The sequence below is a fragment of the Pristiophorus japonicus genome, chromosome 9 (genome assembly GCF_044704955.1).
Source record: "Pristiophorus japonicus isolate sPriJap1 chromosome 9, sPriJap1.hap1, whole genome shotgun sequence".
In the NCBI taxonomy this organism is placed as follows: domain Eukaryota; kingdom Metazoa; phylum Chordata; class Chondrichthyes; family Pristiophoridae; genus Pristiophorus; species Pristiophorus japonicus.
The window spans coordinates 99,601,785-99,673,873 of NC_091985.1; positions in this window are offsets into that span (position 1 = coordinate 99,601,785).

A 72,089-nucleotide genomic window follows, 5' to 3' on the forward strand; every position below is an offset into this window, starting at 1 on the left:
ATGCGTTGTCCTATGGTGTCGGGTGTGTGCTGCAGCATGTTAATGCCAAAGGTCAGTTACAGCCAGTAGCTTATGCCTCCAGAAGTCTGTCCAAGGCAGAAAGGGGCTACGGGATGGTAGAAAAGGAAGCGCTTGCATGTGTATATGCAGTAAAAAAAATGCAGCAGTACCTGTTTGGCAGGAAATTTGAGCTGGAGACAGATCACAAACCCCTAACGTCCCTTTTGGCCGACAACAAGGCCATAAATGCAAATGCGTCGACCCGCATACAGAGGTGAGCACTCACGTTAGCCGCCTATGACTATAGAATTCGGCACAGACCGGGCACTGAAAACTGCACCACTGCACTCAGCAGGCTCCCACTAGCCACCACCGAGGGGGTAACTGAGCATGCTGCTGAGATGGTCATGGCTGTTGAAGCTTTCGAAAATGAAGGCTCACCCGTGACAGCCCGTCAGATCAAAGTCTGGACAAATAGAGACCTGCTACTGTCTTTAGTCAAGAAATGTGTCCTGAATGGGGACTGGGCAGCCACGTACGGGGCATGCCCTGAGGAATTTAAACCATTTCACAGGCGCAAGGATGAACTCTTGATGCAGGCTGATTGCCTACTATGGGGAAACCGAGTAGTCATGCCCCAAATGGGCAGAGAGGCGTTCATCCGAGAACTCCACAATGAGCACCCGGGCATTGTCATGATGAAGGCAATTGGCAGGTCACATGTTTGGTGGCCAGGGATAGATGCAGACCTGGAACTTTGTGTTCGCAGGTGCAACACATGTGCCCAGCTGGGCAATGCGCCCAGGGAAGTCCCCCTTAGCCCCTGGTCCTGGCCCGCCAAGCCATGGTCACACATCCATGTGGACTACGCAGGTCCTTTCATGGGAAAAATGTTTTTGGTTGTAATAGACGCCTACTCCAAATGGATCGAGTGTGACATTCTCAATTCAAGCACATCCTCTGCCACGGTAGAAAGTCTACGGGCAATGTTCGCCACCCATGGTATACCGGACGTCTTGGTCAGCGACAATGGCCCGTGCTTTACAAGCATTGAGTTTCAGGACTTCATGGCAGGAAATGGTAACAACCATGTCAGAACGGCACCGTTCAAGCCGGCCTCAAACGGCCAGGCGGAACGAGCAGTGCAGATAATCAAATAGGGGATGCTCAGAATCCAAGGGGGTTCCCTAAAAAGCCACTTATCCTGTTGGCCAATAGATCCCAACCACACTCGCTCACAGGGGTTCCACCCGCAGAGCTGCTAATGAAAAGGACGTTCAAAACTAGGTTATCCCTCATACACCCCACCATGAAAGAAATTGTTGAGAGCAGGCTCCGGTCACAATGTGACTACCATGACGGGAATGCGAGGGCCCGATGTATTGATGTCAATGACCCTGTCTTTGTCCTCAACTATGCTGCAGGGCCCAAATGGCTTGCAGGCACTGTGATTGCTAAAGAGGGGAATAGGATTCTGGTAGTTCAACTTACCAATGGACAAATCTGCTGCAAACACGTGGATCAAACAAAAAGGAGGTTCAGCAACCCCATAGAAGAAGCAGAGGAAGAACACAATGTAGAGTTCACTCCACCACAGGTGACCGAACACCGGAACCAAGTGGAGGAGAGCCCAGTCACTGTGGGCAGTCCGGACAGACCTGAGGCACCGCAAACAGCCGACACTCAGGCCAGCGCCCAACAACCGGAGCCCCAACTCAGGCGCTCTACAAGGGAGCGTAAACCATCAGAGAGACTTAACCTGTGATCGCAAAATAAGACTTTGTGGGGGAGATGATGTCATGTATTCAACTGTCATTGTAACCCATGTATAAACTGACCTAAGTTGTACACTGTGAGAACACTGACCACTAGGTGGTGAACTTGTGGGAGACACTCCTAACCTGGACTTTCAGGTATAAAAGGGGAAGCTCCACCCACCTTCTTCACTTCACTGCTGGCTAATAAAGGTTACTGGTCACAGAGTGACCTTCTCTCAAGTATGGGACTCGTGTGCATTTGTACTGTATAATAAGGACATATTAATGAGCACACAGTGGGAACAAAGTTTTATCACAAAAAGAACTGAGCAAATTTTGACAGCCAATGTGCCAGAAGATTATTTTTTGTAGCACAATTTATTCACTGTTTGTGTTTTGCATACAGATAGAGATTGAAAGAGAATGGGACAGGCATTGGGATAGCGAAAAGGCCAAGGATAGAGAATGCATAGGGATAGCGGTATAGATAGAGATAGAGATAGGAATAGGGAATGGAATAGATAGAGATAAAGATTAAGATAGATAGAAATTGCAACAGCGATATGGAATGAATAAGGATAAGGATAGGGTTAAGGATCGAGACACGGGCAGGGATAGACAGGGACAGGAATAGAGATAGACAGATAGATAGATGGATAGATAGATTAGATTAGATTAGATTAGACAGACAGTCTGAATTACAGTGTGGCAGTTTGCAAATATATTATTTGATTGGGTAAAACCCTAAAAAAACAAAATCTCTGGCTATTTGAGGCTGTGAAGGTTGTCGGTGGCATCAGGGGCCATGTTGTTCCCAAGTGATTGCCATTGGCCATGAAGCATGGCAGAAATGATCCACATATGTTATGCAAAGCTCATTTTTAATTAACCGCATTCCAAATACTCTTTAGTACCAGAAAAGGTGGAAAATGTGAAAAAAGATTGATGGGCTTCCTCTTGCATGCTGATTCTTTTGGGATCAGCTGATTTTTTACAGTTCTTTTCAATGTTTTATGTCTAAACATTTTAGTGCAACCAGCAGCTGAACCTCTTGAATGCATATGCTTACATGTTGAAATAGATTTAATCTAGCATGAAAAGAAAATCAATGCTTGGACTGTACTAACAGCATCAAAGGTATCCTCAAATTCAACAGCTAAATTTCATGTAAAATGGTGATGTTTGCACAGAAGAGCAGGGAGAGAGTGATGTTTGCAAAAGTATTATTCAGATACAGTACTTGCTGGCTCTGCCCGTATTTGAAAGAAATTTAAAACTGTGTTGTATTTGAGCCTGGACAAAGAAAATTAGTCCCCAGATAGCTCCAGGCAAGTTAAATCTTTCTCAGGGAAATTAATAACAGCTCTCAAAAGGTCTAAGCGATTGTGATCTGGTGAGGCAGTGGAAAAGTGCAAATGATATCAGATGCCAGTGGTAAAAATGAACAGTAATGCAGGGTGGAGAGTGGCGCCAAATGCTAATGGCAGAGGGCAGCTAATGTAAATGAGTGTAACCCTTTGAATACAATAGAATTGTCAATTGATATTGCAGGCAAATGTCACACAGCTAGCATCCGTCTATCTATTGATCTTTCTTTTTAGCTGTGCTATGTTGTGAACAGATTAAAAAGATTATTAAAGCACAACAGGCGTAGTTTGTGGGCTGTGCGGAGCTGCTTTATGAATGGTTTGCTGTAAATTCACTGTTCTCCATCTATTTTTCTTGTCATCCTTCACCCTTTACTGGTCTTCTCCACATGACCCCTGTTCGACCTGCTCTATAGTAAGCTAGGAAACAATGGAATTTCTGGCGTGAATTGGGCACTGGCAGCGTTTGCCTTCACTTGGACACAACACTTCACTTTCATGTTGCTCTATGTCTGGCAAGGTCTCAGAAAACACATCAAACGTATGTGTCAAATCATGTCTCCCCCCCCCCCCCCCCCCCTGCACCCCCCACCCTACCTTCCACCCCAGTTAGAGGTCAGGCACTTAACCCTGTGAGTAACTGGACCACCCTGCACTTAGAGTCACTTCAATTATTGTAGCATGAAGTCAAAGAAAAGAAAATGTAATAGTGCATCAGGTGGCCAGTGCATCTGAATGATTTCACAATATTGCACAATGAAATTAGAATTGCAGCAAATTGTGTTAACATAGAAATGGAACTGCAGTTCTTCTGATATATAACTACTGATCTTTCTTCTGCCAGGTATGGTAGGTACATGGAAGACCCAGAAGATGCTGCTTTACTGCAGAGTGCAGAAGATAGTGGGATAGACATTGGTCCTCAATGTATCCTATATTGGGTCGAGCCATTTTTCGGACCTGTGGCCCAATTTCTGGACCGCTTTGGGTCTCTTGGTTCTGACGCACATTGTGACCACATTCCCATCTTCCTGGCCAAATCCCGGGCACCGCAGAATGCCTACCCAAGTTTATTGTAACAATTGATATTTTTCTTAATAGCATGGCAAATTATATTGTTTTGGTGGGAAAACATTTTGATCAACAATGCAAAAAGAGACTATCAGCACATTCTAGGAAGCAGTATCGAAACCTGCTTTGCTGGCTCGTTCATTGTCAAGACCACACCCCCAGCAGCAAGGTAGCCACCAAGCCCCATTTGCCTAGCTTGCAGCCAAGACCTGATCAGGGCAACAACAACAACAACTTACATTTATATTGCATCTTTAACACAATAATATGACCCAAGGCGCTTCACAGAAGCGGTATCAAAAAACTGATACCGAGCAATATAGGAGATCCAAGTGCAGATGACCAGATGTTTGGTTAAAGAAGAAGGATACAAGGAGCATCAAATGAGGAAAGCGAAGTAGAGAGGGGGAGAGATTTAGGGAGGGAATTCCAGAGCTTAGGACCATGGCAGCTGAAGGCACTGCCACTAATGATGGTTTGATTAAAATCAGCGAAGTTCAAAAGGCCAGAATTGGCGGAGCATAAAGATCTCGGGGGATTATAGGGCCAGAGGAGATTACAGAGATAGGGAGGGGCGAGGCCATGGAGGGATTTGAAAACAAAGATGAGAATTTTAAAATCAAACTGGTGCTTAACTGTGAGCCAATGCAGGTCAGCAAGCACAGGGGAGAGGGATGAACATAACTTGGTGCGAATTAGGACAAGGGCAGCAGAGTCTTGGATGACCTCAAGGTTATGGAGGATAGAATTAGGGCAACGCCAAAGTGACAAGGAGGAACAGGATGAACCTAAACATTTCGAGTAAAGATCTTACTAGAAATGATATTCACTGAAAAATGATTATCACTGTTGCATTAAGTGCAAAAGAGAACTTGTCCTGAAGAGTAATCATTGCCTGGGGCATGGCCAGTGCACATGGTCCAATTGTGACGTGCTCTGGTGGACAAAACCTGCTGCCTACAAAGAAATGAGGGAAAGGCTACACGATAAACACTGTATGAGTGTCACAGGTGTGAGGCTACTACCTAACATTATAGGGGAGAAATATTCCTTCTTCAAACTGCAGTGTAAACCTTATAAATTGTATAAGATTACATGTCCATGCTCTCAAGAAATGGCAGAATAGTTCAGCCAATGATGTTCAGTATGAACTTAGACTAAATCAAAAACTGCATATTACTTCTAAGTTATTTCCTTCTCAGTTTTGTGAGAAGTTGATGTTAATGCATGTTATATGATATAGCTCCTTTGTGACTTGCAGTTTCCGTTTGACACTAATTACTTAAGAGTTATGCTGCGTATAATATGTAGTAGCATGACAATATGTCGCAATATTATTTAGACTCTGTGGCACGAGAGTACTTTGACAGTGCTTTAGTCAGAAAGGACTAGCAAAGACTTTTAATACCTCGGAATGTGGAAACAAGCTCAGCTATGAAGGGATTGAATTGTTTGTGATAAGCAAGTAGTTCTTCATTTTCATATCCAGATGGGCACCATATTTAGGAGAGGAGAGGAAGGGGAATTTGTATTATTTACATTTTTATTTTAAAGAAAATAGTACTTTCTGATTTAATGAGGGAGTGATTCCTGTAAGGCTGCATGCAGTTCCTAGGGTCCAATTTCTTGACAGCCTTTATTTGATTCTCGGGCATGTGTAGAAATGTGTTTGCTTCTTTATTTAGCATGGGCAATGTGCTTGTGTTCCCTGCTGGGCTACAGAGGCTCCCGCTCCAGCCTCTAGGAATCATGATTGGATGTTAGCTTTGTGAGAACCCACATTTTTTTAATTCTGAAGTTGATCTTTGCACTTACTCCACGGTGCTCCATATAGAGGAGCTGCAATTCATTTCAAGAAGAAGGGTCAGGCACTTTGCTATACATAGGGAAATCAGTCAAAACTGACCTAAAATTCAGATATTTGGAAACATTCAGAGTAGCCCGTCTGAAAGTTATACAATGCAGGCACAGTTGTTTGATTCATTCTACCAATGTGCAACTCCAAGAATTTCTCTACATTTCTTACTATGAGTTCCCTTTGGTGGGACAGGGAGGCAGATGGGAAAGTGGGTAGAATTTACAACTGGTAGGCTAATTAGGAAAAGGGGCAAGGGTTTGAACATAATCAAAGTCCATGATGTCCTTGCAAGCTTGTTCAACCTCCCCACATTCACACAATGGTCTATTTTAATTTTGAACTTGACATTAGATTTTATCATCTAGGTTTTCGGTGGTCTGAAACCTGAAAAATCTAGCTTAATCTGAATGCTAAAGCTTAGTTATTTACCAGGCAGATATCACCACAAGCGACATACTGTTTAGGTGCCAAAACCATTCAATACTTGAAGCCTTGTGGGCAATGAAGCCATTTGAGGAAACATTGTGAAATGTCTAATTGCAGTGCAGGAGCAGAAACTGAGCCTGCAAGAATAGGCCAGGAGGTTGTAGAGTGGAGGCAGTCCATCAGAGTATACAATCCCAGTAATAAGCAGCAGTGAAAGTGAAGGTCAGAGTAAATCCCAGAAGCCAGCAGAGGAATGGGCTTTGCCTCAGGAGAGAGAACATTTCTTCCTAGGACCCAACATAGCAGCAAAACTGAGAAACCAACAGAACACTGGAGTAGAATCCAGAAGCCGATTAGGCAGCAGTAGGTGGGGACAAATTACCTTAAACTTGAAGAGGTTCAATGGCAGAGGCATGGCAGCCAAGGCGTACAGTGTAGTGAGCAGAGCAGCACTGTCCTGATGGCAGAGGAATTCAGGAATCCAGGAAATCGAACATGAGCAGAATCCCAGTCATCAAAAAGAGCACAAATAAAAGCACAGAACAAATAGGGTCAGGCAAATGATGCTTTGTATAGGCTGCTTTAACTGGTTACTTGAATTTGTAAATTGAGCTAAAATATGTCCATCATTAGGAGTAGATGCTATTAAGCACTGAGAAAGAGGAGGAGGGGAGTTAGGGTGGAAAGATTGGTTGTGGATGGTCATGGATTGAATTGCAAAAGGGGAGTCTCAGTAAGGTACTGCCAGTCCGGGAGTCATCACAAGCACCAATTGAATAAACAGACAAATAAATAAAGAGCAATAATATAGAGATTCACTTGGGAGTGAAATTATCCAAGTAAATAATCCCAGCACCCCTCTCAACACCACCAATCTTTTCCACTCTTCCTTCCTTGATGATGGTGGTGATTTACGTTGGAATATAATTTTCCAATCTACATCTGCTGTGTAATCATTTGGTACTTTCTTCAAGTGTAAGCCTGAATATGGATGCTTGTTTGTGGAAGCCATTATACGTGATTCCAAAATAAAAACAGAAAATGCTGGAAATACTCAGCAGGTCAGGCAGCATCTGTGGTGAGAGAAACAGAATTAACGTTTCAGGTCACTGACCCTTCATCAGAACTTTTGTATACATGATTCCAATATGGGTAAATGGATAGGAAGCGGGATAGATTCCTGATGAGGCCCACTGTATCACCCCCGCCACCCATCCCATTGCCATCTGGTTGAAATCAGTTAACTAATCACAAGCTGGAGATTGAACCTGGGCCCTTCCCAGTCAGCAGTGCTCAGTGTTACACCATGACCAGAAGCCATTTTCACCAAGACATGCCAATTACATTCCAAATAGCTGACAAAAGCATGCCGGAAACTCATTCTAACAACCTCATTAATGTTTGCCTGCAAAACAACAGTGACTACACTTCAAAAGTAATTAATTGGTTGTGAAATGCTTTGGGACATCTTGAAGATGTGATATAAAAGCAAGTTCTTTCTTTCTTGTTCAGCTACTCAAAGCAACACACCACGGTATTGAAAAGAATGGCTATTGCAGGGCTGTGTAACAACACAATACATAGTGCATCACTATGGGTACCAAACTTCCCAAAATAGAATTTGGATAACCATCTTTTAATAGGTGACTAACTACATCAGTGTAGTGCTAGAGGCATCCTCTGATGATGAAGAGAAAATTATACAGAGTTAAAAAGAAATCATCTTCAAGGACTTCTCACCAGCAATATGCAAAGGATGGTAAGCTGTCTGAAATCAGCATTCCCTTCTACTTAAGACTGAAGCATTATCTCTCTGATGAGTATCTATTGTTAACTGCTGTTAAATATTGATTTGCTCAGTACTACTGTATTCCTGCTTTCAGTGTCTGATTTTTCAACAGGTCATGCCTCCAAAATGTTAACTCTGTTCCTGTGCTTTTTGCTGCGTGTTTTTCCATTATTCCCTTGTGGGAAACTAATGGTTAACTCTGTTCAATTCTAGCTTCCCCCTTAATAATTTCTAGGGTTTTGTTGGAGGGAAAGAGTAAGAAATCATTTAACTTTTAGCGACAAATATTTTTGTTGCCTTTTTAGAAAAGATGTTGACAAGCTCCTTTAGAGCTTCTTCCCTCCATTTTGACAGGTTGATCTCCTGGCTCCCTCCCACGCTCTGGAATGACAGTGTAGGAGAGAGCCAGGAGAACACACTGTCACAATGAAGGTAAGAAACTCTGCCGCTCTATTTCTTTTTCTGCTCATCAAGATGATGGGCAGCAATGTTGACGCTTCCATTTCAAGATGGTAACTGTTTAAACTCTTCAGATTTAACATTGGTGTAATGACCGCTGTGGATTGCTGCCAGTCCTGAATGCAGAAGTTTTCCTGTTGTGCTTGCAGTCAGCAGTCTACATTTCCTATCAGTGACGGGGCAATGACAGTCTAGCTTTACAATCATTTTCTTTTGCATAGGGAAATTGATGGAAAGCAGTTTGCCTGGGTGCTTACTATAATTAGGTAAATGAATTTTAAAAACTTACTGCAGGACATACATTTGCCACTAGATGTGGGTAGTTTGCTTAATAAATAGCATACCATTAAGTTAAAAATAAGAAAGACCTGCATTTATATAGCACCTTCCACAATATCAGGGCATCCCAAAGTCCTTTGTAGCCACTGAAATACTTTTGGAGTGCAGTCACTGTTGTAATGTAGGGAATGTAGCAGCCAATTTGCACACAGCAAGATCCCACAAACAGCAATGTGAGAATGATCAGATAATCTGTTTTTAGATTGTTATTTGAAGGATAAATATTGGCCAGGACACCAGGGACTCCCCTGCTCTTCTTTGAAATAGTGCCATGAGATCTTTTATATCCACCTGAGAGGGCAGCTCATCCGAAAAACGACACCTCCGACAGTGCAGCACTCCCTCAGTACTGCACTGGAGTGTCAGCCTAGATTTTGTGCTCAAGTCCCTGAAGTTGGACTTGAACCCACAACCTTCTGACTCAGAAGTGAGAGTGCTACCACTGAACCAGGGTTGACACCTCTATTGGCAGGTAAAGGCTACTAATATTGTTTTTTAATCAAATAGTTGTATGAGAATAGAGTATTGATGGCTCGACATTAAATCTATCTGTTTATCTAATGCAGATTGATTAGAATAGTCACTGACTTCATTTGTAACCACAAAGACCCGACTGACACAATGAGTTGCTTAACAAAATATTGTGGTCCAATGACTGACCACAGAGTATAATTACGATCTAAAAACATGCCATAAACAGGATTGATCTTAACCATGGTATTTAATTTACGATGAATGGAATATTTTTGACGTAAGCAGGATTTCATCTGAAGTGTATGTTGAATGAAGTGCCCTGAATTATCAGTCATCAATAACATCACTTAGTATCTTTTATTGTTTTCGTTTACCTGTGTCTAGAAGAGCTGATGCCATCAGCTCCTCAGAATGTGCTTGTAGCACAGTAACAGCTGCTCCAGACTCCATTGTGTGTACAACACTGTGTGGCAGGGCTACATTTCAGGTGACTAAATGAAGAAAAGAAGTGGCTCTGAGTCATTCTCTTGGTATTCTCATGTGCTACATACAGTTTTGCATGAAACAGTAATACAGCATTGCTGTCAGTGAGGACTGGAAGCATCTTAACCCATGCATTTTTAACACCAGTTTCCAATCTTCCACATTGAAAAATATAAAACGTTTTTTTTTAATAAACCCTGTAAATGGGGTATTTCAAGGTAAGAAGAACGAGTTCATTTTCATTCTTTAAAGGTTTTAGTGAATAATGAAAACCTGCTACTGGACATTTTAATGTACTTCTGTTCCATGAACCTATCGCAAGAAGGAAAAGGGGAGGTGCAACGAGACCTGGGTGTCATGGTTCATCAGTCATTGAAAGTTGGCATGCTGGTACAGCAGGCAGTGAAGAAGGCAAATGGTATGTTGGCCTTCATAGCTAGGGGATTTGAGTATAGGAGCAGGGAAGTCTTACTGCAGTTGTACAGGGCCTTAGTGAGGCCTCACCTGGAATATTGTGTTCAGTTTTGGTCTCCTAATTTGAGTAAGGACGTTCTTGCTATTGAGGAAGTGCAGCGAAGGTTCACCATACTGACTCCAGGGATGGCTGGATTGACATATGAGGAGAGACTGGATCAACTGGGCCTTTATACACTGGAGTTTAGAAGGATGAGAGGGGATCTCATAGAAACGTATAAGATTCTGATGGGACTGGACAGGTTAGATGCAGGAAGAATATTCCCGATGTTGGGAAAGTCCAGAACCAGGGGACACAGTCTTAGGATAAGGGGTAGGCCATTTAGGACTGAGATAAGGAGAAACTTCTTCACTCAGAGAGTTGTTAACCTGTGGAATTCCCTGCCGCAGAAAGTTGTTGATGCCAGTTCATTGGATATATTCAAGAGGGAGTTAGATATGGCTCTTACAGCTAAAGAGATCAAGGGGTATGGAGAGAAAGCAGGAAAGGGGTACTGAGGGAACGATCAGCCATGATCTTATTGAATGGTGGTGCAGGCTCGAAGGGCCGAATGGCCTACTCCTGCACCTATTTTCTATGTTTGTATGTTTCTATGAAACTATGTTGCGCTATTACTTTGCTTTGTTTACCAGTAAAATAGAATGGAAGCAACATTATTCACATTCTCTTTCAATTGTTTGCCTCCCCTCAGGTCATTGCATACTGAAACAGTTCTATGGCATAGGTAGCCATAGGCCAAGTCCCATGAAAACAGCAAAATGGTAACTGACTACATCTGTAACCCAGGCCTCTTGTTCACTCTATTCACAACAAAATAATAGGAAGTTTGAATGCTTCTCAAGGGTCAAAGGTAAAGGAATGTTAAGGCATTATGAATAGAGCAGAACACCTGTCTCCCTTCATGTCACAATTAATCTTTCTTTACCTTTGACCCACAGAGGTCATTGTAACTTTGTGTTATGCTGTTGCAAAAAGAGCAATATTAATTTTTGTCATCTACAGGGTTATTCCATGAGGAAGACCATAACAGTATTGTAAGCGAACGTATTAACAAAATGTAATATAATACACTATAACAGTACTCTTCATTTCTAACCATACCTCCGTCCACTAAATAGCACCTCACTTGTATCGAGGCACTGCTCTCACCTAGCTAAAAAAAGCACACACAAATATTTTTATAGTCACCATATTCCCAACTGCTTATATCTGGACCTTGGAAGCACAAATATTGTTTGCAGATTGTGCAATAAGCAATAAAACTTTAAAAGCATTGTTTCATTCAATCAGTGACTTTGCCTGGCCAAAAGGTGACCAGTCACATACTTTCACCAGGCCTTGCAGTTTACTGATTAATTGCACTCTGCAAACGATCCAGGAAAACTCTCACAACACATGTCTTGGCCAGTGGCCACATGTGTATCTAGATCCTTCCCTAAGTGGTCGGTGGGCAACAGCAAGACTACAGAAGTCAGGAGGGTTTTCAGAACAATTTAAAAATTGAAACATACTTCCCTGGCCAGATGCAAAACTAATGCATTGCTAACTTGCAGCTATTATACAGGAGGAGCCCTAGAATAAACAAGAGCAGACTCTTTTATGGGCGATTCACCTCTGAACAGCCTGTGGAACTTCCTTATCTTAACCCCATGGTAACTGAAATTCAAGAGGTTAACATAGATCAACCATTAACTCTTTCTGGACTAACTTGGTGACAGCACACCAAAAAAGACAACCCATATGTTATACACTGTTTAATACTGAGCAGCAATGATGCATTAGTTCATCCATTCTTATAATAGTCTGTTTGGAGAGACCAATATGGAAACCATATTCTAGCCAAGCTGTATCATAAAGAGGGTATTTACATCCACTTCCATTAATTGGGAAGCACATAGCAATGTTTATAATATAAATCATTGTGAATCAGGGATGTAAATATGAGTTAAATCTGAATTTTTACTCTAATTGATTACGGATAGTTATAATGCATCATTTGGATCACTCAAGAATAATGTGTCAAATCATCAGGTCACTTGCACTACTTTGTGGTGGAACTGGTGCTTCAAAGTCTTTGGAACCACAGCAGAGACAGAAACTAATGGCAGCAAATAGTCAAACAAGTACTCGAATAACCATAATCAACTCAGACATGTGCACTTCATATAATAACATTTGTTCGGGCATTTCTGAATTTTCTGACTGAACCGAAAAGAACACTAATTTTTCTAAAGCCTGCAAGAAATGAAAATCTCAGTTATTAACAGCAAATAAAACACTGGCCCCAAAAATCCTACTGTGGGGCTAATTTTGACTTTGCGTGATGTGTAAAATGGGTGATAGGGAGTCGGCAACCTGTTTTACATCTCTTCAGGTTTTTATTTCCATTGAAGTCAATGGAACTCTCCTTAATCGCAAGGAGATACCACTCATCCATTGATAGTTTCTACTCTCCTTTCCTGCAGATCCACAACAGCAATGGGGGGCACAGGAGAAGAGGAGGAAGAAGATTATGATGGTAATAAGTAGGAGGAACAGAGGCACAACTATTATCTTGTGAACTATGAGAAGGACAAGAAGAAGAACCTTTGGAATTTTCTACACCAGAGGGCTGTGGATGCTCAGTCATTGAGTATATTCATAACAGAGGTTGATAGATTTTGGAGAACTAAGGGAATTACGGGGATAATGCGGGAAGGTGTAGTTGAGGTAGAAGATCAGCCATGATCTTGTTGAATGGCACAGCAGGTTCGAAGGGCCAAATAGCCTACTCCAGCTCCTATGTTCTTATGTTCTTATGTTTTAGAATGATGATAAAAGGGAGATGAAAGAGACAAAATTAAACTCAAGCCAACCCATGAGATCTCCTGCTGCGTGTTCCTCTGCCCCAATCCCCTCAAACTCACCCCTGTGCCACCTTGTTCTTCATTGACATGCACCAGCTCAGATCCTTTCACCTGAGGGAAATTAGACAGTGTTGGTGGTGATCCACAGAAGGATCTGGAGGAGTAGGTGAAGGCTGAGGAGTCATGGAGAACCAGAAGTCATGGGGGAACAAAGTCTGAGAAACATCATACCTACATACAGGTTCTGAGACTAGTTTCCAAGCATGTATGTCAACAGCACTCATCAGCAGCAATGTGTTGCAGACTTCAGTGGAGAGTGTGGCAGCTTCATTGGAATCTGCAGCATATCCCCAGCTAAAACGCAGCCAAGGACCAGTTGGTGCCTTCACATCCACGCAAGCACAGGCTGCAGCTCCAATGCAGTAGGACAGAGATTAGGCAACACCCTGCAATACCAGCTTCCAAACCATGTGGCCAGGATGCATGCCGATGCCGCTCAGGACATTCACGATCTAATAACTAGCATTGGAGCAGCCATCCTGCCAATTAGTGAGGTCACAGATCTGGGAGCTAGTGGAATGGTGACAGCTGAAGTCCACCTGCCTGATTCAGCATCTCTCAGACCAGCAGCATATGTCAGGCCTCTGGCCTTCCCCCTCAGAGCACCACCCCAGTGGAAAGGTGCAGGCAACCTTAGGCTGCCCAGCAACCACTCTCTGCCAGGTGCAAGGTGCCATGAGGAGGGTCACATGACCCTTTTGTAGAACACAAAATACCAACCACCTCTCACAATACTGACCCTCAGGTTGCACCTAGGAGAAACATTAGAGTAGATGGAAAAAGGCATCTTTAGCCACCAAAGAAAAGAATAGGCTGGCTTATGTTCACTTTGGACTTTGATATTAAAATAAAATACGCACTTATATTGTGCTTTGTTATTCATGGCGGTTGGAGTCATACAGTAAAAGCTGGAATTATTTGGTGCTGACTTATTACATAAGAACATAAGAATATAAGAATTAGGAACAGGAGTAGGCCATCTAGCCCCTCGAGCCTGCTCCGCCATTCAACAAGATCATGGCTGATCTGGCCGTGGTCTCAGCTCCACTTACCCGCCCGCTCCCCATAACCTTTAATTCCCTTATTGGTTAAAAATCTATCAATCTGTGATTTGAATACATTCAATGAGCTAGCCTCAACTGCTTCCTTGGGCAGAGAATTCCACAGATTCACAACCCTCTGGGAGAAGAAATTCCTTCTCAACTCGGTTTTAAATTGGCTCCCCCGTATTTTGAGGCTGTGCCCCCAAGTTCTAGTCTCCCCGACCAGTGGAAACAACCTCTCTGCCTCTATCTTGTCTATCCCTTTCATTATTTTAAATGTTTCTATAAGATCACCCCTCATCCTCCTGAACTCCAACGAGTAAAGACCCAGTCTACTCAATCTATCATCATAAGTTAACCCCCTCATCTCCGGAATCAGCCTAGTGAATCGTCTCTGTACCCCCTCCAAAGCTAGTATATCCTTCCTTAAGTAAGGTGACCAAAACTGTACGCAGTACTCCAGATGCGGCCTCACCAATACCCTATAGAGTTGCAGAAGGACCTCCCTGCTTTTGTACTCCATCCCTCTCGCAATGAAGGCCAACATTCCATTCGCCTTCCTGATTACCTGTTGCACCTGCAAACTAACTTTTTGGGATTCATGCACAAGGAGCCGGCGCCCCACAACTTGAGCCGCCTCGGGGAAATCCCCTCCGTGCCTTTCAGTTCCGCGCGGAGGGGTTTCCTGTACGGGCTGCTCCTGCACACCCTCAACTTTGCCATCCTCGCCGGCCGTCCGGACACGCCATGGCGTACCATCTTGCCGTCCGGAGGAGGCGGGGGTCCCCGATGGAGGGCACTCTACGCAGGGGTCCTCCCACTATTCATCGGGGACTTGGCCTGGAGGGTGGTGCACGGAGCAGTGCCGTGCAATAAATTTTTAAGCCGGTTCACGGACTCCCAGGCCGCCTGCAATTTCTGCGGTCTGGAGGAGTCCGTGTTCCATGTTTTTATTGAATGCACAAGGTTGCAGCCCCTGTTCCACTATTTGAAGGGGCTGCTCCTGAAATTCTGGCTGCACTTCAGTCCCACACTCCTGATCTTTGGGCACCCTGTGCGGAGGGGAGCGGGTCGGTCCGAAGGCCTCCTCGTAGGACTGCTCCTGGGCACGGCCAAGGGTGCCATCAGCCGGTCCAGGCAGCGGGCGGTCGAGGGGGTCGTTCAACCTGACTGCCTGCCTCTCTTCCGCTCCTACATCCGGTCCAGGGTGTCCTTGGAGATGGAGCACGCGGTGTCCACCGGTACGCTCGCGGCCTTCCGCGAGAGGTGGGCACCGGAGGGACTGGAGTGCATCATCACGCCCGGCAACCAAATTTTAATTTGATTTTACGTGTTTTAAGCTTAATTTGTTTTAATTGCCGGTGCTTTTAGTGTTCCCCTTCCCTTTTATAGGGGGCACTGGGGAAAATTGTGATTTTAGTGCCCAAAAAAAAAACCAAAAAAGAAAAACACAAAAAAAAACAAAAAAAGGGGGGAAAAAAAAAGGTCCTTGTAAATGTCTGGAGTGTCACCCAGGTCGGGTGGCACCGTTTAATGTTTTTATGTTTTGCAGGTAAACTCAAAAGAGTTTCATGCACAAGGAGCCGGCGCCCCACAACTTGAGCCGCCTCGGGGAAATCCCCTCCGTGCCTTTCAGTTCCGCGCGGAGGGGTTTCCTGTACGGGCTGCTCCTGCACACTCTCAACTTTGCCATCCTCGCCGGCCGTCCGGACACGCCATGGCGTACCATCTTGCCGTCCGGAGGAGGCGGGGGTCCCCGATGGAGGGCACTCTACGCAGGGGTCCTCCCACTATTCATCGGGGACTTGGCCTGGAGGGTGGTGCACGGAGCAGTGCCGTGCAACAAATTTTTAAGCCGGTTCACGGACTCCCAGGCCGCCTGCAATTTCTGCGGTCTGGAGGAGTCCGTGTTCCATATTTTTATTGAGTGCACAAGGTTGCAGCCCCTGTTCCATTATTTGAAGGGGCTGCTCCTGAAATTCTGGCTGCACTTCAGTCCCACTCTCCTGATCTTTGGGCACCCTGTGCGGAGGGGAGCGGGTAGGTCCGAAGGCCTCCTCGTAGGACTGCTCCTGGGCACGGCCAAGGGTGCCATCAGCCGGTCCAGGCAGCGGGCGGTCGAGGGGGTCGTTCAGCCTGACTGCCTGCCTCTCTTCCGCTCTTACATCCGGTCCAGGGTGTCCTTGGAGATGGAGCACGCGGTGTCCACCGGTACGCTCGCGGCCTTCCGTGAGAGGTGGGCACCGGAGGGACTGGAGTGCATCATCACGCCCGGCAACCAAATTTTAATTTGATTTTACGTTTTTAAGTTTAATTTGTTTTAATTGCCGGTGCTTTTAGTGTCCCCCTCCCCTTTTATAGGGGGCACTTGGAAAAATTTGATTTTAGCGCCCCAAAAAAAAAAAAAAAAAAAAGAGAAAAAAAAACCACAAAAAAAGGAAAAAAAAGGGGCCTTGAAAATGTCTGCTGTGTCACCCAGGCGGGTGGCACGGTTTAATGTTTATGTTTTTTTTTCAGGTAAACTCAAAAGAGTTTCATGCACAAGGAGGAGTCCGTGTTCCATATTTTTATTGAGTGCACGAGGTTACAGCCCCTGTTCCATTATTTGAAGGGGCTGCTCCTGAAATTCTGGCTGCACTTCAGTCCCACACTCCTGATCTTTGGGCACCCTGTGCGGAGGGGAGCGGGTAGGTCCGAAGGCCTCCTCGCAGGACTGCTCCTGGGCACGGCCAAGGGTGCCATCAGCCGGTCCAGGCAGCGGGCGGTCGAGGGGGTCGTTCAACCTGACTGCCTGCCTCTCTTCCACTCTTACATCCGGTCCAGGGTGTCCTTGGAGATGGAGCACGCGGTGTCCACCGGTACGCTAGCGGCCTTCCGCGAGAGGTGGGCGCCGGAGGGACTGGAGTGCATCATCACGCCCGGCAACCAAATTTTAATTTGATTTTACGTTTTAAAGTTTAATTTGTTTTAATTGCCGGTGCTTTTAGTGTCCCCCTTCCCTTTTATAGGGGGCACTGGGGAAAAATTGTGATTTTAGTGCCCAAAAAAAAACCAAAAAAAAAGAAAAACACAAAAAAAAAAGGAGAAAAAAAAAAAAGGGGCCTTGAAAATGTCTGCTGTGTCACCCAGGCGGGTGGCACGGTTTAATGTTTATGTTTTTTTTCAGGTAAACTCAAAAGAGTTTCATGCACAAGGAGGAGTCTGTGTTCCATATTTTTATTGAGTGCACGAGGTTGCAGCCCCTGTTCCATTATTTGAAGGGGCTGCTCCTGAAATTCTGGCTGCACTTCAGTCCCACTCTCCTGATCTTTGGGCGCCCTGTGCGGAGGGGAGCGGGTAGGTCCGAAGGTCTCCTCGTAGGACTGCTCCTGGGCACGGCCAAGGGTGCCATCAGCCGGTCCAGGCAGCGGGCGGTCGAGGGGGTCGTTCAACCTGACTGCCTGTCTCTCTTCTGCTCTTACATCCGGTCCAGGGTGTCCTTGGAGATGGAGCACGCGGTGTCCACCGGTACGCTCGCGGCCTTCCGCGAGAGGTGGGCACCGGAGGGACTGGAGTGCATCATCACGCCCGGCAACCAAATTTTAATTTGATTTTACGTTTTAAAGTTTAATTTGTTTTAATTGCCGGTGCTTTTAGTGTCCCCCTTCCCTTTTATAGGGGGCACTGGGGAAAAATTGTGATTTTAGTGCCCAAAAAAAAAGAAAAACACAAAAAAAAAAAGGAAAAAAAAAAGGGCCTTGTAAATGTCTGGTGTGTCATCCAGGTCAGGTGGCACGGTTTAATGTTTTGTTTTACAGATAAACTCTAAAAGAGTTTCATGCACAAGGACCCCAGGTCCCTCTGCACTGCAGCATGTTGTAATTTCTCCCCATTCAAATAATATTCCCTTTTACTGTTTTCTTTCCCCAAGGTGGATGACCTCACACTTTCCGACATTGTATTCCATCTGCCAAACCTTAGCCCATTCGCTTAACCTATCGAAATCTCTTTGCAGCCTCTCTGTGTCCTCTACACAACCCGCTTTCCCACTAATCTTTGTGTCATCTGCAAATGTTGTTACACTACACTCTGTCCCCTCTTCCAGGTCATTTATGTATATTGTAAACAGTTGTGGTCCCAGCACCGATCCCTGTGGCACACCACTAACCACCGATTTACAACCCGAAAAGGACCATAGAAACATAGAAAAATAGAAAATAGGTGCAGGATTAGGCAATTCGGCCCTTCGAGCCTGCACCGCCATTCAATGAGTTCATGGCTGAACAGGCAACTTCAGTACCCCATTCCTGATTTCTCGCCATACCCCTTGATCCCCCTAGTAGTAAGGACTACATCCAACTCCTTTTTGAATATATTTAGTGAATTGGCCTCAACAACTTTCTGTGGTAGAGAATTCCACAGGTTCACCACTCTCTGGGTGAAGAAGTTTCTCCTCATCTCGGTCCTAAATGGCTTACCCCTTATCCTTAGGCTGTAACCCCTGGTTCTGGACTTCCCCAACATTGGGAACATTCTTCCTGCATCTAACCTGTCTAAACCCATCAGAATTTTAAACGTTTCTATGAGATCTCCTCTCATTCTTCTGAACTCCAGTGAATACAAGCCCAGTTGATCCAGTCGTTCTTGATATGTCAGTCCCGCCATCCCGGGAATCAGTCTGGTGAACCTTCGCTGCACTCCCTCAATAGCAACAATGTCCTTCCTCAAGTTAGGAGACCAAAACTGTACACAATACTCCAGGTGTGGCCTCACCAAGGCCCTGTACAACTGTAGCAACACCTCCCTACCCCTGTACTCAAATCCCCTCGCTATGAAGGCCAAAATGCCATTTGCTTTCTTAACCGCCTGCTGTACCTGCATGTCAACCTTCAATGACTGATGTACCATGACACCCAGGTCTCGTTGCACCTCCCCTTTCCCTAATCTGACACCATTCAGATAATAGTCTGTCTCTCTGTTTTTACTACCAAAGTGGATAACCTCACATTTATCCACATTATACTTCATCTGCCATGCATTTGCCCACTCACCTAACCTACCCAAGTCACTCTGCAGCCTCATAGCATTCTCCTCGCAGCTTATACTGCCACCCAACTTAGTGTCATCTGCAAATTTGGAGATACTACATTTAATCCCCTCATCTAAATCATTAATGTACAGTGTAAACAGCTGGGGCCCCAGCACAGAACCTTGCGGTACCCCACTAGTCACTGTCTGCCATTCTGAAAAGTACCCATTTACTCCTACTCTTTGCTTCCTGTCTGACAACCAGTTCTCAATCCATGTCAGCACACTACCCCCAATCCCATGTGCTTTAACTTTGCACATTAATCTCTTGTGTGGGACCTTGTCGAAAGCCTTCTGAAAGTCCAAATATACCACCTCAACTGGTTCTCCCTTGTCCACTCTACTGGAAACATCCTCAAAAAATTCCAGAAGATTTGTCAAGCATGATTTCCCTTTCACAAATCCATGCTGACTTGGACCTATCATGTCACCTCTTTCCAAATGCGCTGCTATGACATCCTTAATAATTGATTCCATCATTTTACACACTACTGATGTCAGGCTGACCGGTCTATAATTCCCTGTTTTCTCTCTCCCTCCTTTTTTTTTAAAAGTGGGGTTACATTGGCTACCCTCCACTCAATCGGAACTGATCCAGAGTCTATGGAATGTTGGAAAATGACTGTCAATGCATCCACTATTTCCAAGGCCACCTCCTTAAGTACTCTGGGGATTTATCGGCCTTCAATCCCATCAATTTTCCCAACACAATTTCCCGACTAATAAGGATTTCCCTCAGTTCCTCCTTCTTACTGGACCCTCTGACCCCTTTTATATCCGGAAGGTTGTTTGTGTCCTCCTTAGTGAATACCGAACCAAAGTACTTGTTCAATTGGTCTGCCATTTCTTTGTTCCCCATTATGACTTCCCCTGATTCTGACTGCAGGGGACCTACATTTGTCTTTACTAACCTTTTTCTGTTTACATATCGATAGAAACTTTTGCAGTCCGTCTTAATGTTCCCTGCAAGCTTCCTCTCGTACTCTATTTTCCCTGCCCTAATCAAACTCTTTGTCCTCATCTGCTGAGTTCTAAATTTCTCCCAGTCCCCAGGTTCACTGCTATTTCTGGCCAATTTGTATGCCACTTCCTTGGCTTTAATACTATCCCTGATTTCCCTTGACAGCCACGGTTGAGCCACCTTCCCTTTTTTATTTTTACGCCAGACAGGGATGTACACTTTTGTAGTTCATCCATGCGGTCTCTAAATGTCTGCCATTGCCCATCCACTGTCAACCCCTTAAGTATCATTCGCCAATCTATCCTAGCCAATTCACGCCTCATACCTTCAAAGTTACCCTTCTTTAAGTTCTGGACCATGGTCTCTGAATTAACTGTTTCATTCTCCATCCCAATGCAGAATTCCACCATATTATGGTCACTCTTCCCCAAGGGGCCTCGCACAACGAGATTGCTAATTAATCCTCTCTCATTACACAACACCCAGTCGAAGATGGCCTCCCCCCTAGTTGGTTCCTCGACATATTGGTCTAGAAAACCATCCCTTATGCACTCCAGAAAATCCTCCTCCACCGTATTGCTTCCAGTTTGGTTAGCCCAATCTATATGCATATTAAAGTCACCCATGATGACTGCTGCACCTTTATTGCATGCACCCCTAATTTCCTGTTTGTTGCCCTCCCCAACATCACTACTGCTGTTTGGAGGTCTGTACACAACTCCCACTAACGTTTTTTGCCCTTTGGTGCTCTGCAGCTCTACCCATATAGATTCCACATCATCCAAGCTAATGTCCTTCCTAACTATTGCATTAATCTCCTCTTTAACCAGCAATGCTACCCCACCTCCTTTTCCTTTTATTCTATCCTTCCTGAATGTTGAATACCCATGGATGTTGAGTTCCCAGCCTTGATCATCCTGGAGCCACATCTCTGTAATCCCAATCACATCATATCCGTTAACATCCATTTGCAGAGTTAATTCATCCACCTTATTACGGACACTCCTTGCATTAAGACACAAAGCCTTCAAGCTTGTTTTTTTTAACACCCTTTGTCCTTTTAGAATTAAGTATAGTGTGGCCCTTTTTGTTTCTTGCCTTTGTTTACTCGGCCTTCCACTATTGCTTTTTATCTTTCTACCATCTGTTTCTGACTCCATATTACTTCGCCCTATCTCGCTGCATAGGTTCCCATCCCCCTGCCATATTAGTTTAAACACTCCAGAACTGCATTAGCAAATGTTAACCCCTCGGACATCAGTTCCAGTCCTGCCCAAGTGCAGACCGTCCCTTTTGTACAGGTCCCACTTCCCCCAGAACTGGTTCCAATGTCCCAGGAATTTGAATCCCTCCCTCTTGCACCACTGCTCAAGCCACGTATTTATTCTAACTATCCTGCTCCCTCTACTCTGATTAGCACGTGGCACTGGTAGCAATCCAGAGATTACTACCTTTGAGGTCCTACTTTTTAATTTAACTCCTAGCTCCCTAAATTCAGCTTGTAGGACCTCTTCCCGCTTCTTACCTATATCGTTGGTACCTACATGTACCACGCCAACTGGCTGTTCACCCTCCCTCTCCAGAATGCTCATTTATCCCAACTCTCTGCTTTCTGTTAGCCAGCCAATTCTCTATCCATGCTGATACATTTCCTCTGACTCCGCATACCTTTATCTTCTGCAGTAACCTTTTGTGTGGCACCTTATCGAATGCCTTTTGGAAATCTAAATACACCACATCCATCGGTACACCTCTATCCACCATGCTCGTTATATCCTCAAAGAATTCCAGTAAATTAGTTAAACATGATTTCCCCTTCATGAATCCATGTTGCGTCTGCTTGATTGCACTATTCCTTATCTAGATGTCCCGCTATTTCTTCCTTAATGATAGCTTCAAGCATTTTCCCCACTACAGATGTTAAACTAACCAGCCTATAGTTACCTGCCTTTTGTCTGCCTCTTTTTTTTTAAACAGAGGTGCAGGCTCGAGGGGCTAGATGGCCTACTCCTGTTCCTAATTCTTATTAGTTGCTTTCCAATCCGCTGGTACCTCCCCAGAGTCCAGAGAATTTTGGTAGATTTTAACGAATGCATCTGCTATAACTTCCGCCATCTCTTTTAATACCCAGGGATGCATTTCATCAGGACCAGGGGACTTGTCTACCTTGAGTCCCATTAGCCTGTCCAGCACTACATCCCTAGTGATAGTGATTGTCTCAAGGTCCTCCCTTCCCACATTCCTGTGACCAACAATTTTTGGCATGGTTTTTGTGTCTTCCACTGTGAAGGCCGAAGCAAAATAATTGTTTAAGGTCTCAGCCATTTCCACATTTCCCATTATTAAATCCCCCTTCTCATCTTCTAAGGGACCAACATTTACTTTAGTCACTCTTTTCCGTTTTATATAACCGGTAAAAGCTTTTAATATCTGTTTTTATGTTTTGCGCAAGTTTACTTTCGTAATCTATCTTTCCTTTCTTTTTTGCTTTCTTAGTCATTCTTTGTTATCGTTTAAAATTTTCCTAATCTTCTAGTTTCCCACTAACCTTGGCCACCTTATACGCATTGGTTTTTAATTTGATACTCTCCTTTTTTTCCTTGGTTATCCACGGCTGGTTATCCCTTCTCTTACTGCCCTTCTTTTTCACTGGAATATATTTTTGTTGAGCACTATGAAAGAGCTCCTTAAAAGTCCTCCACTGTTCCTCAATTGTGCCACCGTTTAGTCTGTGTTCCCAGTCTACTTTAGCCAACTCTGCGCTCATCCCACTGTAGTCCCCTTTGTTTAAGCATAGTACGCTCGTTTGAGACACTACTTCCTCACCCTCAATCTGTATTACAAATTCAACCATAGGCTGTGATCACTCATTCCGAGAGGATTTTTACAAGGAGATTGTTTATTATTCCTGTCTCATTACACAGGACCAGATCTAAGATCGCTTGCTCCCTTGTAGGTTCTGTAACATACTGTTCTAAGAAACAATCCGGTATGCATTCTATGAATTCCTCCTCAAGGCTACCCCGTGCGAATTGATTTGACCAATCGATATGTAGGTTAAAATCCCCCATGATTACTGCCGTTCCTTTTTCACATGCCTCCATTATTCCCTTGATTATTGCCCGCCCCACCGTGAAGTTATTATTTGGGGGCCTATAAACTACGCCCATCAGTGACTTTTTCCCCTTACTATCTCTAATCTCCACCCACAATGATTCAACATTTTGTTCATTCGAGCCAATATCGTCTCTCACAACTGCCCTGATATCATCCTTTATTAACAGAGCTACCCCACCTCCTTTCCCTTCTTGTCTATCTTTCTGAATTGTCAGATACCCATGTATGTTTAATTGCCAGTCTTGGCCACCCTGCAACCACGTTTCTGTAATGGCCACCAAATCATACCCATTTGTAATGATTTGTGCCGTCAACTCATTTACTTTATTTTGAATGTTGCGTGCGTTTAGGTAGAGTGTTTTAATACTAGTTTTTAAACCATGATTTTTAGTTTTGACCCCTCCTGCAGCCCCTTTATATTCATACATATTGTCCCTTCCTATCACCTTGTGGTTTGCACTTACCCCAGTGCTACTCTGCTCTGTTGCCTCCTGCCTTTTGCATTCTTTCTTGGGATGCTGTTCATCTGAGCTCTCACCCATTCTAACTAGCTCAGAGCCCTCTCCTGTGTTCCGAATATTCCTTGCATTGAGGCACCGAGCTTTCATGCTTGCCTTTTTATTACACTTTGACCCTTTAGAATTTTGCTGTATAGTGGACCTTTTTGTTTTTTGCCTTGGGTTTCTCTGCCCTCCACTTTTACTCATCTCCTTTCTGTCTTTTGCTTTTGTCTCTTTTTTGTTTCCCTCTGTCTCCCTGCATTGGTTCCCATCCTCCTGCAATATTAGTTTAACTCCTCCCCAACAGCAATGGCAAACACTCCCCCAAGGATATTGGTTCCGGTCCTGCCTAGGTGCAGACCGTCCGGTTTGTACTGGTCCCACCTCCCCCAGAACCGGTTCCAATGCCCCAGGAATTTGAATCCCTCCCTGCTGCACCACTGCTCAAGCCACGTATTCATCTGAGTTATCCTGCGAGTCCTACTCTGACTAGCACGTGGCACTGGTAGCAATCCCGAGATTACTACTTTGGAGGTCCTACTTTTTAATTTAGCTCCTACCTCCTTAAATTCGTCTCGTAGGACCTCATCCCTTTTTTTACCTATATCGTTGGTACCAATGTGCACCACGACAACTGGCTGTTCACCCTCCCTTTTCAGAATTCAAGTCAAGTGATGATTATTGGCAAGGTTACATAGGGACAAAAAGGGCTGATGTGTTGACATGTTCTGAGTAGAAGGATTAGTCCTTAATTTGCGAGTTATCTTCTTGACAAATCTTCTAGAATTTTTTGAGGATGTAACTCGTAGAGTGGACAAGGGAGGACCAGTGGATGTGGTGTATTTGGACTTTCAAAAGGTTTTTGACAAGGTCCCACACAAGAGATTGGTGTGCAAAATTAAAGCACATGGTATTAAGGGTAATGTATTGACATGGATAAAGAACTGGTTGGCAGACAGGAAGCAGAGAGTCGGGATAAACAGGTCCTTTTCAGAATGGCAGGCAGTGACTAGTCGGGTGCCGCAGGCCCAGTGCTGGGACCCCAATATACATCAATGATTTAGATGAAGGAATTGAGTATAATATCTCCAAGTTTGTAGATGACACTAAGCTGGGTGGCGGTGTGAGCTGTGAGGAGGACGCTAAGAGGCTGCAGGATGACTTGGACAGGTTAGGTGAGTGGGCAAATGCATGGCAGATGCAGTGTAATATAGATAAATGAGAGGTAATCCACTTTGGGGGCAAAAACAGGAAGGCAGAATATTATCTGAATGGTGGCAGATTAGGAAAAGGGGAGGTGCAACGAGATCTGGGTGTCATGGTACATCAGTCATTGAAAGTTGGCGTGCAGGTACAGCAGGCGGTGAAGAAGGCAAATGGCATGTTGGCCTTCATAGCTAGGGGATTTGAGTATAGGAACAGGGAGGGCTTACTGCAGTTGTAGAGGGCCTTGGTGAGGCCTCATCTGGAATATTGTGTTCAGTTTTGGTCTCCTAATCTGAGGAAGGACATTTTTGCTATTGAGGGAGTGCAGCGAAGGTTCACCAGACTGATTCCAAGGATGGCAGGACTGACCTATGAGGAGAGACTGGATCGACTGGGCCTGTATTCATTGGAGTTTAGAAGGATGAGAGGGGATCTCATAGAAACGTATAAGATTCTGATGGGACTGGACAGGTTAGATGCAGGAAGAATATTCCCGATGTTGGGAAAGTCCAGAACCAGGGGACACAGTCTTAGGATAAGGGGTAGGCCAGTTAGGACCGTGATGAGGAGAAACTTCTTCACTCGGAGAGTTGTTAACCTGTGGAATTCCCTGCCGCAGAAAGTTGTTGATGCCAGTTCATTGGATATATTCAAGAGGGAGTTAGATATGGCCTTTACAGCTAAAGGGATCAAGGGATATGGAGAGAAAGCAAGAAAGGGATCCTGAGGTGAATGATCAGCCATGATCTTATTGAATGGTGATGCAGGCTCGAAGGGCCGAATGGCCTACTCCTGCACATATTTGCTATGTTTCTATGTTTCTATGTTTCTATAAGACTATGAAAGGTAGACTGTGTTACACAGAAGAGAAAACATCAATTATGGGATGTCCTGTGATACCCCTTGCAGTAAGCTTTTGGTGACCTGTCCTAATATCTCCTTATATGGCTCAGTCAACTTTTGTCTGATGACACTCCTGTGAAGTGCCTTGGGACATTTTACTATGTTAAAGGTGCTATATAAATGGAAGTTGTTGTTCAAGCAATTTATGTGCTGTTTATTGTACTCTGAACCAGGGAAGGGCAAATTTCAAAGTAGGAATTTAATATAACTTCCAGCAAAGCGTAAGTTGACTGTGTCACAATGTGCCACATTCAGGGAGTGGAAGCAATTGAGGAAGTTGTTAAAGAATTTGAGAGAGTGCTTTTAGAAGGAGCTTGAAACGCAATATGAGTGGCATCTATTGCACTCTGGATCTCGGAACAGGTAGAAACCCCATAAAATTGGATCATCCTATCTTACTACAGCCTTGCTGTGATGTCAAAGGGATCAATTTTCAAGCTCTACTGTAAAGTGTGTCAGTCACCTGACAAATGCATGCCCATACTACACTATAGCTGATATTACATAGATCTCTAGTGACTGTGTTTATAGCCACAGTAGGCAAAGCCATAAAACAGCTCAAGAATAACAAGGCTACGGGTGCAGATGGAATCCCTGCTGAGGCGCTAAAGTATGGCGGAGGGCCGCTGTTGGCACGGATACATGACCTCATCTCTCTCATCTAGAGGGAGGAGAGCATGCTGGGAGATCTCAGAGATGCAGTGATTGTGACCATTTTTTAAAAAGGGAACAAGTCCAACTGCGGCAACTACAGGGGAATCTCCCTGCTATCAGCCACTGGGAAAGTTGTCGCTCGAATTCTCCTCAATCGTTTTCTCCCTGTGGCCGAGGAGCTCCTCCCGGAATCACAGTGCGGATTTCGTCCCCTACGGGGCACAACAGACATGATCTTTGCAGCGCGACAGCTGCAGAAAAAATGCAGGGAGCAGCGCCAGCCCTTATATATGGCCTTCTTCAATCTTACAAAGGCCTTTGACACTGTCAACCATGAGGGTCTATGGAGCGTCCTCCTCCGTTTTGAATGCCCCCAAAAGTTTGTCAACATCCTTTGCCTGCTTCACAATGACATGCAGGCCGTGATTCTTAGCAACGGATCCATTACAGATCCAATCCACGTCCAGACCGGGGTCACACAGGGCTGCATCATCGCTCCAATCCTCTTCTCAATCTTCCTCGCCGCCATGCTCCACCTCACATTCAACAAGCTCCCCACTGGAGTGGAACTAAACTACAGAACCAGTGGGAAGCTGTTTAACCTATGCCGCTTCCAGACCAGGTCCAAGATCACCCCAACCTCTGTCGTTGAGCTGCAGTACTCGGACGATGCACGCGTCTGCGCACATTCTGAGGCTGAACTCCAGGATATAGTCAATGTATTCACTGAGGCATATGAAAGCATGGGCCTTATGCTTAACATCCATAAGACAAAGGTCCTCCACCAGCCTGTCCCCGCCGCACAGCACTGCCCTCCAACACGGCCCTCGACAACGTGGACCATTTCCCATATCTCGGGAGCCTCTTATCAGCAAAGGCAGACATTGATGCAGTGATTCAACATTGTTTCCAGTGCAGAGTGCAGCCTTCGGCCGTCTGAGGAAAAGAGTGTTTGAAGACCTGGCCCTCAAATCCACCACCAAGCTCATGGTCTACAGGGCTTAGTAATACCTGCCCTCTTGTATGGATCTGAGACATGGACCATGTATAGAAGGCACCTCAAGTTGCTGGAGATATATCACCAACGATGTCTCCACAAGATCCTGCAAATCCCCTGGAAGGACCAACATCAGTGTCCTCGTCCAGGCTAACATCCCCAGTATTAAAGCACTGACCACACTCGATCAGCTTCGCTGGGCAGGCCATATAGTTCGCATGCCAGATACGAGACTCCCTAAGCAAATGCTTTATGCGGAACTCCGTCATGGTAAACGAGCTAAAGGTGAGCAGCGGAAGCGTTATAAGGACACCCTCAAAGCCTCCCTGGTAAAGTGCGACATCACCACTGACACCGGCGAGACCCTGGCCGAAGACCGCCCGAGGTGGAGAAAGTGCATTCAGGAGGTCATTGAGTTCTTCAAGTCTCAACGCAAAGAGCGTGAAGAGGTCAAGCGCAGACAGCAGAAGGAGCACGCGTCAAACCAGCCCCACCCACCCCTTCCCTCGACGAATGTCTGTCCCACCTGTGACAGGGTCTGTGGCTCTCGTATTGGACAGTTCAGCCACCAGAGAACTCACTTTGGGAGTGGAAACAAGACTTCCTCGATTTCGAGGGACTGCCTATGATGATGATGACACAGAGAGCAGTACGGGCAGATGACCATGGCTGCAGATCGTCATGTGGTAGGTGACAGCGCTCCCCTATTGCCTCATTGGTGAAGCGCACAATTATTAAGGTCCTCATATGACCTGAGGTGGTTAATATCTGGTGAAATCCATCCTCCTTAAATGCTGCTTGATTTTCCTTTGCTCCATCTTGTGCTGCTGCTCCTCCTTCTCCATGATAATGGCATGCAAGGATATGCCCTTAGCAGCTCCTGAGAAGCCCTCACTGTAGATTGGAATGAGGTCAGAATCTCCAAGTGGTCTCAGACTCCAGAAGCCGTCAAAGGGAAGTCCAGGTAGAATTCCCAAAAGATTCCTGCAAAAATGTCCTTCCCAGCTGCAGATATGACGACTGAAAATCACCACACCCTTCGTGCTCACAAACTTCTCACTTCTGCCAGTCTCAGATAACCCTGACACTGGCTGAGCCTGTACACCCTGGGCACAAAAGCAGGAAATGCGGAGATTCAGTGTCACTGGCCCTCATTATAATATATGTAAATGAGGTTACTTGATACTTGCACTCCGACAGCTTCTGGAGTGTGAGTCCACTGGGAGATTCTGACCTTCCAATCTACAACCAGGGCTTCTCAGGAGCAATAAAGCGAGAATGACAAAATTCAGGGTATCACGTTTTGGGTTTAAAACCAGCATAAATAGTTTCTGCACCATTCCTGGCAAGAAAGTTATTTGCCCCTATTGTACTCTTAAATTATGCAGAAAATAGCACAGAATATCTAGACCACTGTACTTATACAACAAACATGCAAGTGTTAATTTTTTGAGTCCTGAATATCGAATATACCGATCCAAAATACACTGTTTGAGTTCAGACCCAGCACCTGAATTCTGAGCCGAGCTGAAGTTAATCGATTAAACAATGGAAATATGGGCACCATCAGCTTTTCGTTTCTCCTTTCCTCTTGTAATGAAAACTTATACATTTGGAGTTATCCCAGGTTTGTTATAGAACAGAAGTGAAAATGAGGTTTTCATAGTTAAGACTTGACCTAGACTAAAGTTGGGTAATCAAAGGGAAATATTTCATCGATCAAATTGCCTCATGTTCTATATGTTATAAATGGATACATCTGTAAAAACTCAGTGGTTCCTCTCAGAATCACCCTTATTACTTGCTTTATACACTAGGGGGTTAAAATTCAGTATGTTAACGCCTCTCGTTAGCACCAGCAGATGATGCTAACGGAGCGCCAGAGCGAGGTGATCGAACCACATCTCACCACACCGCAGCTCCGGCACTAACAGTTATCGTCGGGAGCCTCAACGCCAGCTGGATCATGACGTCAGCTCACTGACCACCTAATCTGCAAAATTGATTATCGCCACCTACCTTAATGCCTGGAGGAAACATCGACAGGGAGAACTGGCGTGAAGCATCAAGAAGCCAGCTCCAGGGATGTTATTTAAAGGGATCATCAGTAATGAGTCACAACTGTAGGTTAGTGGAGTTTCTGTGCTTTCTTGTTAGTTTCACATAGTGCAACAGTCTCATTCCGTAATTTCAACATAATTTAATATCAGGAGTGTCATGGCAACTAAAAAGTAGCTACATTTATTCTTAACAAAATCAAACTGCTGCACTTGGCTACATTAATGGGGGCTGAAGTAGCAATCGACCTCGCCCTCCAGGATCCATGGCAGCGGCAGCAGAAGCAGCGAGAAAGATTGAAACAGAGGGAAGAGGAGGGCCATCAGGGCTCTCAACAGGAGGGGCCTTACCTGTCATGTATTCAACCAGCATTGTAACCCATGTATAAACTGACCTAAGTTGTACACCGTGAGAACACTGACCACTAGGTGGGAGATACTCCTAACCTGGACCTTCAGGTATAAAAGGGGAAGCTCCACCCACCTTCATCACTTGAAGGCTAAGGAATAAAGGACAGGTCACAGACTGACCTTCTCTCAATGGCGACAAGAAACTGGGATTTAAACCACGCGAGCATGGCCACTAGCAGAACAGACGAGAGGTACTGTGTTAAGGAATGGTTGGGACAGAGATTCAACATTGTTAAAGCAGCACACAGTTCTCCAGGCAGACAAGGGCAGTCAGGCATGCCCCAACATGTAGTCGAACCCAGAGGGGGAGTTCGACAGAGACAATGGCAAGCTGAACAGCGATTCACGCCATTGCAAGGGACAATGCGGCCAGTAATGGGGCCATCAACACCTGTTAATGGTGCACTCAAGGACAATAACAGGGGCAGTCAGGGACGATCGACTGGCAAGGGACCTTTTCTTTCAAACCGCAACTCATGCTGGAGGCGTGGAGGCATACATTCAGCCGGAGTTTGCAGAGATGAGCAAAATACCTGCAGAAATTGCAGAAATGGACACTGGGGGAAATTGCTGGAAGCTGAAGATCAGTGAGTTCATGTGGAGCACGTATACAGTTCATACACCAGGACGCCACCGATAATGATGAAAGTGCTCCTCAATGGCATCCCAGTATCAATGGAGTTAGACACGGGTGCCAGCCAGTCCCTGATGGGTATCAAACAGTTCGAAAAGTTGTGGGCATCCAAGGCCAGGAGGCCAAAATTATCGCCGATTGACGCACAGCTACGGACTTACACAAAGCAGATCATTCCGGTGCTAGGCAGCGCCACGGTAGTCGTGACCCACAAAGATTCGGAGAACAGGTTGCCACTCTGGATTGTCACAGGGAACGGTCCCGCACTACTGGGGAGGAGTTGGCTTGCTGTCATGAACTGGAAATGGGGCGATGTCAATGCAATTACCTCTGTGGAGCGAGTATCATGCTCACAGATCCTGGACAAATTTGACTCATTATTTCAACCCGGCATTGGCACTTTCATGGAGGCCAAGGTAGTGATTCACATAAACCAGGACGCCAGGCCAGTACACCACAAGGCCAGAGCGGTGCCGTACGTGATGCGGGAAAAGATAGAAGGCGAATTGGACTGCCTGTTGAGGGAAGGCATCATCTCGCCAGTGGAATTCAGTGACTGGGCGAGCCCGATTGTGCCGGTGCTCAAGGAGGATGGGTCGGTCAAGATATGTGGCGATTACAAGGCCACCATCAATCGGGTGTCACTCCAAGACCAGTACCCGCTACCGAGAGCGGAGGACCTCTTTGCGACGCTATCCGGTGGCAAACTTTTTTCAAAATTGGACCTGACCTCAGCTTACATGACCCAGGAGCTGGCGAGTGAGTCAAAGAAGCTAACCACCATCACGACACACAAGGGGTTGTTTGAGTACAACAGATGTCCGTTCGGGATTCGCTCGGCCGCCGCGACCTTCCAACGAAATATGGAAAGCCTCCTCAAGTCGATTCCAGGGACGGTGGTTTTTCAGGACGACATCCTCATTACGGGTTACGATACTGAAGAACACCTCCACAACCTGGAGGAGGTGCTACGCAGACTGGACCGGGTAGGTCTGCGATTGAAAAAGGCGAAGTGCGTCTTCCTAGCTCCAGAGTTGGAATTCCTGGGGATGAGGGTAGCAGCAGAGGGGATCAGCCCTACTGCATCCAAGACGGAAGCAATCCAGAGAGCACCCAGACCCCGTAACACGACGGAGCTGTGTTCGTTCCTGGGGCTCCTGAACTATTTTGGTAAATTCCTTCCCAAATTGAGCACGCTGCTAGAGCCGCTACACGTGCTCCTACGCAAAGGTCGTGAATGGGTCTGGGGGGACAGCCAGGAAAGGGCTTTTAATAGAGCACGCAATTTGTTATGTTCCAACAATCTGTTAACGCTATATGACCCATGTAAGAAACTTGTGTTAACGTGCAATGCGTCATCCTGTGGTGTCGGGTGTGTGTTGCAGCATGTCAATGCCAAGGGTCAGTTACAGCCGGTAGCTTATGCCTCCAGGAGTCTGTCCCAGGCAGAAAGGGGCTATGGGATGGTAGAAAAGGAGGTGCTCACATGTGTATATGTGGTAAAGAAAATGCACCAGTACCTGTTTGGCAGGAAATTTGAGCTGGAGACAGATCACAAACCCCTAACGTCCCTTTTGGCCGACAACAAGGCCATAAATGCAAACGCATCGGCCCGCGTACAGAGGTGGGCACTCACGTTAGCTGCCTATGACTACACAATTCGGCACAGACCGGGCACCGAAAACTGCGCCGATGCACTCAGCAGGCTTCCACTAGCCACCACTGAGGGGGCTACCGAGCATGGTGCTGAGATGGTCATGGCTGTTGAAGCTTTCGGAAGCGAAGGCTCACCCGTGACAGCCCGTCAGATTAAAATCTGGACAAATAGATACCCGCTATCGTCTCTAGTCAAGAAATGTGTCCTGAATGGGGACTGGGCAGCCACGTACAGGGCATGCCCTGAGAAATTTAAACCACAGGCGCAAGGATGAACTCTCGATTCAGGCCGATTGCCTACTGTGGGGAAACCACGTAGTCATGCCCCAGATGGGCAGAGAGGTGTTCATCAGAGAACTCCACAATGGGCACCCGGGCATTGTCACGATGAAGGCAATTGCCAGGTCACACGTTTGGTGGCCAGGGATAGACGCAGATCTGGAACTTTGTGTTCGCAGGTGCAACACGTGTGCCCAGCTGGGCCATGCGCCCAGGGAAGCCCCCCTTAGCCCCTGGCCATGGCCACCAAGCCTTGGTCACGCATCCGTGTGGACTACGCAGGTCCTTTCATGGGGAAAATGTTTTTGGTTGTAGTAGACGCCTACTCCAAATGGATCGAGTGTGACATTTTAAATTCAAGCACATCCTCTGCCACGGTAGAAAGTCTACGGGCAATGTTCGCCACCCACGGTCTACCGGACATCTTGGTCAGCGACAGTGGCCCATGCTTCACAAGCACTGAATTCCAGGACTTCATGGAAGGCAATGGAATTAACCATGTTCGAACGGCACCGTTCAAGCCGGCCTCAAACGGCCAGGCAGAACGAGCAGTGCAGATAATCAAACAGGGGATGCTCAGATTCCAAGGGGGTTCCCTACAAACCCGCTTATCACGCCTCCTGTTGGCCTATAGATCCCGACCACACTCGCTCACAGGGGTTCCACCCGCAGAGCTACTAATGAAAAGGACGCTCAAAACCCGATTATCCCTTATACACCCCACCATGAAAGAAATTGTCGAGAGCAGGCGCCAGTCACAATATCACTACCATGACAGGAATGCGAGGGCACGATGTATTGATGTAAATGATCCTGTTCTTGTCCTCAACTACGCTGCAGGGCCCAAATGGCTCGCAGGCACTGTGATTGCCAAAGAGGGAAATAGGATTCTGGTAGTTAAACTTACCAATGGACAAATCTGCCGCAAACATGTGGATCAAACAAAAAGGAGGTTCAACAACCCCATAGAAGAAGTAGAGGAAGAACACAATATAGAGTTCACTCCACCACAGGTGACCGAACACCGGAACCAAAGGGAGGAGAGCCCAGTCACTGTGGGCAGTCCGGACAGGCCTGAGGCACCGCAAACAGCAGACACTCAGGCCAGCGCCCAACAACCGGAACCCCAACTCAGGCGTTCTACAAGGGAGCGTAAACCACCAGAGAGACTCAACCTGTGATCCCAATAAGACTTTGGGGGGGGGGAGGTGATGTCATGTATTCAACCAGCATTGTAACCCATGTATAAACTGACCTAAGTTGTACACCGTGAGAACACTGACCACTAGGTGGGAGACACTCCTAACCTGGACCTTCAGGTATAAAAGGGGAAGCTCCACCCACCTTCATCACTTGAGTGCTAAGGAATAAAGGACAGGTTACAGATTGACCTTCTCTCAAGCATGGGCCTCATGTGCATTTATACTGTGTAGTAAGGACGTATCATTACCCTCCGAGGGAATTCCGAGAGCACGTCTCCTCCCTCCAATTAAGCAAGGAGCAGTGTATTAGGAGGCTCCGCTGCACCAAGGAGATGGTCACACAACGCTGCCACTTCCTGCAACCACAACTCCAGCCTCAGTCCAGGGTGACCACGGCTCTCTCAGTGGCAATCAAGGTCACCAAGGCCCTCAATTTCTTCATCAGCTGATCCTTCCAGTCTGCAACCGGAGACATAGCTAACATTTCGCAATTCGCCGTGGCATTGCTGCATCCGGGAGATCACAGAGGCTCTCTACAGTAGGAGAAGGGACTACATTTCCTTCCCCGTCACCAAAGAGAAGCAGGACGAGCGTGCATGTGGCTTTGCCAGGATAGCGGGTTTCCCCAAGGTGCATCATCATCATCATCATCATAGGCAGTCCCTCGAAACAAGGATGACTTGTTTCCACGGCCAAAAAAAAAGGATGAGTCCACAGGTGTTTCGAATGAAGAACTGGAACTACATCCTGAAGGGTGGAAGATGCCTGTGCGTAGATTTTTTTAACATGTGGTGGCTGTTGCACAAAAGCCACCACACGGGCTTGACAGAGCTAGGTCTTGGTCCAATGGCAAGGATTACCCAAGACAACTGGAGACCTGCTCTGCTGCACGGACCTAGTGCGCACACATATCGCTGTGTGGGCTGGCCCGTGCTGCCCCTGGGTCCCTGGCCCTGAACTCACGCCTCTCCTGCGCCCCGATCACATCCCTCCATAGTCTCTCACCGCTCCTGCTGCATCTGCCCACGCTCCAATCACCTACTTGGACCTTGCTGACATCACTGTTCGCTGCCGTCGCCCTCCTGTACCAGCTCGCGCTGGACCTTGTAGTGGCATGCCTCCGCGCTGCTCCTTGGGCTGCACGCTGCTCCTCTTATGGCTCCGACCTGCCGCTGATGGTGCAGGGTGCCATTGACTGCACCCACGTGGCTTTGCGCGCACCTTATACCATTCCTGAGATCTTCCATAACCACAAAGGCCACCATTCATTTAATGTGCAGTTGGTGCGAGACCACACACAGCAAATCCTCAATGTCAATGCCGGCTATCCTGGCAGCAGCCGCAATACCTTTATTCCATGTCAGATCGGTATGCCAGTACTCTTCCAGCCACCACATCAAACTCGTGGCTGGCTGATGGGAGACAAGGATTATCCGCTCTCCACCTGGCTCATGACTCCCCTCTGCAACCCCAACACTTCTGCCCAGCACTCATTAATGAGAGCCATGCTTCGACTAGGAACATCATCGAACAAACCATCAAGGTGCTCAAGCAACACTTCGACTGCCATGAACGTTCAGGAGGAATCCTCTGGTACTTGGCTGAGCAGGTGTCTCATTTCGTAGTCATCTGCTGCATGCTCCACAACTTGGCCATCATGAGGGCCCAGCCCTTGCCACCAAGGATTGCGGGGCCACCTCAGGAGGAGGAAGAGGGAGAGAAAGAGGAGGAGGAGGATGATAGGGAGGAGAAACAGGAGTGAGGGAGGAGGCAGCCACTCTATCAGCCTTCCAGAAGGGCGGACCATGACTGCCTCATCAGACTGCGGTTCGAATGAATTAAACCCCAGATCCCAGTTGCTCACCACATTCCCATCATTCTATCCCTGTCACAGGCCATACCACAACGCAAGGCTGAAATGAAGCACACCACAAAAGAATCCAAACTCAATCAATACATTTATCAATAATCAGTGAACGCATATTTACAACTAAAATATTAACTATTCACCCTTGTGCTATCCCTTAGGACCTCTTGTTACTGTGCCTTAGCCTCGTCTAATGCTCCTACAAAGTGTTGGCCCAGTGGCTGCAGCAGGGCTGGTGGAAGGCTGTTGAGTCTCCATGCGGGAGATTTCAGAGGGCCTTGCAGGATGCCCTGGACCAGCTCTGGGCCTGGAAGGCCCATCTGTAGACTACACCACCTCAGCATGGGCAGCAGCAGTCTGGGCTGGCTGGATAACAGGCAGCGACAAGTGCAATGGCGGAGTGACAGTGGTGCGATCAGGAATGCTGTCACCCTGAGAGAGGACAGCAGGTTTCTGCTCCTCTGACCCACTGCCACTCCCCTACGGCATCACCTCAGCTTGCCCACCAATCTGTTGCAACACAGATTGCTGGCCTGCTGCGACACCGTGAAAGCCCCAGTCAGTGGTGGTGGACCCAGCCACGATGGCAGCAATCTGAGCTTGCATGGCATCAAGCTGAGACTGCACGAGAGCTGTCTGAGATTTGATGCCACCAAACATAGACTGCATTACAGCGCTAAGATGTTATGTTGCTTCCACCTTTGCTGCAATGGAAGCTGCCACATCGCCCATTACACGCAGCATCAGGTCTTGGTCCCCATGGTCCCGCTGGGAGTCCACCATTGTCTGCAGATGGAAATGATGGGCTCCATGGTGTGTGCAGAGTCTTGTGCAATGTTCCAGATGGACTCCTCCACGCTCCTCATCATTGCCGAGAGGCTCTCAGGCACCCTTGCCATTGCACCTATCATCCATTGTACCTATCATCTCTGTGTGCATACCCATTACCCTTCACCTAAAGGCTTCGCCACCAAGGTCCTCATCGGAGTCCTGTGCAGCAGAACTCATGCGCGAACTCACGTTCCGGGGAGATGGCCCCCGAGCTTCCCTTTCACCCTGGTCTTCCTGCAGCCCACGCGTCCCCGGTTCCTCAGCCTGTGCAGATCACGCAACTATACTAGCCTCTAAAGAACACATAGTACCAGTATCTGAGCTGGTGCCTGTGGGTGAGGCATGTAGTGACGTGGTGTGTTCATCCTCCTCATCTTCTCCCGCCTCACCCTCTACAGTGCCCTGAGGGACAGGCTGTTCAGGTGCTTGCTCATTATCGAAAAGCATAAAGGCGTAAGAGTCAGGTTAAGGTGAGGGGAGGGGGCAGGATGGGAGAAATGCATGCATACAGCATGATTAGCTGGAAAGTGCAAAATGCGTGTGGGGTGAGGAGGAAGTGGGATGTGAGAAGAAGGAGTAGGGATGAACATACCGTTGTTGTCCCCAAGGGGTCAATGTCGTCAGTGGCCACGTCGCCACCACCTGGCACCCAATAATCTGCAGCGCAGACAGTGGTTGGATGTCGGTTTGTCTCCCGCCTGTGCGTTTCTCCTCACTCCTGTTCTGAGCCACCTTGGCTTGCAAGAGAAAGGAAAGTGCGCGAGTGTGGAGCGATGTGTTTGGATGATGTGCCTGCCACAGATGAATAGCTGTCATTGTGTGCAAGGTGTGAAATGTGGGTGTGAGTGTTGGTAGGTAGGGATTGTTGGTGGGTGAGTGCTGGGGTTATGGATGTATAGCATTTGTAGAAGCATTCACTCACCCGGACCACCCGCATGAGGTTGTTAAATTTCTTCCTGCACTGTGTGTGGCTCCTGGGGACCACAATGCTGCCCGAGACGTGCTGCGCTACCTCCCGCCACGTGGTGCGGAAGACCTGCAGTGAGGGCCTCCTGCCACTTGCCGGGTAGAGCACCGTCCTCTGTCTCTCCACAGCAAACACCAACGCCTCCAATGCTTGATCACAGAATCTGTGGTCTCTCTCTCTCTCTCTCTCTCTGGGCGTGGATCTGCCACGAGTACAGCTGCTTCAGTCCTCCAGCTCCTTCTCCTTGACCTGCTGCTGTTTGCTGAGGCAGCTGCACAACCTGTAATCAATGAGAATCAATGAACTTCCCCTTTAAGAACTATAAAAAGCCTGTGGCAATGATGAGTTGAGATTAGACTGCACCTGATGTTGGTCCACCCTTTGCATCTAATGCCAATGAGCTTGGGCTTAAGGACTTGAATTAGTGCTCCAATAATTTATTTGAGCAGCGAGCATGAAATTTGCGTGCAGCCTAAAGCATTAGCGCCGGCCGCTAATTCTCCAACATTTCTAATTATTGCCCAATCCTGGGCAATAATGAATTTCTAGCCCTAGAATTGCTGGCTACAAACAACTTGGAAAGAGCCATTTTCTTCAAAACTCCTCTTGCCATAATGATGCAAAGTTTGGCTCCAGTGTCAGTGTGAATGATGAACTGGGCCCACAGTCACTTTCCCCCATTCCTGATGTCACTGGAGTAGAACATCATGGTTTCATGCAGAAAAAGTTTCATACAAAGGCCTAGAAATTTGTTGACCCCCCCAACCCCACAGTTTTAACAGGCGTAAATGGGCTCCTCAGCATCCAATATGGTGGGTGGTGTGCACACTTACATTCCGTGCCGGAAGTGTGCCACTTGCCACATTGGTAAAGGCTCCAGTATGGGTGTCCTCGACCCATGCCTATAACAGGCGTTAGGCTTTTTGCATGTGCAAATAGAGGGTCTAACACATGTTTGAAGCCCCCTTCCTGAAACTGAGCTGCCCTGATCAGAGTACGCCTGGCGCTGGCATTCAGGATAACCATGTCTACAAACGGCCTAACCAGTGGTACTTAAAGGGACCACTGGAGGCTAATACTAAAAAGCTATATAATTACCAGAATGTGGAGTTGGGAGGAGCAGAAGGTCTCCTCCTGGCTCCACGGCCTTCCTGAAGACTGTTGCCTGCCCCCGCTCGGCCCCCTCTCATCGGCCCCCTCTGCCCCAGCCAATTTGAGGTAGAAGATCCGCCATGATCTCATTGAATGGGCCAGGGGCCGAATGGCCTACTCTTAATTCTTATGTTCTTATTTCCCCCTTCCTTCTCTCCCTCCTTCCTGATCGTCTCCTCCCTCCTCCCAGGAACTATCTGAGGAACATAGAAACATAGAAATTTACAGCGCAGAAGGAGGCCATTTCGGCCCATCGTGTCCACGCCGGCCGACAAAGAGCCACACGACCCTCGGTCAGCAGCCCTGAAGGTTACATATAAACCTACGAACAATGAACAATGGCGGAAAGGTAAAGAGCACCCAGCCCAACCAGTCCGTCTCACACAACTGCGACATCCCTTATACTGAAACCTTCTACACACCACCCCAACCATGTGATCTCCTGGGAGAGGCAAAAACTAGATAAAAACCAGGCCAATTTAGGGAGAAAAAAAATCTGAGAAAATTCCTCTCCGACCCATCCAGGCGATCGAAACTAGTCCAGGAGATCACCCTGGCTGTATTTGATTCCCTGCAGTACTTACCATTATATCTGTGCCGGCCAACAAAAGGTCATCCAGACTAATCCCAATTACCAGCTCTAGGTCTGTAACCCTGCAGGTTACGGCACTTTAAGTGCCCATCCAACCATTTCTTAAAAGTGGTGAGGGTTTCTGCATCCACCACTCTTCCAGGCAGTGAGTTGCAGATCCCCACAATCCTCAGCGTAAAGAAGCCCCTCCCCCCCCCACAAATTCCCTCTAAACCTTCTACCAACCACCTTAAAACTATGCCCCCTCGTAATAGACCCCGCCACCAATGGAAATAGGCCCTTACTGTCCACTATGACCTCAATATTTTGTACACCTCAGTGAGGTCTCCTCTCAACCTCCTCTGTTCCAATGAGAACAAACCCAGCCTATCCAATCTGTCCTCATAACTAAGATTCTCCATTCCAGGCAGCACCCTAGTACCAGGAAGGCAGCCGACACAACTTCATCCTCGTAGTCCCGGCGAGCTGCCTCAGAATGCCCAATTGGGGTCTGCAGTTCACCGACAATATGCAGATGGGACCCCAAGACCCAATTTCAGATGAGTCCCTAAAACGGGCCGAAACGACTTTCCACCCTGTAAGTCGACAAAGTCAACTCTGGACTGTTGTGTTTATATCCCTGTTGGCTGTACACGCTGAAAAGGACTTTTGAAAAACTGTGACGCAAGATGGCTGGTCTGGATTAGGAAGAAGCCTGTTGCTGTGAGAAACACGTGGGGATCGGATCTCTTTCACAGAAACTGGTGAGAGAAGCTGAGTCTGTTCAAATGTTAATTTGAACACTAGCCTGCCTACCAGTGGCCAGTGACGTCAGAGCTGGGTGCTCTTAGGAAGGCCAAGGGATTTTTTTGTGTGTGGAGCCAAGTTGTCTAGAGAAGAGAGCAAGGTGCTAGGACAAGACCGACACCTGCAGGCCGTGATCCTTACCAATGGATCTATCACAGACCCAATCCAAGTCCGGACTTGGGTCAAACAAGGCTGCGTCATCACCCCAACCCTCTTCTCAATCTTTCTCGCGCCATGCTCCACCTCACAGTCAACACGCTCCCCGCTGGAGTGGAACTAAACTACAGAACCAGTGGGAACCGGTTCAATCTGCGCCGTCTTCAGGCCTGATCCAAGACCACCCCAACCTCTGTCGTCGAGCTACAGTACGCGGACGACGCTTGCGTCTGCGCACATACAGAGGCTGCACTCCAGGACATAGTCGACGTATTTACTGAGGCATACGAAAGCATGGGCCTTACGGTAAACATCCATAAGACAAAGGTCCTCCACCAGCCTGTCCTCACCGCACAGCACTGCCCCCCAGTCAACAAGATCCACGGCGCAGCCCTAGACACCGTGGACCACTTCCCAAATCTCGGGAGCCTCCTATCAACAAGAGCAGGCATCGATGACAAGATACAACACCACCTCCAGTGCACCAGTGCAGCCTTCGGCCACCTGAGGAAAAGAGTGTTTGAAGACCAGGCCCTCAAAACTGCCACCAAGCTCATGGTCTACAGGGCTGTAGTAATACATGCCCTCCTGTATGACTAAGAGACATGGACCATGTACAGTAGACACCACAAGTTGCTGGAGAAATATCACCAACGATGTCTCTGCAAGATCCTACAAATCCCCTGGGAGGACAGACGCACCAACATCAGCGTCTTCAGCCATGCTAACATCCCCAGCATTGAAGTACTGACCACACTCGATCAGCTCCGTTGGCCAGGCCACATAGTCCACATGCCAGACATGAGACTCCCAAAGCAGGTGCTCTACTCGAAGCTCCTTCACGGAAATCGAGCCAAAGGTGGGCAACGAAAACGCTACAAGGACACCCTCAAAGCCTCCCTGATAAAGTGCAACATCCCCACTGACACCTGGGAGTCCCTGGCCCAAGACCGCCCTAAGTGGAGGAAGTGCATCCGAGAGGGCGCTGAGCACCTCAAGTCTCAACGCCGAGAGTATGCAGAAATCAAGCGCAGGCAGCGGAAAGAGCGTGCGGTAAACCAGTCCCACCCACCCCTTCCCTCAACGACTATCTGTCGCACCTGTGACAAAGACTGTGCCTCTCGTATTGGACTGTTGAGACACCAAAGAACTCACTTCAGGAGTGGTAGCAAGTCTTCCTCGATTCCGAGGGACTGCTTTTGATGATGATGGGAGCCAAGTTGTCTAGGGAAGAGAGCAAGGTACTAGGACAAAACCGACAGCTGCATTGTCTCCATAACGGTCCAGCAATCAGGGCTGATGGGCCATTTAACACTCACTCGAGAAGCCTTCGGACATCGATCGGCAGGCTTTGTTCAAATCCCAGCACATCTCAGATAGCGCGAAATAAGACCTGAAACATAGAAACATAGAAAAATAGAAAATAGGTGCAGGAGTAGGCCATTCGACCCTTCGAGCCTGCACCGCCATTCAATGAGTTCATGGCTGAACATGCAACTTCAGTACCCCATTCCTGCTTTCTCGCCATACCCCTTGATCCTCCTAATAGTAAGGACTACATCTAACTTCTTTTTGAATATATTTCGTGAATTGGCCTCAACAACTTTCTGTGGTAGAGAATTCCACAGGTTCACCACTCTCTGGGTGAAGAAGTTTCTCCTCATCTCGGTCCTAAATGGCTTACCCCTTATCCTTCGACTGTGACCCCTGGTTCTGGACTTCCCCAACATTGGGAACATTCTTCCTGCATCTAACCTGTCTAAACCCGTCAGAATTTTAAACGTTTCTATGAGATCCCCTCTCATTCTTCTGAACTCCAGTGAATACAAGCCCAATTGATCCAGTCTTTCTTGATATGTCAGTCCCGCCATCCCGGGAATCAGTCTGGTGAACCTTCGCTGCACTCCCTCAATAGCAAGAATGTCCTTCCTCAAGTTAGGAGACCAAAACTGTACACAATACTCCGGGTGTGGCCTCACCAAGGCCCTGTACAACTGTAGCAACACCTCCCTGCCCCTGTACTCAAATCCCCTCGCTATGAAGGCCAACATGCCATTTGCTTTTTTAACCGCCTGCTGTACCTGCATGCCAACCTTCAATGACTGATGTACCATGACACCCAGGTCTCGTTGCACCTCCCCTTTTCCTAATCTGTCACCATTCAGATAATAGTCTGTCTCTCTGTTTTTACCACCAAAGTGGATAACCTCATATTTATCCACATTATACTTCAGTACCCCAATAGTCACGGCCTGCCATTCTGAAAAGTACCCATTTACTCCTACTCTTTGCTTCCTGTCTGCCAACCAGTTCTCAATCCATGTCAGCACACTACCCCCAATCCCATGTGCTTTAACTTTGCACAGTAATCTCTTGTGTGGGACCTTGTCGAAAGCCTTCTGAAAGTCCAAATACACAACATCAACTGTTTCTTCCTTGTCCACTCTACTGGAAACATCCTCAAAAAATTCCAGAAGATTTGTCAAACATGATTTCCCTTTCACAAATCCATGCTGACTTGGACCTATCATGTCATTTCTTTCCAAATGTGCTGCTAATAACATCCTTAATAATTGATTCCATCATTTTGCCCACTACCGATGTCAGGCTGACCGGTCTATAATTCCCTGTTTTCTCTCTCCCTCCTTTTTTAAAAAGTGGGGTTACATTGGCTACCCTCCACTCCATAGGAACTGATCCAGAGTCTATGGAATGTTGGAAAATGACTGTCAATGCATCCGCTATTTCCAAGGCCACCTCCTTAAGTACTCTGGGATGCAGACCATCAGGCCCTGGGGATTTATCGGCCTTCAATCCCATCAATTTTCCCAACACAATTTCCCGACTAATAAGGATTTCCCTCAGTTCCTCCTTCCTACTAGACCCTCTGATCCCTTTTATAACCAGAAGGTTATTTGTATCCTCCTTAATGAACACCGAACCAAAGTACTTGTTCAATTGGTCTGCCATTTCTTTGTTCCCCATTATGACTTCCCCTGATTCTGACTGCAGGGGACCTACGTTTGTCTTTACTCACCTTTTTCTTTTTACATATCTATAGAAGCTTTTGCAATCCGTCTTAATGTTCCCTGCAAGCTTCCTCTCGTACTCTATTTTCCCTGCCCTAATCAAACCCTTTGTCCTCCTCTGCTGAGTTCTAAATTTCTCCCAGTCCCCGGGTTCACTGCTATTTCGGGCCAATTTGTATGCCACTTCTTTGGCTTTAATACTATCCCTGATTTCCCTTGATAGCCACGGTTGAGCCACCTTCCCTTTGTTATTTTTACTCCAGACAGGGATGTACAATTGTTGTAGTTCATCCATGCGGTCTCTAAATGTCTGCCATTGCCCATCCACTGTCAACCCCTTAAGTATCATTCGCCAATCTATCCTAGCCAATTCACGCCTCATACCTTCAAAGTTACCCTTCTTTAAGTTCTGGACCATGGACTCTGAATTAACTGTTTCATTCTCCATCCTAATATAGAATTCCACCATATTATGGTCACTCTTCCCCAAGGGGCCTCGCACAACGAGATTGCTAATTAATCCTCTCTCATTACACAACATCCAGTCTAAGATGGCCTCCCCCCTAGTTGGTTCCTCGACATATTGGTCTAGAAAACCATCCCTAATGCACTCCAGGAAATCCTCCTCCACCGTATTGCTTCCAGTTTGGTTAGCCCAATCTATATACATATTAAAGTCACCCATGATAACTGCCGCACCTTTATTGCATGCACCCCTAATTTCCTGTTTGATGCCCTCCCCAACATCACTACTGCTGTTTGGAGGTCTGTTTACAACTTCCACTAACGTTTTTTGGCCCTTTGTTGTTCTGTAGCTCTACCCATATAGATTCCGCATCATCCAAGCTAATGTCCTTCCTAACTATTGCATTAATCTCCTCTTTAACCAGCAATGCTACCCCACCTCCTTTTCCTTTTATTCTATCCTTCCTGAATGTTGAATACCCTTGGATGTTGAGTTCCCAGCCCTGATCATCCTGGAGCCATGTCTCTGTAATCCCAATCACATCATATCTGTTAACATCTATTTGCACAGTTAATTCATCCTCCTTATTACAGATACTCCTTGCATTAAGACACAGAGCCTTCAGGCTTGTCTTTTTAACACACCTTGACCCTTTAGAATTTTGTTATAATGTGGCCCTTTTTGTTTTTTGCCTTGGGATTCTCTGCCCTCCACTTTTACTATTCTCCTTTCTATCTTTTGCCTCTGTCTCCCTTTTATTTCCCTCTGCCTCCCTGCATAGGTTCCCATCCCCCTGCCATATTAGTTTAACTCCTCCCCAACAGCACTAGCAAACACTCCCCCTCGAACATTGGTTCCGGTCCTGCCCAGGTGTAGACCGTCCAGTCTGTACTGGTCCCACCTCCCCCAGAACCAGTTCCAATGCCCCAGGAATTTGAATCGCTCCCTTCTGCCCCACTCCTCAAGTCACGTATTCATCTGAGCTATCCTGCGATTCCCACTCTGACTAGCACGTGGCACTGGTAGAAATCCTGAGATTACTACTTTTGAGGTCCTACTTTTTAATTTAGCTCCTAGCTCCCATAATTCGTGTCGTAGGACCTCATCCCGTTTTTTACCTATATCGTTGGTACCTATGTGTACAACGATAACTGGCTGTTCACCCTCCCTTTTCAGAATGTCCTGCACCCGCTCCGAGACATCCTTGACCCTTGCACCAGGGAGGCAACATACCATCCTGGAGTCTCGGTTGCGGGTGCAGAAACACCTATTTATTCCCCTTACAATTGAATCCCCTATCACTATAGCTCTCCCACTCTTTTTCCTGTGCAGCAGAGCCACCCACGGTGCCATGAACTTGTCTGCTGCTGCCCTCCCCTGATGAGTCATCCTCCTCAACAGTACCCAAAGCGGTGTATCTGTTTTGCAGGGAGATGACCGCAGGGGACCCCTGCCCTACCTTCCTTACACTGCTCTTCCTGCTGGTCACCCATTTACTATCTGGCTGAGTACCCTTTATCTGCGGTGTGATCGCTAAACGTGCTATTCATGTCATTCTCAGCATCATGGATGCTCCAGAGTGAATCCACCCGCAGCTCCAGTGCCGCAATGCGGTCCGTCAAGAGCTGCAGGCGGATGCACTTCCCGCATATGTAGTCGTCAGGGACAGCGGAAGCGTCCCTGACTTCCCACATAGCACAGGAGGAGCATAACATGTGTCCGAGCTCTCCTGCCATGACTTAACCCTTAGATATACTTAAGTTGGCAACATCAATGCTACATGTTACTTACTGATAAAGAAAGAAAAAGAAAAGTTACTCACCAATCACCAGCCAATCACTTGCCCCCTTGGCTGTGACGTCACCTTTCGATTTCTTTCTACTTCTTTTTTGCCTTCTCCCTGTAGCTGCACAAGCAGCCTCAGCGATGCACCTTCCGACTCTCTACACGCACCTGGAACTCCCGAGCCTCCTCCAACGCGTTGGGCATTTTTATAGGCCTCAGCGCTGCACCTTCCGACTCTCTACACGCACCTGGAACTCCCGAGCCTCCTCCGACGCGTTGGGCCTTTTTATAGGCCTCAGCGATGCACCTTCCGACTCTCTACACGCACCTGGAACTCCCGAGCCTCCTCCGACGCGTTGGGCCTTTTTATAGGCCTCAGCGATGCACCTTCCGACTCTCTACACGCACCTGGAACTCCCGAGTCTCCTCCGACACGTTGGGCCTTTTTATAGGCCTCAGCGACGCACCTCCCGACTCTCTCCATGCACCTGGAACTCCCGAGCCTCCTCCGACGCGTTGGGCCTATTTATAGGCCTCAGCGAAGCCAGAAAGGTTCCCCGGAGGCAACAGAACCATCCAAACCCAGCCAGAATTGTGGATTAACAGGAGTGTAACTGTCGAGCAGCTTGAAAGCTCGATCTTCGTTCTATCGCATCCAACGTGAACACACATTTGCCCACCCCTCGAGGATAAGGACCGAGAGCGAAGCCTCGCTTCTCCAACCCGACGGACTTCAACTTCAACCTGGATCTCACAAGCACAACCACTGAGGAAGGACCAGAGCGCAAGGAAGGGCGGATTGGCTGAGAACTCAATAGTTGCACGCTCACCAACCGATCCACGAAAGTGCGTGAGCGGGTGTCAGTGTGCCCTAACCAAACCAGAGGGGGGGTTTAGAGTTAGGTGGGTCCTGGGAGGGTTTAGCCCACAGGGAGGGTTGGTCTGTTGTAAGGCTAATAAGGAAAGTGCACTGTTTTACTGGGTATTACTGCACTGTGTGGTTCTACTTCACACGCATCTGGCGAGTGGAGTGGAGGTGTTAATAAACCTTGTGTGATTTTGAACTCGAAACATTGGTCCGTGTCTCACTATAAGGCAATCCATTGTAACTCTTTTTGCCCGAGCATAAGGACAGGGTTAGTGTGCTTGCTATAAGCGGGTATTAAATTATAAACAGCAGATTGGATAACTGTGAGAGACCTATTGGCAGTCTCTGCGGAAAACCAACCCGTAGCACAGCAAGCAAGGCAGGGCCGATTTGGCACCTGTCAGTGCCAAGTAAAAACCCTTATGTATTTGGACCCTACGGCGAGGCCTCGAAAATCTCAGGAAATAACCGTAGACTGACCAATTACAGCTCCAAAATCTGTTCCCAGAGAGCCTCTAGTCAGCATCTTTAAACCAGAGGGGGCGAAGAGACAACAGTAAGTTTGTAGACATCATCCTTTGTAACACTTAAGATTATAGGGCATTCCAGGCAACTATATTTCGCTTTAAATTCAAGAGTTAATTCCCTCACCTATATAAATGCAAATCATGTTCTAATATTTCAGGTAAAACAACAACAAAGAAAGGCAGGAGATTCCTCCATCAAATATATTTGGATAAAATATGAAAGAGAAAAGGGCAGAGGCAAAAGAAGGTGAATGCTGGTGCAGTCCTCACAGGGTTAATCGAAGCTATACTGCACAACGTTTCACTTTGTTCCTTCAGTGACCTATGGCTAGCAACAGACCTGCAGAAGACAAGAAGGTTTCCAGAACATTCAAAAAATGAAACATACTTCAGTGGTTAGATGCACAAGGACATCAGTCAACACCAATCAATACATGTGATGTTAGTCATGGATGATAAATTTGAAAGGGATTATAACTATAAACTGTGATCAATAGCGACTTGCTGGAGAAGGTAGGAAACCAACCTTAAAATGTTGTACTGTTAATAAAGCAGAGGGTCAATCTTTAACAAAACTTCAGCAGTGCAACTCACTTGTCACCTAATATTGCAGCAATCTCCATGTGTTAACACACACACAAAAATCCCAGCATCTTAACAAGACAATTGCTCTTAAAACAGCACATTATTAATTTACGCTGCATTGCTGATCCCACTGTTCTTGAGTGGTGCCTCCATTATCTGACAATTGAAGATGTGCTCGATGTGAGCTGGCATTCCAGCGACCCACCACCAACCCCTTGAGTCTAGCCTGACTTCTCTGCCATGGGCACATGACTGATCGGGGCATTCATGACCATGACATTCCTCTCCGCAAACAAATCCACCCTGGGTTGATGTGAAAAATGCAGTGAGCCTGTGCTGCTCACCCACAGATGAATGGAGCTATCTGTCTTGTCACCAGGGGTCATTGCAAGAGGTTATTGTGAGTATATACCCTGGCTTCTCTGCTGACGTCTGCATGTTGTTTGAAAAAAAATCCTGCCCCATGAAGCACTTATCCAGTCCCTCTAGTACCCATTTCAAAAAGCACCATCCCACACCTCTGGAGTCAGACCACAAGACTGATATATATTTTTTTACTGGTGACCTTTTAGCGTCCTTCATGCTTTTGTATGTAAACCATACACTGATATATGAAGGCAATTTTTAGTGGTGCCACTTGTATCTGACTGATTGCACACACTTTACATTTCTGGTCTGCCACTGTGCCACCCTTTCAAGATCTCTCTATTTCTTACATTCTAACTACACAGGCCGTGGTCAGTGGAGTTTAACTATTCCTAGCCCACTAACAGTAGTGAATTAGAAGAAGCTGTGCTACCTTTGAAGGGAGTTTTGAAGGTAGGATTAGTTTTCAGACAACCAATGTCATAAAGGTATCATGATCCTCCACCTGAGGGTTAAGTGGGGACAAAGAATGGCCAATCCCTTGCAGTTTTTACTGTTAGTATTTTTCTTTCAAATTGATTAGTAAAACTGCAATCCAACATACATATGAGGTGATGTATTAAGTCATGCATCAATGACAGAATCACAGATGCCATTTTCATATAGCGGGAACATTGTTTTGCAAGACTTTCTTGGCAAATAGCATGAACCCTTAAATATCCTCAATATTGTCACTAGTTTGTACTACAGTGGTTTAGACCCTCACTTCACTCCTCTGCGGTTATTGGTGTGAGAAACAGTCGAGTGACACTTAAATACAGTAATTATTCTCTGTGGTGAGTGTGCCACCTCTTAGTTAGGTCATCAGAGCTCTCTTCTCATTGCAGTCATTTTACTTCAATGAAATCTTGTGAAAAATATCAATAAAATGTCATTAATTTTACCTAATTATTAAAATTCTGCAGGTCCTCTTTCAAGCAAAACTCTACTGACATCCATTTTTCAATAATGCAATCGGTTAAAATGCTGGTAATGTCGACAGGCCTAGACCTACTGATGTCACAAGTTCATGCTTTTCTTCTGGTTACATTTTCCTAGTTTCATTTAAATCTGGTGAAGTGTAACAATGTTTACCTGATGTCCTGAGTTAAAGCCTTGCTTACAATGCAAGTTCTCTCCATGACCTCCTGGGATCAGACCCTAGGTCAGCAAAATAAATCTAATGTGATCTTGAACTTTGCTCAGGCCAGGTAACTGACAGCAGGGATAAACTCAATGTTCTATTTGTCTCAGCCTCTGGTAAGTAGCTTTGTGATCAGTCAAGTCAGAGAGCAGCCAGAGTGGAGCCCGACTCATGCACTGCCATGTGGGAAAAAAGATGTGTGAAGGTATTTGGTTGTAAAAGGCGGTAATGTGAGCTCCCCCAAAGGCTTACAATCTGGTGTTGTACTAAGCCAGGAATGTCCAACCTTCTGGAGCTGGAGTCAGGATATTTGCGTCAAAACCAATGAGTGGGCTGCATGAAATGCGAGCCCCAATACACAGAAAATTCCAATTCAAATGTCCCCCCTCCCCCCCACATAAGCATTCAAAGCGCCATATACAAGACCCCACAGATAAAATGCAGTGAGACTACCCCCTTCACACAAAGGGCACAAATCCCCAATAATGCACAAACAACATGAGACCGCATACACATAATCACACCAGCGCCCACAGACAAAAGTCTAGAACCCTGGACACAAAAATGCAAGTCGCCCATACACAAAATAAGTGACATCATAAATACAAAAACACAGAAGCCCCCGAATTGGTTTATCCTGCAGACGCTGGGCCAGCCATATCTGCATGCGGCCTAACCAGCGGTTCTTAAAACAACAAACAATCGACAAAGTGCTGTTTTTCAGAAGTCACTAGAGGTTGCCACCAAAAAGATATAAATATATTTTAAAATGTACTTACCTGAATGTGGAGCTGAGAGGTGCAGGAGTGCTCCTCTTAGTTCCACTTTAAAATGACAGACCACCACTCGTCCCCTTCCCAATCACTCCTCCTCCGGTCACTGCCTCCTCCCTTCTCCTGGATACTGACTCTCTTCCTTCCTCAGTCACTGCCTCCCCTTGTTCCCAATCTGCTGACCTTCCTCTCCCGACTGTTCGTCCTTCCCAATCACTGATCCCCTCTCGCCGTCGCCCCCCTCTATTCCCCCCAATTTCTGATCCAGAAACTCGCCGGATCCACATGGGGAGCAGACGCTCAAACCCTCCGTACGACAGCACTCGCTCTGATGTACTCTACACCGGAGTACTGCTCTCCAGCATGACTCTCAAGTCTGCATGTCAAATCCATCGATGTCCAGCTTAATTCTACTATGAGAATTATCACCGGTACAATTTTATCGACACCAACACCTTGACTGCCCGTGCTTGCAAACTTCACACCACCACACCCTCGCTGCGGAAAGGCAATCTCCAGAGAATATAACCGCTACACCAGCAAAGACATGCCGATCCAGGCTGACTTGAACAACCTACCACCAACCCGTCTCAAACCTAGAAGGCCATTTTGGAACATCAACCTGATGACCAATGGCAAAATGCTTGGAAGAACAGTGACGTACAGAATGGATTCCTTATAGAGGACCCCACAGTTCAACCTGAAGGATCAAACCTTCCTTGCAAACAGTGGACAACCCTCAACCACTTCAGCACTGGTCATGGTAGATGCTGCCAGTATCAGTTGGGTATTGGGCCTAGTTGTTTCAGGTAAAAAACACAGTTTCTCGGCAAGCATATCAATTCCTCAGTCAGATTCAAATAGCTAGTTAATGAGGTAGACTAACAGGCAGTGCAACTTGCTGTCCTCTGGAAAACATCCGAGGCCAGGAAGAGTTAAAAGTCTAAATCTACCACTCTGTCTCTCCTAAACTAAACATCATGATTCTACATCTTGCAGGAGCCTGTTCGGGGACTGTGATAACTCGGACAGAAATTCATGGGAGATTACCAGCGAACTCCTGCCAAGCTTCACCGCAGCACGGGTAATAGATATGCTCCAGTCCTAAATCCTAAAAGGCCTTGCTACATCTGTCAAGCATGCCCTGTTAAAGCACCCTTAGTTCAGATGTTATCGCTGCTCCTCCTGCGTCAAAAGATTTAGTGTCCACCCTGGAGGTTGATAATGCAGGGCTTTCTGTTACAGAAAACAGCAAAGCCGAGAAGAGAGAAAAAATGAAGCTGCACCTCTTTTGTGAGGTAGAAAGTCCATTTTATTGACAGTAGATGGCTTCCAGAAATACATTTTAATTAATAATACTACATTAAAAGCAGCCTGAGTGAAGCTAGAAACTCTCTGCCTATAACACAAAATAGAACATTTCATCATTTAAAAGTGAAGTATTCATCTTCAATAGACAATCAAAAATAATAGCTACATCAAATCCTTACAGATGCTATCATTCCTGCGAGCTCCCTGGATTTTTTAATGAAAATGTAACATTTATGAATGCTGAGCACTTGTTTACCAATCCAGAGGATAAAAGAATAGTGGCTGATTCCTGCAATATTTATCATTCTGTTATGATTCTCTCCCACCACACATACAGTTAGTAGTAGCGCTTCACTATTGAAACATTTACTGATCCGTTGCCGGCACACTCGACTTAGCTAGCAGCAGCCACAATGTCTCAGGGCCAGCGGAATCACAAGACCCGATTATAACCCTGCATCCACACCCCTCCCCCGCGATGGAAACTGGGCAAGTGCATGGTTAAAATGGTGGTCGGACACTTTCGGCTGCATTCCCGACGCATTTGTGGCTGCCACCATTTTAACTGCCGCATTCTAGGCAGTGTCAGGGCCGCCTGCCATAGGCAGGCAAGAACATCGATAATGTTTCAATGTTGGGGTTCATGATGTCACTTGGACCCCATGCGGTTTTAATTTCCGATCGTATAGTGACACCCATTGCAGGAGCAGTGCCAGAAGAAGGCAACAAAAGTAAGTGTTTCAAATTTTTTGTAGGTTTTTTTGTGGGCTGGCAGGAGCAAGAGTGCTCTTCCAGGCCCCACAAGGAAAGCCTGGGCCTCCTCCACCCTGGGCTTCCCAACCCCTACCCCTCCCCCTCCCTGACCAATGACTACTTACCTTATGCCATGGACTGTTGCCTCAAGCCTACTGATGCTCTATAATCATGCTCTTATCTGCTGACCAGGTAGCGATATTCCCACCGGCTTCAGGCAGAAGTCAGAGTTTAGTCTGTTATGTATGCAATAAAGGTACAAACTGAGTACTGCTTTATTATGGCCCAAAGTGCCTGACTCACAAAATGGCTGGCCTTTTATACCAGAGCAGCACCATGTGCGTGCGACTCAGTGGCCTCCAACATTGACACCATCTGGTGGCTACAAACAGCATGCACATACATGACAATACCCTCCTCTGAGATCTTATCACAGTCTTTCACAGATTGAGACAGTCTGGTGCTTTATGCTCCCGGGTTGACTGCCTCAGTTCGATTCCGGCCTTGGGTGAATGTGTGGAGTCTGTTGTAGCTGGTGACTGGATGGCTGACTTGTTGGGGGTGGTAGTGGTCATGTCAGGAATTGCAAGTCCATTTTTATTGAACAAGTCTGTAATGGAAATTCCGGGTTCACTGATGACCCTTGAGTCCACTGAAGGCTGCTGGTTGGTTGATTGGTCGTCGATGGTTTCTTTGTCCGACTGCTCTGGCTCGTCTGTGTGCCTCAGCTTTGTTTGATCCATGTGTTTCTTGCAAGTTTTCCCATTCTTGAGCTTAATAACAAATACTCTGTTGCCCTCCTTGGTCATGACTGTACCAGCGATCCATTTGGGACCCTGACCATAATTCAACATATACAGGATCATTAGCAGAAATCTCACGTGACACAGTTGCGCGATCGTGGTACCCTTGTTGACTCTGTCTTCTGTATTCAACATGATTACTTAAATCCGGGTGTACAAGAGATAACTTGGTCTTCAGACCTCTTTTCATCATGAGTTCAGCAGGCGACATCCCTGTGCGGGATCTTGTCCTGTAACTCAGCAGTATGCAAAACAAGCGGGTCTGCAGTGACCCTTGGGTTACTCTCCTCATGCTTTGCTTGATAATTTGTACTGCACGTTCTGCTTGCCCGTTGGACGCAGGTTTGAACAATGCTGACCTTACATGTTTTATGCCGTTAAGTTTTAAAATCTCCTGAAACTCATGACTGGTGAAGCACGACCCATTGTCACTCACCACTATGTCAGGCAGACCATGTGTCACGAAAATGACATTGAGATCCTCTATGGTTGCCGCGCACGTACTGGATGACATGATTATGCATTCTATCCACTTCGAATAAGCGTCAACCACCACTAAAAACATCTTGCCCAGGAAGGGACCTGCAATATCTACATGGATCCTGGACCAAGGTTTAGATGGCCATGACCACAGACTCAGCAACAATTCTGCTGGTGCTTTGCTGAGCTGCATGCAGGTGTTGCACTGATGCATGCATGCTTCCAGCTCAGAATCAATTCCTGGCCACCATACATGGGACCTGGCGATGGCCTTCATCATCACTATACCCAGATGTGTGCTGTGTAACTCACGTACAAACTTCTCTCTCTCTTTCTTACGCATTACAACTCGATTGCCCCACAATATGCAATCTGCTTCAATAGACAGTTCGTCCTTGCGATGAATGTACGGTTTGGCCTCCTCGCACATTTGCTTAGGTATGGCAGACCAATCCTATTTGAGGATGCAACCCTTTACCACCGATAATATCGAGTCCTAGCTGGTCCAGGTCCTAACTTGTTGAGCTGTGACAGGGGTTCCTTCACTCTCAAAAGCACCCATGATTAACATTAGATCTGCCGGTTGTGGCGTTTCCACCTCCGGTGTGGGCAACGGCAACCGGCTCAAAGCATCGGCACAATTCTCTGGGCCAGGTCTGCGGAGAATGACACAATCATAGGCAGATAATGTCAGCCCACCTTTGGATGCGGGATGAAGCGTTGGTATTGATACCTTTGCTCTCGGAAAACAACAAAATGAGTGACTTGTGATCGATCTCTAATTCAAACCTCAGACCGAACAGGTATTGATGCATCTTTTTAACACTGGACACACACGCTAAAGCTTCTTTTTCTATCATGCTGTAGGCTCTTTCTGCTTTAGACAAACTTTTGGATGCATACGCGACAGATTGATGTTTCCCCGACTCATTGGCTTGCTGTAACACGCAACGAATTTCATATGACGATGCGTCACAGGCTAAAACTAAGTGTTTACATGGGTCATAATGTACCAGCAGCTTGTTCGAGCAAAGCAGATTGGTGGCTTTCTCGAAAGCTCTGTCTTGCAATGCGCCCCACATCCAGTTGTCGCCTTTTCTCAATAGCATGTGCAGTGGTTCAAGTAAGGTGCTCAATTTAGGTGGGAAGTTACCAAAGTAGTTGAGTAGACCCAGGAACGAACGCAACTCCGTCACATTCTGCGGCTTGGGTGCATTCTTGATGGCTTTGGTTTTCACGTCAGTAGGTCTGATTTTCCTCCCAAGGAATTCGACCTCCGGTGCCATGAAGACGCACTTCGAGCGTTTAAGTCTGAGTCCCACTCTGTCCAAACGCAGTAGAACTTCTTCCAGGTTGTTCAGATGTTCCTTGGAGTCACAACCGGTGATCAGGATGTCATCTTGGAACACGAAGGTTCTGGGAACGGACTTCAGTAGACTTTCCATATTCCTCTGGAATATTGCTGCAGCCGAGCGAATTCCAAACAGGCACCTATGGTAAATAAACAGTCCTTTGTGCGTGTTAATGCATGTAAGTCTTCTCAACGTCTTGACCAACTCCTGGGTCATATAGGCCGACGTCAAGTCCAGTTTTGTGAACGACTTCCCTCTGGCTAGCGTTGCAAACAAGTCATCAACCTTCGGTAACGGGTACAGATCTCGTTTCGTAACCCTGTTGATCGTAGCCTTGTAGTCTCCACAGACTCTGACTGCGCCATCACTTTTCAGCACAGGAACAATGGTGCTGGCCCATTCATTAAATTCGACCGGTGATATGATCCTTTCACGCTGGAGTCTGTCGAGTTCAATTTTGACCTTCTCCCTCGTCATCTACGGCACTGCCCAAGCTTTATGATGGACGGGTCTTGTATCTGAGTCCATGTGGATCTGCACCTTGGCTCCCGTGAAGTTTCCGATACCCGGTTTGAACAGCGAGGAGAACTTGCTCAATACTTGGGCACATGTATCTTCCTCCACCTTTATGTCGTTCCAGTCGCATCTGATTTTCTCCAACCAGCTCCTGCCGAGCAGCGTTGGGCCATTGCCTGGATCAATCCACAGCGATAACTCGTGAACCACACCGTTATATGACACATTAATTTGTGCACTGCCAATTACTTTATCACTTCTTTGGTGTACGTGCGCAGCTTGGCGTTAACGGGGCTCAGCCTGGCCTCACAGTTTAGTATCCCACAGCTTATTAAATGCCCTCTCGTTCATGATCGATTGACTCGCCCCTGCGTCCAGTTCCATCAATACCGGTATCCAGTTAAATTTCACATTAATCAAAATTGGTTTACTCTTGGTTATGAAAGAGTACAGTCCATACACTTCCTCCTCTGGCATCACAGATTGCGTATCCGGATCCGTGCTAGTCTGACTCTCATCCTCCACGTGGTGTGTCATAGCTCGCTTGCTCATCTGCGGACACTTGTGCTGGAGATGCCCCACTCTCAGACAGCCTTTGTAACTATATTGTTTAAATCGGCACTGCTGGTGCCAATGATTTCCCTCACAACGCCAACACGGAGAAGTCGAATACATTCCCACTGGCGGACTTTGGGCAGCCACAGGTTTCGTGAACGCAGCCGGATAGGCCTTGCCATGTGCTGTTCTGCCGAACACCGAATCATTCGTGAATACAGCCGGATAGGCCCTGCTATGTGCCGCTCTGCCGAACGCCGAATCAATCGCATTTACAGTACTTGCCGAGATTCGGTTCTTCACCGATATTTGCTTTAAACTCCTGTCCATCATCATACATGATTAAGCGAACTGGATGGCCCTTTTTAAATCCAACTCCTACACCGCCAGAAGTCTGCGCAGGATCACCTCGTGGTTGATACCGATAACAAAGAAGTCCCGCAGCATGTCTGCCAACACCGTCCCAAAGTTGCACGGTCCCACTAGACGTCTCAGATCGGCAATGAATTCCATCGCGCTCTGGCCCTCCGATCGAACATGTGTATAAAACCTGTATCTCGAGATGATGATGCCGTCGTCTGGCTTGAGGTGCTCCCGTACCAATATACACAACTCCTTGTACGATTTCTCTGTTGGATCACTAGGTATGAGTAGATTTTTTATCAGACAGTAGATGTTTGAACCGCACACAGTGAGGAACACGGCCCGGCGCCGATCTGCATCATCGATCCCCTTCATTTTGTTGGCCACGAAGTACTGGTTCAAACGGCTCACAAAGTCTGCCCAATCTTCTCCTTCCATGAATCGCTCTAAAAATCCAATCGCGCTCATTTTGCAAACAAAGTTTCTTGTATTCTCGTCGCCAATTGTTATGTATGCAATAAAGGTACAAACTGAGTTCTGTTTAACTAAGCAAGGTACAACCTTGCTTCTGCTTTATTATGGCCTAAAGTGCCTGACTCACAAAATGGCTGGCCTTTTATACCAGAGCAGCATCATGTGCGTGCTGCTCAGTGGCCTCCAACAATGACACCATCTGGTGGCTACAAACAGCATGTACATACATGACATAATCATTTAAATGAAGCTCGGGAGTTAAAATCTCCCAAACCGCAGACTTGGGTGTGGGGAGTGGGAAGACCATTCCCCACCCGCCTCAACCCAGCACTCCGTACTTACGCCCCAAATTAAAACCCACATTGGTGGCACCGTTATTATGATTTGTACTATGCTGATGATTGTCATGTTTGTAACTACAATGTAACACCACTGTATTACTGTACACACTCAACTTAGATGCACACCTTGACCACAGGGGGTGAACTTGTGGGAGAAACTCCTTACCTGTTCACACAGGTATATAAAGGGAGTCCTGTAATAAAGAGTTAAGGTCACAGAGTGGTCTTGTCCCTGGAATGTGCCTCGTGTGGTTTCATGCTGTAGAGTAAGGACTTTCCAATGATAATGTAATTTCTTGCCAAAAATCAACAGTCCTTGTCCGAGACCATCAATCCAAAGAAACTACAAAGTGCTCAATGAGAATCAACTGGCCTAAGACAAAAGTAATGTATTTGCATCGACAATCTCCATCAGGTGCTTGTCTGAAAATCAGAAGTAGCACTATTTACTACACTAAATAGTTAATCTATTTTGGTAGCAACAGGTATTTTCCGACTACAATGACATTATTATAGAATCAGGCCAAAGAATCAGTCTTGTCGTGTGTATTTTATCAGTCTTCAACAGCACCTGTGGCAGAGTGAAATGGTTAGCCTGTGGATGGAGCCTTTTCATGCTACCATGCTATGAATGTTCCTGTACAGTGACAAAACTTGGTTTCTGTTTCGGGCCCAATGATGGTGACAATCAGTCTCTGACATGCAAGCTCAACCTTAATTTACTGGCAACTACACATCACTAATGTCTCCATCTGTCAGCAAAATAGTACGAATCCATTACTTCCAATGCAGGCCAAATGATTGCTGTGCTACTTTGGGCATGCCATTTCACAACCCTCAAATGTGTTGTTTTACCAGAAGTTCTTTGCCAACCCACAACTGCAAGGACCACCACATGTGCATTGGCATAATCGACAATCCCATTGTCAGATACACCAATGAAACTTATTGCAGGAGCCATGTGATCACTATCACACTGAACAGAAGCATCTCAAATCATCTTGTGTCTATATCTGCTACAATTGCTTTGGCAATTTGAATTGTTAGATTGATAGATAGATTGATAGATTGATTGATTGATATGATGTGCTTTACCTCGAGGCCAGAAAATGATAGTGGGGATGAAGATGTTTTGATTCAACAAACTACAGGCCCCTTTAAATCATTCACTGCATACTGCCATTCTGATGGAACATACAGTTATAACCACATCCACTCTGCACATTTGTAATAAAGATGCCATCTGACATCTTCCCAGGACCAGTACTCCAGTGCAAATGACACTAAAGTAAATAACATCTTCAGTAGGGAATGAGTTATGGTGCATGTACAATGTTTTTCTTTTTTTTACAAGACCTGTAAGCAACTCAGTCAAGCCTGTGTCTAAAGTGAGTGAGACTTGACGTGCCCCTTTCCCTCACTAATTTAAAGAAGCTTGCTTCCTCCATGCAATTCATCAAATACGTTTCTCCTTGCAAATTTAAATTCTGCAGAAATAATTGTATCAATATTAATTCTATCAGAAGATGAAACATTTTGATTGCTGCTAGGATTATATGATCTTTTTAAAAAAAGTTGTCTGTGATCTTTTAAAATTAAATTATCAATTTCTCCTTTGAGAGAAATACTGGGTCAGGACCCACCATCTAAGCAATTCTTGTGTGTCAGACCGAGACAGATCCTGTCCATTTTATGCACTGCCACTCATCCTGTATGTATGTAACATAACAGTCATAATATGTTAGACAGCAGTTAATTGGCATCCAGTTAATGGTAGATTTAGTTAAAGAGAATATTTTCACAGGCTCTGATTAATTTACCATATACAGTTCAGTGGTGGGGGAGAAAGCTGCGGATTTGCTGGTATAGCTTAGACTGGTTATGCTGCTTTATCGGCACCAATTTCAGGTAATCATACCATTCAAAATCTTTACCTTCCTCCTGGAAGTCAAATAGTCATTAGTTTGAGTTACCCAACAGCACCTATCCAGCTAAACAATAATTTTCATTCGTTTTCATATAACAAAAAGCGGGTTTTGGGGGGAGGGATGAGGGAGTGGAATAATTTTTATGTTCATGGAAGTGAAGAAAGCATTTTTCTTTTTACTTTGTGCATCAAGCTTTTCCAGGTAGGTGTAGAATAAATTTAGACCCAAGGTAAGGGTGATTTATCAATTATCTTACCAATCAGTGAGCTTTAATCCAAATCTAAAAAAAAACATTCCTTGTGATACCAGTGTGGTATTTGCATTTCCCACATCTGTCATCTTTATTTGTCTCTGAAAAAGACTACAAGATTCTTGCCAAATTATTGTCATTTTGTGGTGTGAGCTCACTTCCTTTACAATTAAATTGGCCGCCTACCTAATTTTCACTTCCATTGAGTTCAATAGAAAGGAACAGCAGGTGTAGTATATAACAGACGGCTAATTTGATAGCGCCCATTTTGCACCATTGCCCAGAGTTAAAATTACCTGCGATGTACCTGCATTGGATGCATGTGTTCATAAGCAGGAAAAGAAGTGTCCATTCCATTCACATTGCTCAGCATTGTGTTCTCTTCCTGCAAAAGGAAAGATCACACATAATCATTTCTAATGAAAATTCTGGGTCCACATGAACAGCATTATTCTGCAGATAATAGGCACAGACAGTGGGCCCAAGTTTTCCCAGGAGCTGCTCCTATTTTTTTGGAGCAACTAGTTTTTTTTTGGAGTATCTTAAAAATCACAATTCTCCTCATTTAGTTTGCTCCAATTTCAGTGAGTTAGTTCAGTTTCTTTTTAGTTCAGTTTTTACCAGCCGCTTATGCCATTTAGCAAGTTTAGACAGTGAAACCTTACTCTATACTAACTTAGGCCAACATATGTGTCCGCTCTGAAAAACCTTGCGGACTTTAGAAATCAGGCGCAGGTAGCCAGAGATTGGGGGGGAAGGGAAGTTAGAGGATTTTCCAAAGCACTAAACACCTTCACAACAACATTAAAGAAGCATAAGTACATTTAAAGCACTAAGCACTAAACAAAGTAGTACATTTAAAGCACCAAAACTTACAAAGCACTAAACAAATTACAAAAAGTAATAAGCAATCAATCAATAACAAATAAAATATATAAGTCCTACCTTTATGTGAAGGGAAGACAGTGGCCACCGATGAGGGAGGAGAGGGGGAGGAGGAGGGGGGAAGAGGAGGGGGGGAGAGGAGGGGGGAAAGAGGAGGGGGAAAGAGGAGGGGGGAAGAGGAGGGGGGGAGAGGAGAGGGGGAGGAGGAGGAGAGGGGAAAGAGGAGGGGGGGAAGAGGAGGGGGGAAGAGGAGAGGGAGAGGAGGAGGGGGAAGAGGAGGGGGGAGAGGAGGGGGGCAACGCTAAACAGACGAGCCTGCCCTATGAGCCTGAACTTCCATTAGTTCAAAACTCTTGCAAGAATCCAACTCCACTTACTCACTTCACACAAGTATTAATTATCGAAAAAAAAGTCCTGCCCAACTATACCTAGGTGCTGAACTCACTATCAGGCTGAACTCCCACTGAGGCTAAATTCCATAGTCGTCTGTGCTTTCACAGTCCACTGTTCCCTCGCAGGTCGCGGCAGGGAGCCCATTCGGCCAGGGCCAGGGGTGCTTCGGGCCCCTCCACACAGCCTGCAGCACACCCACACAGAATTTGGGGGCGAGGAGCTACTGCACATGCGTGCACACTCTACCACGCATGTGCAGTGGTCCCTGCACTGTTTTCAGCGCCGGGACCTGGCTCCGCCCCCCACGCATCCTGCCTGGATCGATCGGACTGCGTGGAGAATACGAAGGTAAATAATAGGTGCCGTTTCTGTTCTAAGAAGTCAGCGGACCTCACGGAGGTGCGCCGTTCTAAGGGTCAGTGGAAACTTGGCCCCAGTATGTGGGCGATGGAAAGCTGGGTGACAAGAGCAGGCTGTGAAGGCTGGGCAAGGTTCATCGTAGATTGTGTTAGCTTCATGTTCTTTCTGAAAGTATTGTCATGTCCTTACACTCAACAATGATTTCTTCAAGAGGAAATGCCACCGAGTGCACAGCTGAAAAAGCTCTTCTAACTTTGGCATCATGGAGGTGTCTTGGAGGATAGGTCAGCCACAACCAATGACTATCCAGCTACTTCCAGATCCACAACTGCTACTATGTCCTCACCAATTCTATCATGGTATCTTCCAAAGAGATACCCATGTGGGAGGAAATAAAAACCCTGATATTTACAGGGAGCGTGTTTGCCATGGGGAAATCTGGAAATTCCAGGAACGTGGAGGTTTTGCCGAATTTAACTTCAGGAAATCATTATCAATTTTATACTCCGTTTCCTGTCCAGCAGCGAGCCAGATTGAAAGCCTAGCCGTCTGTCGGACGGGAAAGCCAGCAGCAGAAGTCGCAGCTGGGGAACATTGAGGATGGTCCCTGGCAATTGGAAAAGATCGGGGCATGGTGCAGGACCGGCAAGCAGGAGAGGGCACCAGGAGAGACAGTGGGTTGGTGGTGTGGAGGGAGGTTGGGGGAGACAGCTGATCACAGCAGAAGGCTTGTTTGAGAGGCCAGGGGGTGCACGCCAGCTCCTCCTGGCTGACAAGCAGTACTACAAAAAGCACCGCTTGATCCGACTGCTCCCGTCTCCATTTTTCTGCTGGGTTTCATGTAGTCTGGGAAACCCGGCCGACCAGCGTTAAATTTAAATCAGGCTCCCAACTGCACTGGGGGAGCTTGATTTAAATATTATAACGAAGTGTCCTGCCTCTCGAGAGTGGGAACAGACACGCCACACAAAAATGGTGGCAGGCGAGCACACGATTTCTCTATATTAACCCTCCCCTGACCCTCTCCCACCCTTCGAGGGAGGTGGTTAAAATTCCCCCAAATGAGTCAGCAGGGCTTTTCATGGGTGAAACACTGAGGAGTAGTGCGAATGAGGACCTGGTGGTAGAAGAGAGGGAGAGTGCTGCTCTTCACCAAGGGTGAAAAAATGACTACCCTCGGCTGAGGAGCCAAGCGACCCAGATCTCAGGGGCCCAGTCTTCAAAAAAACAATGATTAGGGAGTATAGATCTCCTGTGCAGGCAGTAAAGATGGTTTCCTTTTATATGGTAGGGATGATAGAAGCATCCGCGACATATTACAGGAAGTTTCTAATGAGGTGTCGAACATGATGAACAGAGTGAAAGTCCAGAAGATCCCTGCAGCAACAAAGTCCCACTGCTCCATTAGATCTTGAGGGCCAGCCTGAACATGACACTTTGACAGGGTGCCCAAGACATGAGTGAGACTACTCAACCTGTAATGATACCAACCAGTAGTCTTGCAATAGTGGTGTGGTCATCGATGCCACTATTGCTCTGGAGAATGGGAGAGAGGCTGAGAGCCTGTTTCCTAAAACCACTTCCACTGTCGGCACATGTGGGAACTTCAAACGTGGGCCAGCACCCCTTGTCACTGAAAAAGAAAGGCTGCCAGAAGCTGGTCCCTCAGAGACACTTGCTCAGGCCTCTGAAACCAAAGGGAAACCTTCCCAGCCAACCACCATTTAACCTTACCGCATTCAGGGAACACTTCATAGAAGGAGTAGATTAAGAGCTAGAATAAGTAAGTTTGTTGGCATAAAGTGCAGAAATCGAGCAGTTTTAATGAGTGCCACATACGTTCCGTCAATTGCGCCTTGCACCTGTGGGAACCCTAGCAGTCTATAGAATTGAATAGCTGTCTCTCTGTCTGTTTATCTGGCTCCAGTGAGAAGGAAATGAACAGCATAGTCCGCCAGAGCAAAGCATCAGTGACCTTCTTTGTACTTTGTGAGCTTCTGCCTGACTAATGTGGCAAAGGTTACCAGATGCTGCTTAGAAGGATCCAATTGCAAAGGAATTCAAATCATTGGTGATTTTAATTGTTAGAGACAATGCTCTTCTCCTGATGGAAGTTGGCTACCAGTCTTCAGCCAACAATTGCTATATCACCACAGCAGCCATCAAAGGGAAAGCAGTCTTCTGAAGCAGTGATGAGCAGAGAAATATAAGTAAGGACTTCTAGGTTTATAACCAATGGCATGGCTATCTACAAGTTGGAAACTAATATTTGTGATGCCTCACTCTCACGCCTCCATATCCTCAACCATCTCCCCTCCTTTTCTAAGCAAAGGAATAGAGATTCCCACGGAGAAATCCATGTTTCCAGTTCAAAGCTGTACCTACTGCAGAACTGACTAAACACGACAGGAAAAATGGACACAGACCTTCAGAGCACAGAATCAATATACAGGCAAAGTAAACTTCACTCCAACAAACAAAATAGGCTCCTCAGTGTAACATCTGCCTCAGAGCAATCATTTTTTTTTTTAAATGGGCTGATGTGTCCCACTCTGACCAAGGGGAACTGCATGAATGGAGGAGCGAGAGAGAGATGGAGCTAGCCTCAGTAAAGGAAATAAAAGGGGGAAATATTACAAATATAAAGAGTGCTTATACTCTAATGAGCAATGGGAACGCAGCCTTCTCTCCTCCTACTTGCAGCTGAACTATCAGCAGCTGCTGCTGCCCTCACAGCAAGCAAACGGTACTCGCTGCATATTGCTGTTACATGGATGCACCGGGAAAGCTAAGCACTCTTTTTTTGTCGTTAATACCACATATCACCCTCCTGTCACTTTCCTGCTCTGTGCCACCTCCCCATTCTACCCATTATTTGTTCAATGCCACACATCAGCATGCCTCATAACAAATCTCAAACCTTACACGGAGCCACTCCAGTCTCTGCAGGATAAGGTGGCACACAATGTTCCGGAGAGGCAGGAACAGGCAGAGGGCCCACTCATATCCCCGTCACTTCAATGGAGCAGGAATCCCTGGGCATTCAGGGCAGAGGCCTCCCTCTCAGCTTTGGAGATGGGGAGGTGGGAGGAGCAGGTCAGAAGTGTCTGCAATTAGTTCACTTCTATTTGTCCTTGATGTGCATCTCTTTCAGGGGGCTTCCTAAATTGTACATAACTCTCCACTCCCTTATGTATGATGCTCTCTAACCTGCCAATACTTGCTATTTATTCATCCTTTTTCTCTGCTTCCAGGTCTGTATGCAGAAGCGGATCCTTTAGAGGAAGGCGGGCATCAGCATCCTGCCTCCCACCACCCCCCCCCCCCCTCCTTTCAGGCTGCAGCACACATCAGCCAGAGATCAGCGCCCCATGTGGAAATAATAGTGAATTAGAGGGGCCTCCAAAGGGTGAAGTTCACATCAGCAGTGGTGGAAAGGACAGAGGTGACCAAGGGCAAGCCTGGGTCCATGCATTTCTGAAGAGGGCGGCGACAGAGACCTGAGTCCCCCCAGCTTTTAAGGGAAGGATATTGGAATTGCAGCAGCAGCGAGTGGATGCATTGGACATCCTACCAAGGGGGTGCCACATCATGGCAGAGAGTGTGGAGTAGTCCCCCTCTAACTGTGCAGCAGCATTGACAGACTGGGATGGGGGTGTGGGGGTGGGAGGGTGGGGGTGTTGAATAGAGAGGGGCTTAGATCGGGTCACTGACATCTTGCCGTCTGCTCAGTTGCAAAACAGTGGGAGAGCAGATGATGTGCATGCCCCATGGGAATGGCACTGGCTCTGTGGGAGTTGAAAATGCTGCCCTCTTTTACCAGGGCAATGTGTCTGAGCCCTTGCAAGATCCACATTCAATGTCCACACAGGTGCCACAAGTTTAGCTGGGCCAGACTGTCCCAACAGCAGTCGGGATGTGTCTGTCTGCAGCCTGTCCCTCTCGGGGTCTCACTGCTAGTGGTCGCCCACCACAGATATCCCGGTGCCCTTATCACAGCAACAGCAGCCATCCACCAGCTATGCTGAAGACATAGGGCAGCACCCATAGCAAACTAGATTTAGGAAAAGCACCCTTAAGAGAGACACTATTTAGTAGCACATGGGAGAATATTAATTTGAATGGAATTTGTTAATTTAATAAAGAAAGTCAGACGTTCATAATTGTTCATTTATACAAATTGTGTTTTTAAGAGCTGCAGTATCTTCATGGTATGGTGGTGTTTGTATGCCTCATGCAATGATTTAATTTGTCAGGGAAGATGGGAGAACTGAGCTGATGAAAGGGAAGAATGGCATTGGTGGATTTCGGGGGGGACTGCAGTTTAACGAATTGCTGCTATTTCACTTGTTATTGGACTTCTGTGCTACATGCTACTGATGGTCTGCGGGTTCCCTTTCTTCTTCCAGCTCCTCCTCATCAGAGTTCTGCAAAGCTTCCATGCTGCCCCATGTCCAGGATCTGTCCACGATAAATAGCGAAATTACACAGGATGTAGCATGCCACTACCATGCGTAACACTCTCGACAACCTGTATTGCAGCACTCCACATGACCGGTCCAAGTATCTGAAGCAGAGTTTCAGTATTCTGAAGATCTACTCTATGATGATCCAGGTACTTCCACGGCTATTGGTGTAGCGGTATTCAGCAGGAAACTGTGAACATCGAAGCGATGTCATGAGCCAAGTAGATAGAGCGTAACCCTTGTCGCCAAGGTGCCATCCACAAAGTTGCTGGTCTCGTTCTAAAAGTGCAGATTGTTATGTATGCATGCCAATGATGTATTGATGTACTGTAACACTAGACCGGTACCTTCACCCTGTATATACTTTACCTGTACACCACAGGGTGCTGCTGCTAGAGACCTAAGGGACACCTGTACACTGCAGGTAACCCAGTATAAAAGGGAGCTCACCTCTTGGTGTCCTCACTCGAGGAGCTGCAATAAAGGACTACAGTCTGTACAGTTCAAGTGCCATACCCCTGCCTCGTGGAGTCATTAACAGAGTGCCTACATACACAATAACTGGCGACGAGGTCACGAATACCACACACAACATGTCTAATCTCAGCAACTTCCAACAATTCACCGATGGGGAAGATTGGGATGCCTTCGTGGAAAGGTTAGAACACTTCTTCATCACCAACGACCTGGATGGGGACTCACCGGCTACATTGCCGAACAAGCGCAGGGCCATCCTGCTTAGCAGTTGTGGGCCCACTATCCACGGCCTCGTCAGGGACCTACTAGACCCAGCGAAGACAACGACCAAGAGCTATGGGGAACTCGTAACCTTAATATAAGAACAACTGAAACCCAAAGAGAGCATCCTCACAGCCAAGCACCGGTTTTACACTCACCGGCGACCCGAAGGCCAAGAAATTGCTAAGTATGCTATAGATTTAAGAAGGTTGGCTGCACTGCGTGATTTTGGCGACCACCTCACTGAAGCACTAAGGGACATTTTTGTTATTGGAATCGGCCATGAGGGCCTCCTCCATAAGCTGCTCTCTGCGGACATCACAGTCACCCTGCAGAAGGCAATCAAAGTGAGCCAGGCGTACATGATTTCGGTCTGCGACTCCAAACGAATGATGACCCACAACCAGGACTCTAAACCGACGAGCGCAGTGAACAGAATGCCGACTTTCAAAGGCAGAAATGCTGCCCCGAGTCCCACAATCCTGGGACCAACCGGCTAGCCCCATGCTGGCGCTGTGGAGGAAACCACAAGGCCCACCAGTGTCACTACAAAGACTATACCTGCAAAGGCTGCAACGCGAAAGGTCACCTTCAGAGAATGTGCAGAAAAAGCTTTACTCACCACATCGCTGAAGAGTTAGCTGATCACCTGGGCTTCGACATTGATGAAGACGAAGCTGCTCAATCCCTGGAAGAAGAGTACGGAATTTATATCTGCTTCACCGAGAGTTCCCCATGGAAGATGGAAGTGGACATCACCGGAGTTCCAGTTTCGATGGAGTTCGACACAGGGGTGAGCCAGTCTTTGATGATCCAGATGACCTTCGAAAAACTTTGGAACAATCCTGCCGAATGACCAAAACTGTCTCCTGTCCAGGCAAAGCTGCTCACCTACACCAAAGGCAAAATCCCAGTCGTTGGCAGCGTGGACGTCCAGGTCTCCCAGGGCGGCGCGATGAACAAGCTCCCCTTGTGGATTGTTGCCAGCGATGATCCAACGCTGCTGGGAAGAAGTTGGATGAAGCAGGTCCAAATCGATCGGAGCGACAATGGCCTCCGGGCCCCAGCAATCGACATCCCATGCAGCCCTGAACTTGGATCCATCGCAGCACCTAGAAATCCTACCGTCCAGCTCGACTGCGTGGCGACGACTGCACAACACCGTGGCGAGATCACCCAACCCGAACGTCCAGACCTCACCTTCCGGGCCGTGGCAGGACTCCGAGGGAAGAAGATCGGTGGAAAAGGTGGATTACCGACGTCTGTGGCTGAACCTGAGAAGAAAAAGATCACCACAGCCTATCTCGAGGAGAGCGAGAAGATGGCAGCCGCACCACGAGGCGAAGAACTTGGAATCAAAATGGCCACGACCAGACCACGAGGGGCAGCGTTGGAGGAGCGACGAACCGGATTAGAAGGCTCCCTTAAAGGAGACCAGTAACCCAAGAAAATTAAAGGGACAGTTTCACTCTAGGCACAGCGATGCCAAGGACTTTAAAGCTAAAAGTGCAGTAAGCGAATGCAGGTATGCAAATGTAATGTTAAATTGTGATGCTGGATTAACTAATGAAAAAAATGTAATGAATGCTGGTGAAAGTGATGTTAGCAACAAGTTTGTACTGTTAAATGATGATGCTAGAAATTTTAATATGATAAATGTAACCCTGTATGGAGACACCGATACACAAGAAAGTGTAAGTGTTAAATGTGATAATGTGAAGAGAGATAACATTGTAGAATCAACTATTTGTGATCGGAGCCAATGTGTCATGCATTCAGAAAATAGACTGTTAAAGGACACCAGGTTCTACAGGTACAATGTAAATGCCAGAGGTACCCCCCCCCCCCCCGGCATGGGAGACCCCAGGTCCAAAGGACTAGCCTGGGCTTCTGGGACAAATGTGATGCCCCAGGAAGGGCTTACACACACCCGGTGGAAGCAGACCCACTGCATGGACAGCGGTCAATGGGCAGCACAGCCACCACCACTGGCAACCTGCCCCAGATCGGCCCTACAACCCTGGCCACCAGGGCCAACACCGGGAGTGAGAGGCTAGTACTCTCCAGCTTTCCTGGTGGACCCTGGGATAACCAGACTTCCACCACCAATGGAGGACAAGGAGCCCACACAGCCCTGTGGCCCTGCCCACCACCAAACACCACTTACCCACACTACAGTGTATGTACCTTACCCATTGCACTGCCTCCACCACTGAACAATCCTCTGGTATGTGTGTGACGGTGGTGGGGGGGGGGGGGGGCCCTGGGGGGTGGGGGTGGTGGTGGAAATGAATGAGGGCAGCCTCAAGCACATGGATCACACCTGGCACCCACACAACCCTCACCACAACCTCCCACAGCCCACTACTGATCATCTCCCCATGTCATGGCAATAAGGACTTGGGAAAGGCTTAGGGGGGGAATGTTGTTATGTATGCATGCCAATGATGTACTGATGTACTGTAGCACTAGACCTGAATGTACCTTCACCCTGTATATACCTAACCTGTACACCAGAGGGTGCTGCTGCTGGAGACCTAAGGGTCACCTGTACACTGCAGGTAACCCAGTATAAAAGGGAGCTCACCTCTCAGTGTCCTCACTCTAGGAGCTGCAATAAAGGACGACAGTCTGTACAGTTCAAGTGCCATACCCCTGCTTCATGGAGTCATTAACAGAGTGCCTACATACACAATACGGATATTGTAGTCTGTTGCAGTTTGGCAGGAACATGTCACCTCCAAGGAAATCGTGCGCGCACATATTTAATTTTGAGTGCATGGTCTGCAACTACCTTCACATTTATTGAATGAAGCCCTTCCTCTTCAGGAAGTCTGCAGGCTCATGCAAAGGTGCCCTGATGGTGACATGCTTCTAGTCACTGACTCCCTGCACATGTGGGAGGCCTGCAATGGTTGAAAAGCCAACAGCCCACTCATGCTGCCTCCTGTTGTCCATGGTATAGTTGATGAAATAGCCAGCCCTTTTGAAGTTGATATCTGTAATCTACTTGATGCATGTATGCGCAGCTGACTGACTGATATGTGCCAAGTCACCTACTGCAGCCTGAAACGACCCACGAGGGAAAAAAGTTAGAGCCGTCGTGACTTTGACGGCCATAGGCAAGGCATGGCTCCCTGTCATTGTGAGCTCCTGTTCGAGCTGCAGCAAGTGACACAGGGCAGTGACAGCCTCGCCACTAAACCGGAGAGTTTTCTCACACTGTTCCTCAGTGAAAGTGAGGTCTGTTATGTAATCTCCGTATACCCTGTTGTGTGGATATTGGCACCTTTATTGACCTATGCAGGGAGGCAGAGGGAAATAAAAGGGAGACAGAGGCAAAAGATAGAAAGGAGAATAGTAAAAGTGGAGGGCAGAGAATCCCAAGGCAAAAAGCAAAAAGGGCCACATTACAGCAAAATTCTAAAGGGGCAAGGTGTGTTAAAAAGACAAGCCTGAAGGCTCTGTGCCTCAATGCGAGGAGTATTCGGAATAAGGTGGCCGAATTAACTGCGCAGATACCAGTTCATGGATACGATGTAATTGGCATCACAGAGACATGGCTCCAGGGCGACCAAGGCTGGGAACTCAACATCCAGGGGTATTCAGCATTTAGGAAGGATAGACAGATAGGAAAAGGAGGCGGGGTAGCGTTGCTGGTCAAAGAAGAAATTAATGCAATAGTAAGGAAGGACAGTGGCTTGGATAATGTGGAATCGGTATGGGTGCAGCTGCGGAATACCAAAGGGCAGAAAACGCTGGTGGGAGTTGTGTACAGGCCACCAAACAGTAGTAGTGAGGTTGGGGACAGCATAAAACAAGAAATAAGGGATGTGTGCAATAAAGGTACAGCAGTTATCATGGGCGACTTTAATTTACATATAGATTGGGCTAACCAAACTGGTAGCAATGCGGTAGTGGAGGATTTCCTGGAGTGTATTAGGGATGGTTTTTTTGACCAATATGTCAAGGAACCGATTAGAGAGCTGGCCATCCTAGACTAGGTGATGTGTAATGAGAAGGGACTAAATAGCAATCTTGTTGTGTGAGGCCCCTTGGGGAAGAGTGACCATAATATGGTAGAATTCTTTATTAAGATTGAGAGTGACACAGTTAATTCAGAAACTAGGGTCCTAAACTTAAGGAAAGCTAACTTCGATGACATGAGGCATGAATTGGCTAGAATAGACTGGCAAAGGATACTTAAAGGGTTGACGGTAGTTATCCAATGGCAAATATTTATAGATCACATGGATGAACTTCTACAGTTGTACATCCCTGTCTGGAGTAAAAATAACACAGGGAAGGTGGCTCAACCTGGCTAACAAGGGAAATTAAGGATAGTGTTAGATCCAAGGAAGAGGCATATAAATTGGCCAGAAAAAGCAGCAAACCTGAGGACTGGGAGAAATTTAGAATTCAGCAGAGGAGGACAAAGGGTTTAATTAGGAGGGGGATAATAGAGTATGAGAGGAAGCTTGCCGGGAACATAAAAACTGGCTGCAAAAGCTTCTATAGGTATGTGAAGAGAAAAAGATTGGTGAAAACAAACGTAGGTCCCTTGCAGTTGGACTCAGGTGAATTAATAATGGGGAACAAAGAAATGGCATACCAATTGAACAAATACTTTGGTTCTGTCTTCACAAAGGAAGACACAAATGACCTTCCGGATGTACTGGGGAACCGAGGGTCTAGTGAGAAGGAGGAACTGAAAGATATCCTTATTAGGCGGGAAATTGTGTTGAGGAAATTGATGGGATTGAAGGCCGATAAATCCCCGGGGCCTGATTGTCTGCATCCCAGAGTACTTAAGGACGTGGCCCTAGAAAAAGTGGATGCATTGGTAATCATTTTCCAACAGTCTATCGACTCTGGATCAGTTCCTATGGACTAATGTAACACCACTTTTTAAAAAAGGAAGGAGAGAAAACGGGTAATTACAGACCGATTAGCTTGACATCAGTAGTGGGAAAATGTTGGAATCTATTATTAAGGATGAAATAGCAGCACATTTGGAAAGCGATGACAGGATCAGTCCAAGTCAGCATGGATTTATGAAAGGGATATCATGCTTGACCAATCTTCTGGAATTTTTTGAGGATGTAACTAGTAGAGTGGACAAGGGAGAACCAGAGGATGTGGTGTATTTAGACTTTCAAAAAGCCTTTGACAAGGTACCACATAGGAGATTGGTGTACAAGATCAAGGCACATGGTATTGGGGGAAATGTACTGGCGTGGATAGAGAATTGGTTGGCAGGCAGGAAGCAGAGAGTCGGGATAAATGGGTCCTTTTCGGAATGGGAGGCAGTAACTAGTGGAGTACCGCAGGGCTCAGTGCTAGGACCCCAGCTCTTCACAATATACATTAATGATTTGGATGAAGGAATTGAGTGTAATATCTCCAAGTTTGCAGATGACACTTAACTGGGTGGCGTTGTGAGCTGTGAGGAGGACACTAAGAGGCTGCAGGGTGATTTGGACAGGATAGGAGAGTGGGCAAATGTATGGCTGATGCAGTATTATATGGATAAATGTGAGGTTATCCACATTGATGGCAAAAACACGAAGGCAGAATATTATCTGAATGGCGGCAGATTAGGAAAAGGGGAGGTGCAACAAGACCTGGGCTCATCAGTCATTGAAAGTTGGCATGCAGGTACAGTAGGCGGTGAAGAAGGCAAATGGCATGTTGGCCTTCATAGCTAGGGGATTTGAGTATCGGAGCAGGGAGGTCTTACTGCAGTTGTACAGGGCCTTGGTGAGGCCTCACCTGGAATATTGTGTTCAGTTTTGGTCTCCTAATCTGAGGGAGGACGTTCTTGCTATTGAGGGAGTGCAGTGAAGGTTTACCAGACTGATTCCCGGGATGGCTGGACTGACATATGAGGAGAGACTGGATCAACTGGGCCTTTATACACTGGAGTTTAGAAGGATGAGAGGGGATCTCATAGAAACATATAAAATTCTGACGGGACGGGACAGGTTAGATGCGGGTAGAATGTTCCCGATGTTGGGGAAGTCCAGAACCAGGGGACATAGTCTTAGGATAAGTGGTAGACCATTTAGGACTGAGATGAGGAGAAACTTCTTCACTC